This window comes from Natator depressus, chromosome 12 (assembly GCF_965152275.1).
Source record: "Natator depressus isolate rNatDep1 chromosome 12, rNatDep2.hap1, whole genome shotgun sequence".
In the NCBI taxonomy this organism is placed as follows: Eukaryota; Metazoa; Chordata; order Testudines; family Cheloniidae; genus Natator; species Natator depressus.
In genome coordinates this window covers 16,989,346-17,061,434 of record NC_134245.1, presented here as the reverse complement: position 1 = coordinate 17,061,434, position 72,089 = coordinate 16,989,346, and the positions used below count along the sequence as shown (strand labels likewise).

At 40.9% G+C, this 72,089-nt stretch overlaps 1 protein-coding gene across 8 annotated transcripts; it reads right to left on the bottom strand.

Annotated features, from left to right (window-relative positions):
• Positions 1-37,389: 37,389 nt before the first annotated feature.
• LOC141996537 (uncharacterized) lies at positions 37,390-70,849 on the bottom strand. 8 transcript variants are annotated; one of them, XM_074968631.1, is made up of 12 exons: positions 70,672-70,787; positions 66,706-66,772; positions 62,458-62,490; positions 59,101-59,181; positions 58,293-58,375; positions 57,292-57,507; positions 52,367-52,493; positions 49,484-49,683; positions 48,319-48,594; positions 47,368-47,586; positions 43,412-43,549; positions 37,391-37,743 (listed from the first exon to the last, which is right to left on the bottom strand). In XM_074968631.1, exons 2-12 carry the CDS (start codon positions 66,762-66,764, stop codon positions 37,682-37,684), a joined length of 1,494 nt encoding a protein of 497 aa, XP_074824732.1. In that variant the 5' UTR covers positions 66,765-66,772; positions 70,672-70,787; the 3' UTR covers positions 37,391-37,681. The 8 variants fall into 8 exon arrangements, with proteins under 8 accessions (XP_074824739.1, XP_074824732.1, XP_074824733.1 ...); XM_074968632.1 differs by lacking the exon at positions 70,672-70,787 and adding an exon at positions 70,182-70,198; XM_074968630.1 differs by having other exon boundaries at positions 37,392-37,743; positions 70,723-70,849.
• Between the last annotated feature and the right edge of the window lie 1,240 nt (positions 70,850-72,089).

Sequence of the window (72,089 nt, the reverse complement as noted above, 5' to 3'; positions counted from 1 at the left end):
TGCAATGCAATAATATCCATCAACTGCTTTTTTACTAGAAAAAATTACTATGATTTTTTTTAAAGTATTTGGGGACCAAATCCTGAGGTTCTGTGCTCAGTCTCCATCTGGGGAAAAAAAATACAGTGTTCTTCTTATTAGAGTAAGAACTGAAGATGGATCTCAAAGTTTATCCCAATGGAAGTTTTAGATGTATATCCTCAGCTGGTGTAAGTTGTCATAACTTCATTGACTTCAGTGTACACTACCTGAGGGTCTGCCCCTTTGTCGGAATAGGAACCTCAGGGTTTGGCCTATACAACTTGGAATAAAGTCTGTGATTTCCATATATAAGAGGCTGCTCCCTTTAAACGATCTGAAATTAAAATAATTAGAGCTATATGCTGAGCAGGTGTAAATCAAAGTTGCCTTTAAATCTGAATTTATGAAACAGCTTCCCTGTATTTATTTTATTAGCATAACTTAGTATCTTTAACTGCTCTAGGTATGCTTCAGAGAGTCAAACAGTATATGTGCATTCCAGGAAACAACAAAAGCTCAGCATAAAAACATAATGGGCCATATTTTCAGTGGCCTCAACCCAACTTCTGCATTTGCACGCACAAGGTTTGGGGGGGTGAAGGGGACTGTGCCTGGATGACAGCTACCAGACCACACAGCTGCCATTTGCACCCAGCCATCAGAGTTCTTGGGCACCCACAATTGCTTACCCATGTACTTGTGTGTGCTGTTCATGGCACGCAGATTTAGAGGTTGCTTTTGAAAGCTGGTCCAATAGGGTTGAAATGTAATATCCTGGCTAGGGCTGTACAAAGCTATTGCATGCTACTGACAAGTACAATTGTTAGGTTAAATATCTTACAGATACAATGTAAATACATTCAGGGTTTATGTGAAAGAATATGGTACTGTAGTACAAAGAATGAAAAGACCGAGGTGGATCCAGCCTGCTGGCTTTGTAGTAGCACAATGCTCTCGCTCTCCAAGGGGGGAAAAAAGATTTGTTTCACTTCTGAGCATCTCCGAGAGGCTGATTCTGATGGCATTATGTCAGACTTTGAGATGGTTTGGTTCTCTCATTTTCAGGCTCCAGGGAAGTTCAAGTCAGTATCTGCCTAGGGAGGAGGAAGGTTGAAATTCCAGCCCAAATCGTGATTTAAATTGTTCACATTTACTTCAGTGGGAGCAGGATTGGGCCTTTTAAAAGGAAATTGAGCATGGTGAGTGAAATCCTGGTCCCCCCTTAAGTCAATGGCAAAACTCCCATTGACTTCAATGTGGCCAGGGTTTCACCGGTTAGCGTGTAAAATAAAGCCCCGCTTGACTTGTCCACAGCCCCACTTGAATTCTCACTGCCTTCAGGAGGTGCTTTTGATCAGCAAAGTGGCAAAGGAAAGCTAATGCTCAGGCCCCTGAAAAAGAGCATAAGGAGAGCTTTCCACTGACTAAAATGTAAATTGGATTGGGCACTAAAAAACTGTCCACACACCCTCAGCTCCAGGAGCTCCTCCATTTGAATCTTAAGATGTACATTGTACAGCCTGTCTAGCCTGATTCTTCACCACCTTGCTTCTTGTGGAGTCACCCAGATCTGCACAAAGTGAATGTAAACAACGGCAAAGCCGAATGGCAGCACTTTAGCCCCACTTTACTCAGTGGCAAACCTTTATCCTTCAACATTTCTACACTTATCTTAACCATGACTGGGTGTGTGGCTTACTAATTCATTATCTTAACATGCACTTCCAGGAAATAATAATAATAATAAATAATAAAAAAAGAGACTCCTGGGCCAGAAGGAGGTTTCCGGCACAGTGCAACTACTTAATAGTGCAAATTCCTTTGTATTTAGGTATCTACATTTAGGAATCACCTCTCTCCATGTTTTGCCAGTTTATTCTTCTCATTCTCTTCTTTAGAGTAGAAGAGTTTATTTTTGTTAGGGTTGCTGAATAGCATGATGAACAGGAGACCAGTCATGTGCCAGCAGGTGGTTTTATCAGCAGGTTTTACAAACAGACATGGGATCAGCACAGCTCAGGAAATACTCACTACAGGTTCAAGATTGGTTTTGTGTACATACTTTGTTCTAAAAAGAAAAGGAGTACTTGTGGCACCTTAGAGACTAACAAATTTATTTGAGCATTATTTGAGTACTCCTTTTCTTTTTGCGAATACAGACTAACACGGCTGCTACTCTGAAACCTGTACTTTGTTCTGTAAATCCCCAATACATTTCTGTCTATTTAGTTGTACTGTAATAATTATAAAAGTATTTTGCTGGGATTGAATGACTCAGGGGGTTAGGAATGGGCTAGGCTGCAGAACCTTGCAATTTTGGATTGCAGGTTTAAATCCAGCCAAGGTCAGTGATGACCCAACAGCGACACCATCGGATGGCTCTTTGGTGAGCTTTGAGAAATGCGTTGGATATCCTGAATCCAGTTCCCAGCTGGCAAGTGTCCACATCACAAAATGCACCACCACAACTGACAATTTGCAGCCACCTTATTGGTAGTCCTAGCAGAGAGGCTGAAGATTTAATTGGCATAGAGCAGGTCAGGTCTGAGACACAGCAGGGCTGTATGAAGATTCTCACTGCCTACAGAAACCCTTCTAGCTAGGGATGCAAAGAGAGTCTTCTACCCACAGCGGGCAGGAAGACTGTCCCATTGGCCCATGAGCCCAGTGCTCTGCTTGCTGCATAGGCTCCATATGGATCTCAGAATCAAATTCCAAGCTTTGTTCCTGAGACTGGCACAGGTTACCTGAAGAACCTACTACCCACAACAGCTACCTTCCACTGGAACAACAGAATCTAAATCTGGGTTCTTGGCAAGGGCGCATACCACATAAAAACTCAATATGGTGTGAACATCACTTTGCTCACAGATACGTATTTGGTAACAATAAGTCTCATGGACAGACATTCATAGTAGGATGATTTTAGGAAGGAGGTTCAAGGGATGCACAGAGATACTGAGACAGAGTGAGTGGGCTGGGATTGTTAAACATCCTCAGAGACAAGTAGGCAAACAAACCAATTCAGAAAGAGAGGATAATATTTTGGTATAATCCACCTCTATATAAATCCACCTGTTTTTTCCACTCTTTCTAATAGAAGGCTACTATACATTGGCTTTCACTTACACTACCCTTTAAGGTCTTCTGTACAGGATCCTGTATTTTGAGGAGATGTATCAAACTTTGTGAGCCCAATTTTCAGAGATGATGAGCACCTGTAACTCTCTCATTGAAGTCAGTGGGAACTGCATGTGCTCAGCAGCCAGCACCTCTAAAAATCAGGCCATGGGCATGTCAGATTTGGCTACATTTCTCATAAGAAAGAGTGTAAGAGGGAGGGGGAGAAACTATGTCCAAATCTTATGGTCACATGGTCTTAAAGCCCAATAAGACACTTGTGACCTGATGGGAAAACAGTAAACCCATTGAATTGACTAATACTTCTAGGTCTTGGATTCCCACAGAGAAAATATGATGAACATATCAGAACCAAGAAATCTTGTATCTTGGGATCAATGGAGTGCTGCCTACATGGCAAAATTTCTCATGAGAAGTTACACTTTGTTTTTCAGAACGTGTTCTAGAGAATGGTATATCAAGTTGACCAGGTATGTGCCCAGATGTGCCCCCCCCCCCAGTTTCTATTAGCCACAGTAAGTATGCTGTTGCAACATATTTTCATTTACAGAATTACTTGGTGGCAAAAAATAATCATGTTTTGTGACCCCATTTCCCATGGTATTGGGAGCCAGTGATTTCTTTTATTGTTGTTCATCCACATCTTTGTCTCCACAAGAAACTACATATTAAGGGAAGAGACTATGCAGCTTCTTAGTGATACATGATCACTAATATCTTGTGCCAATTTGTGTTTTCATCTTCTTCTTTCTTAAGCTAGACTTTACTTCAAGAAAAGTGATGATCAGTTCTTGGGTATGCATTATGTAATGATATTTATGAAAGCTGATACTGACTTACCTCTTCTATGAGATCTCTTCTTTTTATTTTCTAATCCTCCCAAACTCAGTGACACAAAGCTCCAGGGCGCACTTTTGAGATACTGTTTTGACAATACCATTTAGATGTCTTTACAGAATTGGCAAAGCCACAAGAAAGTTGCTAGGAAAAGTTTGCACAATGTTCTCCATCTGATAGTGTATATATAATGGGAGCCCAAGGAGAAACCCACTACAGATGGCCAAGCAGCTAACATTTGGGTTGGACTAACCCAGGGATCCGAACTGTGTCATACATCCACATGCACAGTGCAAGGAAAATAAAACAAAGCACTTTAGTCAAGAAAATTGTTTTCTAAGCTAAGAAATTGATTCAAAACAAAGAGCAAGGGAAGAAAAAGTGGCAAGACACACTATGATTTTAACAAAATCAGTTTACAGCTCTTGTGCATGGAGACTCTTGGTGGCTACTTTTCCCCTTTTCTTCTCACAAGCCTTTGGGAAAGAGCAATTGCGATAAAGGAGATTCAGAATGCTGAGCAAACAGAAAAGTGGAGACTTGTCATCTTTCTTCTGGGGACAGTCTGATATAGTTAGGTTTCAGAATGCCTTGTAACTTTCATTCTACCTCCTCTGGGACATGAGCAACTGCAGTAGGGTGGGGTTGTGGGGCTTACCAACTTGGTGGTTGCCTGGATAGTCACCTGACTATTCTATTTAGTGTCTTGCTTATTGACGGTCTGCATTTATGAGTCTATATTATGGAAATCATGGACCGCAATAATAGGTAGCATCCTTGCCTCAGTGGCAGGAAAAGTTTTGTGAGTTTGTTCCCCTCTCATCTCTGTCTGCAGTTACCCTTCCTTGCTCTAGAATAAGAAGGTCAGCCAGACCCACACAATTAGAGGAGATTGTATAAAGTTGACCTTGTACCCTGTCAAATCCTTTCATGTGTGGGCAGTCTTTAGCAGTAGCAGCATAGAAAACAGAGTGAGAGATGTGCTTATAGGTGTGAGAATGAGATTGTTAAGAATTTTTTTCCTCACTCTCCGCAAACTAAGATAGTACCTCTGCCACTTGGGTGAACTTAGGTTATTCCCACTCATATCTAGCAGCCCATGGTTTCTTCCTTTATCTTGACTTCTGCTATTTTTGTTCTGTGATGTCTCTGCTTTTGCACTATTGGGAGTGGATTGTGTGTGGATCACTAACTTTTGGACAGGTCAGCTGTCTCAGTCTGAGCACCACTAGAAGGATACTAATAAGAGGAACCTAATACATCAAAAACAATTCTCCCTTTTTCACTCCATACCCCTCTCCCAGGCACACTGCTTTCTTCTGCTCTTGTTGTTGCTGCCCTTTCTCACTCTGCGTTTATACTCCGGTTTCTGTAGATGGTACTGTACCAAGAAGAGATGAAGATTGACGTTTTTCGGTCTGCTGGTCCTGCCTGAACAAGTCAGAGCGGAGCCTGCAATTCAAAAGGGGCAATGCAGAAAAAGATAATGGACATTACAAAATGTGCAAAATTATTTCAATATATACATTTTTTAAACACGGTTGCTGTTGGAAGAAAAGTGAAGACGCTGTAGGGAATGTACCCAGGGGATTTGAAAATGGCTCTCTGAATGTCAGATCTGATCTCTGGGGTGTTCTGGGCCTCCAGTGCAATTAAAAAGCGGTCATTGACCACTGGCTGTTGCTGAAAAGTTTGGCCTAGTAAGACAAGGAAGACCTAGGATATATAAAGTGTATCTGTTGATTCTTTGACTGAAGCTGAGGTGCAGAAACCTTGTAATGACTAACTGAGCGTGTGGAGGTAGCAGCTTCATTTTTCATGGCAGGATCACATGGAGTGCTGAGAACAGAAATCTGGGGGTGGGGTAGGGTAACCAGATGTCATGATTTTACGGGGACAGTCCCGATATTCGGGGATTTTTCTTATATAGGCACCTATTATGCCTTCCCCCCACACACACACTCTGTCCTGATTTTTCATACTTGCTATCTGGTATGGGGGTTGCTTCAATATTTTTTCATGTGGCTGGGAAATGTCTAAGACCATGCCGATATACTGGCCACACACTCTTCTCTCAACCTGCAAGTAGTTCTTGCGAACGCTTCACATTTGCTTCAGTTTATAGAAAAAGGACGGTTCAATGCAACCCAAGTCCTCGTTTTTCCATGAAATCTGTAGGGAAAAGTATCTACAGCTAAATCACATGAGTGTCACATAAAAGGAGAGGTATGTGGAGGCCATTAGGACAGGTTTGCCTGGGAGCTAAGTAATGAACCAAGCTTCTGTCTCCAGAGACCTCCAGTATCCCTGACCTGTATTGAAAAAAAGAGACTTTCATTCTACTTTCACCATAGAGGGAATTTCACGCTACCCAGGTTCACTATAAATGGCCAATTCCATACCCCCAAAATAGGCAAGACTACCAGTGAAGTCCGTGGAATTTCAATGGGAATTTCGTCTACCTGGGGATATTGGACTGGTGTCTTTGTGAGTTTTCCTTTATTGTATAGATGGTGGAACCTGATACACCATTGCTCATAAAATCCTTTGCTTATCGTATATTATCCATGCTGGTTGCATTTGTTATTCATTTATCACCATAAATTTGGGCTGGCCACATCACTCGCAGTTGGAGAGCTGCACATGTCTTAGTTGGCATAAGAGTCTCTGGGGACTGAATTTGCAGAATCTTTGTTACCAATGATGATCCATGAAAAGGAAACAGCCCATTTGGACTCTCAGAGCCCAGGCTGTGTTTACAGGGCTGGCAGTTAAAAACAAAAAAACCCAAAAACTATCCTGTTACTTGTATAAAATGAGCAATTCGATTTGGAATCAATCAGCTACCCTCAACATGGAACCCCACAATAATATTTCTACAGTCATTGTACGTTAGGGATCTGCCAGGGCAAAAAGCAAGTGTTGTGCCCATTGGAAACCTGAGAATCTCCTCTTTCCACTGGGATAAAGCTCCCACTTTTAGTCCTGATGGATTACAAGTTACCAGACCTTAAAGCTATCACTGGTCCAGCAATCAATATTGTCCATGCTGTAGCCCAAATCACTGAGATTTGGCAGAAATTAGTAAAAATTTATCTGGCAGAACGCTGTGAACAAATTAAAGAGTGGCAGTTTGAAACTACTCAGATTTTTGGTATGTTTGAAGTAGTCTTAGTGGAAATAGGTTAGTACAGAAGTTCTCAAAGTGCGGCCAAGGACCACTAGCTGTCTGCACAACTTTTGCTGATGGTCCACAGAGAGCAAGCTGCTAACATGATACTGGATCTATGTAGATGCTTTTGACTCCATCAACTTTTCCAAACAAGCAGTTGCTGTAGTTGCCCCAGGAATGTTAAGAAATCGCAATTGGGAGGAGAGGTGGTTGTGACTGGAAGGGGAGGTGGATGATAAGACAATCTTTCCACACTAAGTTCCACACTGTGGAGAAGTTTCCAGACTCTTGGTTAATGGAGAGGATGCAAGGGAAGCAGACAAATGTGCATGATAAAGTAATAGCTTTGTAGTTTGTCATGTGGATAACACCACTATATAAATGGTGTGGATTTATGGTGGAAAGATTAAACAGATACGGAGATGTTTTGTGCATACAAAACATGCAGGTAACATTTTTGGAAGCCAGATTTGAAAACTAGGTCTGGAATTTTATTTTTATTATGAAGTCCAAGCCTTCTTCAACTATTCATTTAAAAGGGCTTCACTTTATTGTGGAATATATTTTTTGTTTGGTTCACAGAAAGTGTATTCTCTTAATAAGTTTGTTTCTTTAAGTGGAATTAATATAAATGAGTCCTGTTCTACAAAGGTTTCATTTAGATATGTTGTATTTCTTATTCCTCTTTATATGTAAAATACTTGTTTGAAATTGTTTTAATGTAAGTGCTATAGACCATCACCCTCTATGTGATAAAGTATGGGCTAGTCATTCCATGAATGAAATTTTTATATGGCATCTCAATTGTCTTTTCTTTTTATGAAATAATAACTATATCCTCCATTAAGTTATAGGGCCAGCTGTTAGTTGCAGCTCTGGTTATTAATGAGTTAACAGGAATCACGGCCCATTTATTCTTAGAGAACCTGATCCAAAGCCTCTTGAAGTCAAAGGAAAGATTCATGTATTTTCGATCTAATCTATACTTACATTGTCAATGTTTCTGCAAGTCATCAGAAATGAAACAAGAAGTTGGGGCAGCTGTGGTTGTTGCATGTATAGACAGTGTGGCCTCGTGGCTAGACCATTAAACCAGGACTCAGGAAACCTGGGTTCTATTCTCGGCTCTGCTGCTAGGTGACCTTCAGCAAGTCACTAGACCTCTCTCATCTTCAGTTTCCCTATCTGTAAAATGGGGATAATGATGCTTACCTCCTTTGTAAAGTGCTTTGAGATCTATGAATGAAGGCACTATGTAAGAGCTAGATATTATCATCATTGTGGATGTTTGGAGCCAGAGTGCAGGGAGTTGTTATACTGTACTCTTTATTGAAACCAGGATCCTGACAGGCTATGTCTACACTAGAAGCAACTTGCCAGTATAGCTATACTGGCATGCTATACCTGCAAAGAGCTCGTAGTGTGGACACAGCTTACAGCAGCAAAACTGAACTTTTGTCAGCGGAGTTTATTCCAGCCCCGAACTCCTTCCCCCAAGTGAAAAAAACAAAAAAACCCCAAAACCCCACAGTTTTGCTAGGAGAGCTGCATCTACGCTCAGGACTTCTGCCAATATAGCTCTGTCGGTCTGGGATCACACCTCTTCACGTGCCTGACCGACAGAGATATATTGGCAGAGGTTTGCCGTACTCAGTCACAGTGGTGTTACCATAGCGTTGAGAGTCAGTCATTGGAATCTGTTCTGCTTTGTAGAGCTCATTCCACTTCATTATGACTACATAAGTGGCACTTGCAAGTACATTCTTCACTTTGTGTTACCGACCCATATTTTTGGTTTCAAACAGCACTGTTTCCCACGCAGTATTTCAAAGAGGAAACACTAGTCACCTCTGACACAGTTTCTTTCTAAAACCATGCACGTTTTTATCCAGGGCAACATTTTTATGCAGGGTTATGTTATTCCCCAGAGGCTGTACTGGCAAAGTGCAGTATGTTTAAATTTCTCAACATAGACTGTGGAAGGATCCTCCTGAATATTTTCTGTAAGGCTGCCTGGAAAAGTGCGGGGAGGACCTCTGGAAAATGGCTTTTAATTTTTCATCAGAATTTCAAAACCGTAGAAATTTGCTCACCAGCTGTAATTTTCTGCATTCTAGGGCATTTTCAGCCTGCAGAGGGGGAACTGGCGTGTTTTTCCAGCGCACCCGCATTCAGTAGCAAAGCAGTTACCGTGTCACCATGATGAAATGTTGCCGTTCTGCTGTTGGTACTTCAATAAGTCAATTCATTTAACCCGTCATGGTGATGGGCAGACTGGAGTCCCTGAGATGCCAAGTAAAACAACTTTCTCCTGGAAGGATGATACGTGGATGGAACAGTCTAGTGAGGGGGGTGGGAAAGTCCATTTCTGGACCTTTTGGCATGTTGAATTGTTCTATTTGTAACTTTTTGTACCAAATCTGTAGCATGGAACTGATGATTCATAGATGCAGTTGAATGAATGAATACAAATATTGGCCCAGATTGTACAGCTGTGCAGGGATACTCACATAGCAGCAGGAAGCACTGCCAGATTCTTCTTGAACCCTCATGGTGTTTTCTTTGCATTTCTCTATTGCAGGGGCGGGGGAATGGGGATTCGCTGACTTACTGGAAGAGCAAAGGATCAGATCCACAAATTCTGTGCATCTCCCAAGATCCTTGTGGGCTGCATGGACTACAAGGGGACACAGGAGCCCTGTTCCTCTGCAGCAGCTCTGGTGGCCCTGGCCCCCTGGCAACCTGAGTCCACTGTCAGTAACTTTCTCAGAAGCATCTTTCGGGGGAGTTCCAGTGTGGAGGGGCTCCCAGAGAGTGTAATATATCGGTAAGTCCCCTGCTCATTCCTGGAGTACCCTCTCCCCAAACATGGATCCCCAGGCCTTGGAAATCCCTCCTCTCAGGGGCATTGCAAGGCTCCAGAAGGCCCTGGTGCAATAATATGGTAAGGGACTCCTTCCCAGTTCTAAAAATCTAAAATTTTGCTTTCCTTTACTACCTTGGAAAATCAGAAGATAGCCTGCACATTGTGTTTATGTATTTATGGGTAAGATGGCTATCCAAAAGGTTCTACGTAGACCTTTATACAAAATGCTCACTGGCAGGGATGTAGTGCTACATCTTATAGTGCAGAAGTCCTGCAGAAATGATCTCCAGCTAGCAGGTCTGTCACATGTGAGATATTCGATAGATTTTGGAGACTGTGATGTCATCAAAAGATAAAGCACCTATATTCAAAACAACTTTTTACAAGTAAATTTTATCTAACTGAAAATCTGCACAACAGCAGTTGTAAGACTTCACCCATTAGTAATAAATACACACATCGTATCAGCATAAAACCCAAGTAACTCAGCTTTTATATGCCAACTTTCAACTAAATAGCAAGGCACATCCAAAGCACACATGTAGTTAGTCAAACAGTCCAAGGGCTTGAGTCACCATTGTATTACTCCAGTTTTGAGTTCGTGCAACTCCTCTGGGACTAAGAGAACAGGGTTACACTGCTTAAAAATAATGCAATGGAGAATCAAGCCCCAAATCTTTAAACCTGAACCCACAATTTTACCCATGGAGCAAAACTTGCAATTTGAGCACAAAGCGGCTTTGACTTGCATTCACAAATCATGTGGCTGGGCACCAAATGCAAACAAGTGTTGTCAGAAATATACAAAGCACTCTTGAAAATGTGGTGTCAGAGTCACAGAATCCAGAGTAGCAGCCGTGTTAGTCTGTATTCGCAAAAAGAAAAGGAGGACTTGTGGCACCTTAGAGACTAATAAATTTATTTGAGCATAAGCTTTCGTCAGCTACAGCTCACTTCATCCACGAAAGCTTATGCTCAAATAAATTGGTTAGTCTCTAAGGTGCCACAAGTCCTCCTTTTCTTTTTTAGAGTCACAGAAGCAGAACACAAGGATCCATACTGCCACACAACAAACAAACAAACAAACAAACAAAAACCCACCAGTCTAGTAAAACAACTACTCCCTCAGCACTTTTTCAAATATCATGATATCTAGCCCATTTAACACTGCTATCTAAATCAAGCACTTATGGTATGTCTGCTTCCATACCATAGAAATGTTAACTGACCTAGATAAAAAGCCCGCCATCACCACCAGCTGTAACATCTTCCAAGTATCTCTCAGATACACTATTCAGATAGGGTTTGATCCTACCCCGTATGGGGCAAGATTCACTACCAAGCCCCAGCTATCTTTGGGCCACTCCATAAACCCAACTAACTGGCTGATCAGACCAGGTTGATTATTGTCAAAAATGTTCCCTGGGAGCTAGAGTGCACCAGTGAACGTAGCCTTTTTCGGAGAACACATTCAACCAGTAAGGAGACAGATTCTGATCAAGGGCTGCTCGCTATCTGTCCCCTGCAATCCTCCCCTGGCTGCTGCCTCCTCTTTCACTTCATGGGGCCGGGGACCATTCACCATCTGCCCTCCACAAACCTCCTCATCCTGCACCCCAAGGGGGGGGGGGGAAACCTCCTGCCCTGTTCCCCTGGAGTTGCTCAATTCAACCACAACAGGACCCAGGAACCCCCATCCAGCCCCGTGCCTGCATGCTGCACCCCCAGCCCACATACCCCGCCAGGGCCCCCATCCTGCCCCCAACACCTGTCCAGATGAGCTCCTCCCTGTTGGAACAACGGTCATAGTGAGAGTCCCTGGTGGCAGCCAGGAGCTGCCCAGATAGCAGGGCCCTTGGGGGCTGGGCATTGCCATGAAGCCCTGGCAGGACTGGCAGTGTCTCCAGGAGCAGGCCCTAGCTGCTCAGAACCCGAGTCACAGCTGCAATCTTACCCAGGGTGGGGGTGGGGAGCAGCTGAGTTGTGGGCAGCCCAGCAGGGGGGCACTTCCTGCTCCTTGGAGCCCCATCCGCTTAGACTGTGGCATAACTGCAATGGTGCCGAAGGTAGAGAGGGCTCTGCTAGTTGGGTCCCCATATCCTCTTGGGCCCTGGTGCCACTGCACCACTTGCACTCCATCGTAGCTATGCCACTGCTTCCTCGGGGGGTGGGAGAGATCTGCAGGAGGCAGATCACGAGGAGATGATCTGGCCTGTTGTATTAATAACAAAAAAAAAAAATCCCATGTATCCCGTGGCACAATATCTAGGAACCAGCAGATGGGAACTGTTGAAATAAGTGTTTGCTATGGATGGATTCTATTCCTTCCTGCGCATCAGTATCAGGATTGTTTACTACATTCCAGTTATAGGGCCAATTAGTAAGCCCTGTGGAACCTCCACTGAAAGTAAAGGTGCTGTTCAAGGCCTGAGCAAGGGCATGGTGTGGCCTGCAAAAGCTTTATCGTTAGTAATACATAAGAAAGAAAAAACCTAGCTTGACTCTCAGCCCAGGCTGAATTTCCAGGGCTGATCCCTGGGACGAAAACACGTCACGTGCAGACACTGAACACACTGGATAGAGAACAATGGAGACAGCCCCACAATGCTATTTTTATCATCCCTTTTCAAAGTAGAGCTGCATTTTCTGTAAATGTACAAGACGGATCAATTTGGAGGTTAAAGTCCTCCTAACCCCCCAAAAGTACAGCATGAGCAGCAAGTTCCCCTTTTGCTTTTACTGCCTTCTGCAGGGATCACTCCTATACAGGAACAGTAATATTGAATTCTGACACCTAGTTCTTCTACAGTGCTCTCCATCAGTAGATCTCAAAGTCTTGTACAAAGAAGGTCAGTATCATTATCCTCACAAAAAGAAAAGGAGTACTTGTGGCACCTTAGAGACTAACCCATTTATTTGAGCATAAGCTTTCGTGAGCTACAGCTCACTTCATCGGATGCATTCAGTGGACAATACAGTGAGGAGATTTATATACACAAAGAACATGAAAACTGTATCCTCACAGTTACAAAACTGGAAACTGTGGCCCAAGGAGGTGAAGCGACTTGCCCAAGGTCACTCAACAGGCCAGCAGCTGACCCCGGTCTCCTGAGTGCTCTATCCAATAGGTCACGTTGCTTCTCATAACATACAGTCACTGCCCTTTCTGCTGAGAATGCCAAGAATGGTGCCAGTGAGTGCCAGTGAGGAATGTGGTTTTGTAATGTGGATGCCTGTCCCCTAATAACTATACGGAGACCAAAAAGCACATTTCACATAAGCTACCAAACACCTGCCAGCAAAGCTTGGGAAACGTGATTAAACAAATGAAACAAAGTTCTTTTACCTTCCTAATTTTCTAAATGTCCAGCTATTATGCATTTATTTAGAATTCATTGCCATGAAGTCATTGTGTATTCAGGTGGAATGTAAAGTGAACACCATAGGAGTTTGACAGTAATTCGACATTAGTTAAGCATTAGTTGACAGATGTACAAAGCAAAACCATTATTTCTCCCATACATTCTGTCATGACTTTTTTTTTCCTATTGTGGTTTTCATCCAATGAACTGCCTCTGCGCTCTATATAAAATGCTGAGATGAAAGCCTTAGCTTACAAGAAATGTTAACTATTGTATGGCTATTGTTGCTCAAAGGGTTTTCAACGATAATTAGAGGTGAGCAACAGGGAAACAATTTTGTTTAGGATGGAAATATTTTGCAAAACATTAGGATTTTTCATTTAATCTGTGTTTCTCTTACCCAGATTTCACCAGCCTGAGTTTCAGGTATATACAACATTTCAAATATAATGCCTTGCCTGGATATACTAGGAGAAGTTGTACAGCTAGAGATGTATTTAAAAAAAAATTGGAATTCACAATTGTTTATCTGAATCCCAAATTTTATCCAAGTCAGAGTTTATTTGAAATTCAGCTCATGATATTGTGAAATCACCAGAACGCTTTGGAAAATGTTGCCTTTAATTAGCACATTAGTATGTACAGTACACACTGACCACAAACACTATCAATACTGAACTCAGGCATCTTGCACTGAAATAAGCAGGACCTATAATTATATAAAGGATAGATCCATATTATTATTCTACAAAGTAAACTTTTGAAAATATTAAACATAAAAACATTTTTAAAAAATCAATGCAAATTACAACTCCACATGAACTCAGATTGTGGTCACTGGGCACAAAACATGGAGGTAAATTGAGCAAATCATTAAATCTATATGAAGTACTTGTATGTCCCCGTTTACCATAGTATCTGAGAGCCTTGTAATTTTCGATGTATTTCTCTTCATAACAGACATGTGAGATAGGGAAGTGCTAGTATCCCCATTTTACATTATTATCATTAGAATAGATCGAGTATTTATATACTGGTATGGAAGGATTCGATTTTTATTGGTAAATGTCAGTAAACATCAATTTCACAACACACAAACTGACAAAAAATACTTCCATTGATAATAATCAAAATTTACGGATAGGCAAAGTAAGAAAAATGCTGCTTGAGAACTTAGAGTTTGATTTAAGGGTATTTACTGTGTATATTTTGATATGTGATGCTGACAATGTGTGTTTTAATGGTTAAAATGCTTTAACTTTTTGAATCTCAACATCTACTCATGAAATAATTATTGTCCATCCTCCCACAGTGTCTGACCATCCCTATAATTTCCCACAACTGTGAAAATTTAAAATCGATAAAAAAAATTTAAAATGTTGATATTATCCATTTAAATTACTAAAAAAGAAAAAGGAAAATCGAATTCTGCCAAGCCTACTTAGATAGCACTTTACATCCTTAAATCTCAGAGCATTCTAGAGGTGAGAGAACATTATTCTTCCCATTTTACAGACAGGGAAACCAAGGCACAGAGCATGTAAATGATTTGCCCAAGCAAGCCAATGTCAGAGCCAGGAATAATGCCCGTGTCCCCTGACTTTCTGTCCAGTGCCTTAACATCTGACCCAGGTTGTCTCCATAAACTTTGTACTGGTACAAGGAAAAGAATGTATACTTACTGTTGGACCTCAGCCTCAGTAGTATGCTAGGAAAAATAGATTGCACAGTTCATACCTAAATTCACCAGTGAGAAGACAAGTGGAACCAGACCCTGTGCTTCCATGAGAAACTACCGAAAGACTTTACCTTCTGCGTTCATATTGGACTAGAAAGTCTTAAGACTTCCAAGTCCTTATGATCCTACTGGAGTTTATTAAATGTTTCAACCATTTGAACAGGAAAGTTTGTTATATTTCAGCAAGGTCAATCCCTCCTGGTATTAATTTTTAGTGTTTTCCCCTATAAATTTTGCTGTGTTGTTTCAGTCATTTTTGAGGATACAGATGGACAGTGCTAGTAATAAAGATATTTGACTGTAATAAATCTTTTTGTTTTAGCTTTGTACAAACGCTCATTGGAACAAGAAAATCAATTAGACAAAAACTGGCCAGCACACCTAAGCAACAACAGTCTATTGAACAGTTAGTGAAAGGGTGATCCTGGCATTCCCATTCTTTGGGCAAGTGGAGATCAGGAATATTTTGGCATTTAATGTTTGATTTCCAAGAGGGTTGTCAAGGTTCCTTCCCCACTCTGAACTCTAGGGCACAGATGTGGGGACCTGCATGAAAAACCCCCTAAGCTTATTTTTACCAGCTTAGGTTAAGCTTCCCCAAGGTACAAACTATTTTACCTTTTGTCCCTGGACTTTATTGCTGCTACCACCAAGCGTCTAACAAATATAACAGGGAAAGAGCCCACTTGGAAACATCTTCCCCCCCCTCAAAATCCCTCCAAGCCCTACACCCCCTTTCCTGGGGAAGGCTTGATAAAAATCCTCACCAATTTGCATAGGTGAACACAGACCCAAACCCTTGGATCTTAAGAACAATGAAAAAGCAATCAGATTCTTAAAAGAAGAAGTTTAATTGAAGAAAAAAAGTAAAAGGATCACCTCTGTAAAATCAGGATGGTAAATACCTTACAGGGTAATCAGATTCAAAACACAGAGAATCCCTCTAGGCAAAACCTTAAGTTACAAAAAGACACAAAAACAGGAATATACATTCCATTCAGCACAGCTTATTTTATCAGCCATTTAAACAAAACAGAATCGAAAGCCTATCTAACTAGATTGCTTATTACCCTTTACAGGAGTTCTGACCTGCATTCCTGCTCTGATCCCGGCAAAAGACAACACAGACAGAGAGAACCCTTTGTTCCCCCCCCCAGCTTTGAAAGTATCTTGTCTCCTCATTGGTCATTTTGGTCAGGTGCCAGTGAGGTTATCTTAGCTTCTTAACCCTTTACAGGTGAAAGGGTTTTTCCTCTGGCCAGGAGGGATGTAAAGGTGTTTACCTTCCCTTTATTTTTATGACAAGGGTCAAACACAAACCATTTCTCTAGCAGTGAATAACAGAGCATTAATGCAGTTCTTAAAAAGGCCACAGATTTTGCTCACTAGCCCAGAAAATAAGTGCCAATTAAGAGTGAAAAAGAGACAAGCCCCCAAATGGAATTTGCTCCAGCTTGGGGTTTCCTGCAGTCACACACACACACAAAAACCAAAATGGAAGAAACTAGAGCATAGGTTCATCTCCCATGACCACACTTCCTAGTGTCACACTAAATAGCCAACTCAGTAGCATGCCAGTTGATCAAAGGTATTCTTAGGGCTTGTCTATACACAAAAGTTGTACTGCTTTAACTGCACCAGTATAGTTAAAATGGTACACACACGCCCTCCCACAGTATGGATGCATTTATATGGGTATAAAAATACTTTATACTGGTACAGCTATTTCCATATCAGCAAGGAAATAAGGTCTACCACTATAACAGACCTCTATACCAATATAACTGTATTCGCACTAGGGTTGTACTGGTATAACTAAATCAGTGTATCCTATAATATTTAACCACTTGTGCAGTGAGCTGAGACAAGCCCAGAGCAGAGGCCATAGTGTGGGCTATGATTTGGTATGACTCGAGTACTAGTGTGGACAGGGTGGGGAACAGAGAGGGGCACTGAGTTCCCTTTAAATAAAAAGCCTTTAAAAATTGAAAATAAATAATGAAGCCCAGGAAGAAGAAAAGCTGATGAATGAGCAGAGGTTTGCTGAGACACAAAAATGCATACAGTCCTCAACGCTTTTTTAAAATGTAATTTTGAATTCAAATACAGGACTCAGGTTGGTGATTTTATGATATTTTTATCTTAGCCTGTAACTTTTGACTGTTGTGGTCAGACAAGTTCATTATTTCCTGCAAAATATGTGTGACATATATCACCATCCTCAACAAAATAAATGAAGAGCTAACAGCAAGTCTGTCTCCCCACACCGCACAGGTATCACGTTGCTTTAACTACTTAGACACCAGCTAGCTTTTAATGATTGTCTAGAATGTATTGCTTTCCTTTCCTATTTCATATCAAACTATCCTTTTTCACTTCCCTCCCACCTGTTAGATGCCCCTCTTAATAAATTATTAAATGCATTTATTTAGATCACAGAAGCAAGACAAAGAAATTAGATTAAATTGATCCATGGCAATTTGCTCTCAAGTCATTTCTCCATGAAATCCCTCCCATGTTTTATTCATGAAGACATCACTATCTAACTCTTATTGCCATAGTTCAGTAACATTTTCATTTTGCTCAATTTACAGTTACAGCTGCAAGTTACACTTGGGATGGGCGTGAGTGTCTGTATATAGACACCACAATGGTCTGCATCTCAGTGATGCCTCAAATTGTCTAAGTGATGGTGTCTCAGCCAGGCAAAGGCTTTGAAGCATAACAGATGGTGATTCTAGTAAGATCTAGCAGGCTTTGGTCTAAGGGAAAAAGGTTTCAGAGGGCAATCTAAGAGAAGATACAGTGAGCTATAATGAAGAAGCTACTGCTCTTGAGGGAAGAAGTGCTGTGGGAGAAGTGGTCCCCACTGAATAAGAAGTTTCAGACAGCTGTTAGTGCTAAAGGAGAGAACTAATAGTAGTCTCTATCATGACCACAGGGTCAGCTTGAAGGAAGATGTCAGCCATGACCAAATCCATTCAGACTCAGGTTCTTACTAAGGCTGCAATGTGTCCCTAAAGAAAGGTTAAGCTTTTCAAAACTTAAAAAGTGATATTTTCTTTTTTCCCCAGCATTTTCATTAAAGCAGAAAAGACCAGACAGTTGGATTTTTTTTTGAGACTTTCCCAAAGAACAAATCTCTCACTGAAGCAAATAAATGTTGACAAATCCAGCTGTGTTAACCTTCAAGGGTATAGTGTGTGACAGCAGACTTCTGATAATGTTTGGATAGCTACATTCCACAGTAATGAGGTTGGTATAGCCAGCCTCAGAACTCTGGTGTTCTAAAATGCAGGCATGAAGAGATATTCTAGCGAAACACTTTGTATTAAAAAAAAAATTTTTTAATACAAACTTTCTGTTGCACATTGAAGGCTTGGTTTGCAAACATTGGTATCAAAATTAGGCTACCAAATCCTGCAGTTAGGCGCTGAAGTCAGCAAAATATCCGAAGAAGTGTTTTAACTGCAGATACTGCCCAACAAATAACTCTAATAGTATTTTACATACACAGATAAATAGCATCTTTCATTAGAGGATTTCTAAGTGCTTTGCAACTATTCGTGAAGTCCAACTCATTCATAACCTCCTCTTTTCTAAGGTAACTATTCTAATTGTACAGAAGGACAAAATGAGGCACAGGCAGTTGAAATGTTTTGCTCAGGGTCACATGATACTGGTCATCTCTGGTAAATTGCATTCCAGAAACTAACAGAGTGTAAAACACTCCATGGGGATCAGACCTGTTTAGTTTAACATCACATCAGCTAGTTGTGGTTATTCCTAAGGTAAAGTTAGACACAACCAGATAACATGATGTTAAATACGACAGTCCTTGTCTACACCAAGTGCTAAGTTGTGTTTTACACACTGCTAATTAGCATGTGTTCTAACATGTTGTAATTTCCCAGTGTGGGCAAGACCACAAAGAGTTGGTATTAGGAATCCTACTCTGACCACAAGACAACACTTGACAATGGTCCACAATATGGAAAGTAGCCTGTTTTCCACTGTAGCCTTAATGACAACATATCAGTTATGAAATATGCTTGTTTTTAATGCTTGTCATTTTATTTATCTTGGGTCTAATTCTGCTTGCCTGACTCACATCAGTAGTCCTGACATCCAAAAAGTATTGTGAGAGTAAGACAGACAGGATCTGGGCCTCGTTTTAATATTGCTTTCTAGTGGGATCACATATGTTTTATCATCTCTGTCTTAGACCTAAGATATAATAGTATCTTTTTATTACTTGAAATTTAGAACATTGGCCTGAGATTTTGTTTTCAATTTCTAGTGGCAATGGTGTAATGAAGCCGAGCTGGAATACAGTGGGTGACATTATTTCAGACAGCTGAGAATCCAGCTTGATACATTATTTTGATTTACAGTTTGGTCTCTAAGTATATTTATTTTTAAATCAATACATCTCTGCTAAATTAGCATTTTTGGAGGCTAAACACGTGATATTCTTCCACACGCATAATGTTTACAGGGACGAATTATGACCTCTCCTCTGTACGTGCTCCTTTAGCAGCAAAATCAGTGCAGGGCGGGGCAGGACATAGGGAGACCATGCAGGGGGTGGTCACACCCTGAAAGTGGTTTCTGATCTGCTACACAGAGGGAAGTTGGGAGGTTAATGGGCTGGAGATCTTTTGTTACAAAACTCCCCTAGCCCATCCTCCTTCCCTAATGCGGGCTATGCTGGCCCTCTCTGATTCCTCTCCCCCTGGCTCTTCCCAGACAAACTAAATGTTGGATTGGCAGAAGCATGCAATGACTGTTATTCACAGATGGCAGAGCCACAACTGAGTCATACAGGTCTACCCACGAGTGCTATTGGAAGTCATAAGTCAGTGAGAAGTAGAGGAGAGAGCTGTTAAAGAAAAGGTATGGCAGGGCCTGCCAAAGTGAGTCCACAGGGTTCTACAAAGATACATGCAGCTGCCCTCATCTTTCCTATCTGTCCAGGTACTTACAAGGCCCTAGTCACCTTAGTGTGCGATCACCACTGCTTCCAGCTGAGCCATCTCTGAGTGGAACAAGGTGGATCATCATCCTTGTGGAAGTCACCTGCCCATTAAAGAGGAAAGCAGATACAAGCTGCCCCATTTATGTAAATTAGGTGCAGCTTCTTGTTGCCAATGTTGTGCTCATTCATTTGGGCAAAGTTTGGACATCCCTGTCGTATAAACATGAACACCCCCCACACCGCAGCATTTTCCCCAGGCTTCACTGCACCACATCAAGTAAACTCTTGAGATGTCACAGATAGTCATTTTGCTAGCCTTCTGCATTTGCATCCACATCAAATCACTTTGTTTCATTTTGCCACTTTAGAAACTCATGATAAAACAATATTTTAAGTTGACTTTGCCACTACAGTGTGTTGGGTTGTTACAGGAAGGAGCCCATCGTGCCAGCTGAGTTTTCCTCAATGAGGCAGATTCAGTGGGAAACAAATGCTCTAAAATTGTTAAAGCACTTGACAGACAGAAGCCTTTGTTGGGAAAGTCTATGATTCATAGGAGAACCAACACAAATTAAACTACATCTGCTACAGCTCAGCATGACAAATTAATACAACTTGTGATTTCGACCTAGACGTCATCTTCAAATCAACTTAAATTTTGCAATTTCTAGTTGGATGGTACAAGCTCCGTTTGCCTCTTCGAAGGCTTCATGCTACGTGGCTTAGGAGAAATCCTTAAGATGACAGGATTTCATCTGAAAGGCCTTGAATTTGTCCTAGCTGAGGCCTCAGCCTTTTCAGTTCCAGGCTGTTGGAGCTGGGCAATAAATGCTATTGTCACTGAAAACATTCAGACAACATGAAAAATTGTTCCCCTTTTTCCACTGACATTTTTAATTTTTTAACAAAAACAAACAAAACCCAAATTATTTGGGTTTGGGGGTTTTCAGAAACCCCAAAATGTTCAGTTTCTGTTCCCCTTCTCCTTTTTTCCCTCCTGTTTTTCCTATTTCCAGTGGCAAAATGAAAAAAGGAAATGGGATGGGGAGGGGCGAGAAACTTTAAATCCTTACAAGGAAAACTATTCGTTTAATGAAAATTTTCATTTTGTGGGGGAAAAAAAAAAAATGTTTTGGTGAAATTTTTCTTATCAGTGCTTTCAGTAAGCTTTCCTTTGCATTTGATTGTCATAGATTCAGGACCTTGTTTTTACCAAGGTTGTAGCTGCAAGACTCACCCACAGAAAACGGCTTTTACAGATGTATCGTTCTTCTATTAACACCATTTTCTTTTGGGAAATTTCAGCTTTTATCTCATGCTCTCTCTCTGCCCTATTTCCCCCAATCCTGGTTTTCAGATTGTTGCCTTTTAACTCTGTGGTTTTCCCCCTGGTTTTACAGTTTAATTTGAAAAAATCCCATGTTGTGCAGACTTACTTTTCCCTTTGTATTCATTCCATCTGCTCATTATTTTACAGTTTGGGAGAAAGAGCTGTTTATTGATTAAGCACACTGTAGAGTATCAAATCCAGAACAAATATTTACACCAATGGAAAGACCAAGACAATTCCTGCCAGCCTTCCCTTCCCCCATCCCCAAATCTTTAAGCCAGATATCCTAGTGTTATCCTTTTAGGGCCTGTGCCACTAAAATCAGTGACTTCAGAAGACTGGCACATCAAGCAGAAAAATTTGGATGCATTTTTTCCTCCTCCTGGGAGCTTCCATAAGATCAATCTTACCTATAGTACCTTGGAGTATTCATATCACCTCTCTGCAAAGACCGCAGCCGGTTCTTCTTATCTTTTCTCCCTTCTATCTTTCTATTCCACTCTGCACTTCTCTACCTTCCTTCTTGGTTAACCTTCAAGGAATCACTTAAGTAACCCAGCGAATCACAATAATGGAAACTTTTGGCCAGAGCCCCAGATAAAGAGTAGGCAGGCAAAAACCACCACTGACAATACTGTCCAAAGGGTCAACAGCATGGCACCTTCTCTGTTGTGATTGTTATTTTTACTTTGCTTACACACACACACACACACCCTATTCTCTCTCCATTCAATAAGTTTAGTGAACATTTTTGCTTTTTTGTCATTTCCTTTATTACTGCACTGTCTCTCGTTTTCTTCTTCTAAAAAAAAGGTGTTTGTGGGGGTTTTATTAAACAAACACACTCTTCTCTATAGCCTCTTTCCCCCAACAATCTCATCCTCGGCCAAAAAAACCCTGATGATTTAATTCCTATGAATATATGGTTTGCTGCTTTATCTGTTTTTAAAATGTTGACAATTTTGCCTATATGGAACAAGTGTTTTCCTGTGTATTTAGAAACGCAGACACATAAGAACCTCGTGATTTATTAATTTTAAAGCTGGAATACAAGAGCCTATCAAATTTAAAAACAAACAAACCACAATATGATACAGATGTAATGGTCTGCATTCTTAACTCACACTGCTATTTGTTAAATTGTCTTTTAGTAACACACCTCTGGAATTTGCATAACCCCGCTTTCAAAAATTACAGAAAATACATTTTAAAATACCATCATTTTTTAGAAAATACAATTCTGCTCAGACAGTAACATCCATTCCAGGATTTTTACCAAAGTTAAACATTTTAGTTTAGTCCCCTCTCCCCTTCCCCCCGTGTGCGTTGGCAAGATGAGTGGTATATTTTATTCTCTTTGTTAAGGTTGTCTGATCTTTGAAGCAACCCAACCTATTCTCTTAATTCACAAAGGGACAAATTTGTGCAACAAATCTGAGATCTCAGAGAAAAACAGCGAGATCCAGAGAGAATTTATGACAGGTTTCCTGAAGTAGATGCACCACAAAACTGCTAAAAAGCAGAGTCTGAGGCAGTTCGCAGCAGGGGAACGTAGCCCAACTGAGCCCAGTTTGGCTGGGAGAAAGGGTAAGCTTATACCAGTACTATGAGCATCTTACTGGCCAAAATCTGACAGCAATAGAAAGGAACTGTTAGATGTAACTCTGATATTTAAAACATTTAAGAGCTTTTTAAAAAATCTAAACCATAAAGATAAAATAGAGATCATCATATATCACTAATAGGATTTTTTCCATTGTTCCATGGAATATTTTTCTTATGGCCAGGGAATAATAAAATTATAGTTTTTATACTGAAAAGTTATCATTTCCGCATTACCACGCTGTTTAGTGAGCTCAACAAAATTGTAGTGTCATTATTCCTTGCACACAAGTAAATGGTAACTGTCCATATTTTAGTCAATGGATGCCCCCTTCTGGCAGAAAGCAAGTCCTTCTGTAAGCAGAAAGTGTGGGCACTGTGATGCGCTCTCACTTGAATTATGTGCAGTGTGATAGTGTAATTCACACAGGAGTTGTGGCTAAGTTGCTCCTTAGTTCATAGAAATAAAAAGTAAATACTTATCTGTGCAGAGTTCTGAAAACAGGAAGAGCCAGAATATATACTGCCTGGTATGTAACTATACCTTACATAATAAATGTCTATGTACATTCAGAAATGCTATTTCTAACTTTCTTCCAGGGGAGTTTTGTTTAATATCAAGACTACCCTGTTTCATTCTTATTGTCCACATTTAAATTTTGCATTGGATCTCTCTGCGTGTGGGAGACAGAGTGGACAAATGAAGTCTAAAAGCTGTTTTATCCATCTTTTTCCCCCCTCTAAATCACTGCAGCATTCTGTCTTTTCTCCCCAAAGCCGAAATGGCAGAAAAAACGTCCTTTCCTGTGTACATCAAGAACTCCTGGGTCCCAATCCAGTGCTTCAGCTACTGGCCCACTCTTCTCTCTTGAAATAACTCAGTGAAAAGGGGGAAGAAAGAGGAAGGGGTGCCAGGAGGAAGGGATGAGAGGACCTTTTGCTTAGTTTGTTTCAGTTCCTTCCTTGCTTCTGCCTTGTTCTAAGGATCATTTTACCTGAGAAGAACTGGCTGGAAAATGGAGTTTGAGGGGACCAAAAATTTCACTTTTTTAGCCAAAAACATTTTGGCTGTCAAGTTATTGATGAAAAGTCAAAATTCTCCATGGAAGACGGACACTTTCTGTACAAATTTCAACTTTCCCTCAAAAAACTGATTTTTCATCCAAAAAACTGTTTTAATGAACATTGTTGACCAACCCAGTTGCTAAGGAAAGGGCACAGCAGCCTCTCCCTGATTACCAGAGCTGCCATGCCCTGACAACGGCTATTGTTGGGCACAGGCTTCATCTGGAGCAAATTCAAAGGATCACAGATGTGAGGATCAGGAACACACAGGAATGGAGGTAAGACAGAGATCGTTGCTGTGTAAAAGACCTGGAACAGACATGTCCTGTCCTGCTTGGAACTCCAGGAAAGGGGGCCAGGGAGAGGAAATCTCCCACACAGGTTCAGGAGTGGAGATCATAGTCCAGAATTCTGCTTGTGCCTTTCAAGTATAAAGCGCTCTCTATTTTATTGGTTTTGTTTATGTGAATGGTAAAGGCAAAACAACGCTTGTGCTCTTGTATGCATCTTCATAGCATATAAAAACCCTACAGTTTTAAAGCAATTCTGTTTCATTTTTGTCTTGTCTGGAAACACCTTAGACATGTCAGGTCTTGGCTTCCCTTCCTAGTGTTTGCTGGAGGAGTCCTTGGGAAGGCTAGAGAACTGAAGTGGGGTCTTTCGCCTTCCCCAGATGAAAGGGCACAGGGGTTTCAAACAACTTCCACTTCTGTCTCCCCCTTTGCGAACTGCCTTTCATAAATATTTTGTACATTGAGTCTTCTTTGGCAAATATAGGGGCTGGCCGGGTAACACTGAATTACCCTGAACCATCTTAAAACTGCAACCACTGTTCCAGCCCAGCACAGACACTGGAGGTATGAGTGCATGTTACTCTTCTTCATACATTTTCCGTTCCTGGGCACATGCCAGGCTCATCATTCACATACACAAAATTTCTGCATTCTGGAAAGTGGCAATATAAACACAAGCTGGATATTTTAGGATGGGAAACAGTGTGTAGCTGTCACAATATATATCTATATTTTTAAATACTGGCAGCCCTTCAGGAATAATGGAGCCAAATCAGTTCTTCTCTCAGAAGTTTCCTGGTATCTCTTATCACTAAAAAGCATTTACCATCTTGCCAGTGTTTGGGCTTTTTTAACTGTTATGTGAAAACACAACGAGATGCGCTTAGTCAATGGGAGTTTATCTGCAGGAGTAGGACTGCGGGATTGTGCAAAGTGTTTCCCAGATTAGGATAGCTCAGAGATCCTCATCCGCCCATTCTCCATTTCTGTTTCTTCTGCTTGTAACACGGTTCTCTTTGTTGCTGGAACATTGATCTGCAGAGCAGATTTTCACTTTGTCCATTATTTACCCTTGGTCAGGGATTCCATTGGTGTCCATACTTTGTCTCTCTTCATTTCTGCATCTTCCAATGTCCATTTTTCTCACCATCTTCTCTTCCCTTCTCTCCAGCTCTGCACCCGCTGAGTAATTCCATTACAGTTTAACGGTGACTGCACCACTTGCCATCATTGCCCAGGTTTCCATAGGATGCATGTCAAAAACTTTTAAAAATATCCTCAAACTCCAAATGGGAATGGAGATCGAGGCCATTTACAAATAAAGAGGGGGAAATCAGTCCCCAGACCCTGCAAAAGATCTTCAGTGCCTTTAAATAAGATTTTTACACATATGTAGCACAGCATCCTCACAAAGAAAGGGGCAAGTACTGGTCCTTCTCTAGCAGGTTGGAGGAAGAAGAGGGAATTTTTTGGGAAACAATTTGAAAAGTAATGTTGCACTGGGGAGGTTAGTTTTCATTCTGCAGAATGGAAACATTTTCCTCCATTTCCTGTTGGGTCACTGCACTTAGGACTGAGAAAACAGGGAGCCATCCTAAGTAGTCAGTAATGAGCTCACTATTCAGTGCTGGGTTTTGGTTCTGCCAAATCCTAAATAAAGAAAAAGACACTGTTTTTCCATCATTTGACCTCCGCTTCTTCAGCTATTCTTGAAAGAAGCTAGAGCCTAATCAAAGTGGCCATCCTCCCCCGCAGGGAAACCCTGCTATAAGCCTATTACTGCACATTACAAGAGGAGCAGACCACTGGCAAGTGCTAACCTGGTACTGTTTTAGGACTTCCAAATAATGGTTCATTTTATGTATAGAAAAACTAGTTCTAAGAAAGGACTTTTGGCACTAAATGATCTCTGGCCTTGGATTAGAGTGATCCCTATAGAGGCAAGGAACCAGGATTTTCAAAAACATGCAGTCTTGCAATGAAATAGGTGCACCTCTGCGGCACGGGATTTCTAGAGAGAATTGTCCAGTCCCCTTCAAAGGTCAGGTCCGCAGTCCAACTGATCCAATCAGCTTTAAATAAAACATTCCGGGGGTAACAGTCTCTCAGTCTCCCAAAGACGTGGATGGCAATAGGAGACCTGTGGAATGGTCCAGACATAACCATCCCTCAGTAAATTGCCTCTTCACAGCTCAAGCGGAAACCATGGCCTGCCAATCAGTTTGTTTTGGGAGGACTGAAGACAGTGAATGAAATCCTGGCCCTGTTAAATTCAATGGTAAAACTTCCATAGACTTCAACAGGGGCAGGGTTTCACCCAAAGTCTCACCTCATCAACTACAATTAGACACCTTCCAGCACGAATGGCAAGTGATATTTTGTACAGTGGGCTGTGGTGGGTTGGGAGTGCATTTGGTAAACTTGCAAAATTCATGTAATGAATCAGCAATATCATTAAATGGCCCAATAAAGAAGACACTACAGCAAGACACTGCTTCAGCTACAAAGACTAGAATACAGTGAATTAGCTGTGGAGTTGCATTAACACCAGAGAACAGTTTGACCCACTCTAAGAGACCGCCCCAGGGAAAGGAGAGGGCTACCTCTAGTGTGTACTCTTTTGCTGTGTGACAGAATACAGGTTTAACGGTGTGGTGGTTGTGTTGTAGAGGAAGTTAATATTTAAGATTATTTTCAATGGAGGAATGGAACAAAAAAAAGTTGCATTTTGACACAGATATTAACTAGAAGCACTTTGCAAAGTAACCACTTATAGGGAAGTCCAGGAACCTATTAATTTAATTTTCACATCAGCTCCTCTTGCTTGAGACCCAGCCAGGCAGGGGTTGCATTACGGAAGTTTTTTCCGTCATACTCCCTGAATTATGTAACTTGTCACAAAACGAGACATTTATTTCTGGGTAATATTAGCTGTACTACTAACTCAACAAAAAGGAAGGGCTGACAGTCCTTCAACGCTGTGAGCTGTTTTGTAACCTTTGAGGAGAGAATCTGAATGTTTTCAGTGAAAAGTTAAGACAGGGTGGAACCTCACCTTTTCCCTATTAAAAACAGTGATTTATCTGCCCCTGCAATTTCAGTTCAGCTCATGAGGGGAAGCAGGGCAGATGAACTTCCATCATACACATTCTCGTTCCTAAATTGATGGGTCATATTCCCCTCCCTTACCTGTGCCTAATGCATTTTTAAATCACCTCTGGCATTGTCCCTTTTAAAAGTCAGTTTACTAGCAAAGTCATCAACAGAAAAGACACATAGATGAGGAAAAGTTACTTACTCTTTCCATAATTTTCTTGTGCTGTACTACACTTAGGAATGGCCACTGAGCAAATAAAAAATGGATCGTTGCGGTCAAGCACGTTACTCTGACAGGTTAAAAGGAACAGAAACTGTCAAGAAATCTATAAAAAATGAAAGATTGTGACAGTTACATTTGCTCATAATTGGAAGCTGAAGCTTTTAAATTATGCAAAAGTGCATCTTTTAACAGTTTTAACATTAAGCAGCGGCTCTAAAGGCTAATTTCAATGAAGTTCAGGAACAGGGTACGAGTGTCTCAGTTCAGCTCCAATAGCTTCACAATTTTGTTACATTTGACACGGGTTAGAGCAACACACTAACCCATGAACTATTCCTTTAGCAATGCACATCAGACAATTATTTTGAAATGCACGTAGAAAGTCATTGGAGATGGGGCCGGTTGCGCCACCTATTATTTAGGTTGTCTGACACTTCACACAACAAGACCTTTTTTCAGCTGCTTATAACTTTGCCAGACTTTAACTGTTTGGACTGAAATTTTGCTTGCTGGGTGTTTGCTTCACACTGGACTTGTCTGAGCAAATGTCAGCCAGAATGGTTCAGCCATTTCCAAGAACAAAACTAGGAAAAAACATACTTTTGCCGACTTTAAAAAATTCAGATAACCCTTTCTTTGAACAGCTCTAGTGCCTGCATGCCTCAGAGCAGGGATTTGAAATTTGGAAGGAGGATGACCTTTGCATCAGGGCTGGACATTTTGTCATCCCCATGAAAATCTGCCCAAATTTGGCCAAGTTATAAACCTCTGAAAAAAAAAGTCATAATTTGCACATGCTACATAGATACTTGACTTTAACAGCTTAAATCTCTGACTAGTCTCTCTCCTGGGTATGCTCAAGCCTCTCCGATCTCCTAATGCTGACCAGCCTATACACGCACCATCCCCACAAAGCAACTGAGCATGCTTCAACCCACCACTGCTTGTGTGTTGACCGAACTTGACCCGCCCCCACAAAGCAACTGAGCACATGCTCCTTCCAGCCCAGTGCTACAAGGGTGAAGTTGGACTCTCTCTTTAAAGGCTGCTTTGGGCTAGGGTGAGGCTCAGCCCTGGAACGTGAATCTGTCTCTTCTCTGCTCACAATGACCTCCCTGATGGCACTCAGGCAGTGTGAAGGAGAAAGCCAAGTGACTGGAATGTAGAAGGAACAAAAACTAGAGTAGGATGGGGAGGGAAAGCCATAGACAGAGACTGCAGGAGACTAGGACTGGGATGAGAAGCCTGAGTAAGCAAGGAGATTGGGAGTGGAATAAGGAGCCAGGGATGGGAAGACCAAGGACTAGGACAGTGACAGATCAGAGGGGACAGGGCAGAAGAGTGTGTCCACTAGGAGAATTCCAGAGATTGGAATGGAACTCAAGATTTCCAGGTCTCAACATTCTTCTGCTGCTCGCACATATCTGTGAAACTCACTGGCAAAGCACACGTCACATACCATGCAAGTGCTCGTCCACATAGAGGATGACAACCTACTACTGCTAGTTACTCTGTTAGCTCAAGTGGCAAAGGTCCGTGAGGTGCTTCTAACAGTTTGGTGATGAACCATGTGGGATTCCTGTTTGTATCTGTTTGCTTTTTTAAAAACCTAGTAAGTTATACACCAAACCTGCTATTTTTTCCACAGGACCTCTGCCTCCTGCAGCGCATAGAATAGACCTGCCCTGGGGATGAATCAAGGTTGTGGAGTGAAGAACACTTGTCTGAAGGACCCCTGCTTCTTTTGTTGCAGAAGTTGGAAGATGTGTGGTGAATGAGACAGGGCTTCAGGAAGAGAAAGGACGGTCATATGGCTAAGGAAGTTGAATGCTGCCCTGCAGAACTGGAATCTATCCCTAACTCTGCCACAGAATTTCTGTGTGATCTGGGCAAGTCAATTAAACTGAACTTTTCACAGATAGCCACCAATTATTTTCTGGATGCCCAAATTCATACCCCAAGGTCTGATTTCCAGAAGAGCTGAGCACTCATAGCTTCAGCTGACGTCAATGGGAGCTGCACATATGACATGCTATATGACGCCAAGTACTCTGACAAAGTCGAGTTTAGCAGGGACTTTTCATCTTAAGTTCTCTGTGGTTCAGTTTCCCCATCTGTAAAATGGGGATAATACACACACACACACCCCTTTGCCTCAGGGGGTTGAAAAGATAAATCAGTTAATATTTGTGAAGCACTCAGGTACTATAGTGATGAATGCTACAGAACAGCCCAGGAGGAAATTAATAATTTTGTCTTCAGAACAGAGTTTGCATAGTGTGCTGCAAATAAGGCCTGGGGTCACTCACTGACCAACAAGGGAAAAACAAAATATTGAATAGATGCTCATGTCTATTCTGTGCACTGAATGAGGCAGGGGTCCTGTTGAAAAATATAGTATCTGATCATGTAATTAAAGATTTTATCATGATGCATACTCATGCAAGGGCTCAATTAAGGTTGCAGAGGCAACATTAATTTTTGCATTTCTTAACTTTTAGTGCTTGACTTTGCAACCTTAATAATATTCTTTTAACATATAGTGTTTATATGATATATTACACACAGTGCTATAGCAATACACAGATAGCAAGCTGATGTCCCCCTTTTATTAATTTCAGGAGCTGCCATTCAGTCTAAGATCTACCAGTGAAATAAGGAATTGTAATTACAGTGTATACAGAATATGAAAGTGAATATGTCTGAATAACTAGTTCTCACTGAAGTGATATTAAGAAACCAATAAGATATCAAAGCAGTTTAAGTACTGTTAAACCAACAATTTACACCATTTCATTCATGACAGACCTGAGAATGGAAATCCTTCTCTCCACAAACACATCCCTTAAATAGGTAGCAATGTTATAGTTTATTAATAGTAAGTAGTAAAATAAGTTGCAAAAATAAAGAAGTACTAAAGAGAAAAATATGCAATAAAATATTTACTTTTACAAACATCAGAAAGTTTACAGTACACAAATGAACACAAAAGAAAGCATAAGGACTTTTTGTTCACACCATTTAACTTAGTCTACAACCCAAGGAAAATCAAGTACAATACAACATAATTACCTGTGTGTAACAAGTGGAAATATCTCTTGCTGGATATTTATGCAGTCTTTCCGTCTTTAAAAGAACTTAAATTTAATTATTACAAGCTTTTTTACTACGTCAAAGTAAAATATTTTGTACAACTGACCCATAAGCCAACTGACTATCACAAATAATTTCCATAAAACTGTTTGGTGAAGAATTAGTAAAATATTTTAAAAAACTATTATAAAAACATTAAAATGCTTATTTACCAAAATTTCAGCATGCATTAATAAATAAAAGTAAACATTCACCTTCTCATAACAAGTACTACAATTAAAATATTAAGCTTCATTTGTATTTTTCAGCATACATTTGTGAAAGTTTCATGGGTGCAGACGGACGTTTACTGCCATGACAAGCTGAATGAAGGTAGCCAAGCTCCCGGCCTGCATGCTTTGCTTTTAAAATAACTTGCAAATTAAAAAGGAAACTTACTCTTTTCTTCTTTGTGAGCCACACAGTTGCCCTATATGTTTGGGGATTTGTTTATGTGCGCATCTTGGAGGTTTTTCCCCCTAATGTAACAAAAGCATGACAATTTTTGTTCTTAAAATAAGGCTCAGATCTCCTTTCTGCACTGCAAGGAACCAGCAAATGGGCACAAAGTCATTTCCCTCACCTTCACCCTCCAATTACATTTAAACAACCAGCTCAGATCTAAACTAACCTCTAACTGAAACAAGCTGTGCTAATTCATGGGTTATTCTGGTCATAGACACATGTATCATAAAATAGCCATTTTACCCAAGTACGCATTTCCCCCTGTACAAATACAGCATTATGGCTCAAGGTGTTAGCTGCCATTACCAAACTGCTGAAGCTATGGAAATGTGTTAAAAGCTAGTTTGTGTTTCTTCCCCTCTATTAAAGCTATCTCACAGAGACTGCAGAGGGGAATGAGACTGGTCCCTAAATGCTAATGTCTCTGCACCTTAGGGTCCCCTTTGCAGTGCTGCCTCACTTGGCAGTAGAGCGGAGCTCTCCATCCCAGACTGGTGCACAGTACAGTGACCCCACCACAGGTCATCCCCCCACACAACCCTTTTCCCCTGCCCCAAGCCTACCTATATCTCTGGACAACCACTCTCATTAATGCCACTGAACTCCCCTAGATCCCTGCTCAGCCACCCTGACCCGCTTACAGAACACTTCCCTCCTCGTCTTCAGCCATAACCCACACTTTGCTCTCATCCACCAAATGTCCCTTGTGACCTGTCTGCCTCTAGGCTTTCCTAGACTAAGAACACTGACCTGTAGTCACACTACATGTAGAAAATCATGAAAAACAATGCTCTAAGTATCATTTTAATCTATTCTGGGGCTGCAAACGCTAACATTCATTAATCCTAAATGTGTTCTTGCACGGCCTCACTATGGGCAGAGTGAGGGTTGTTTGAGTGCCTAAATAATATATTTTCTCAACATAACACATTGGAATTTAGGTTTAACCTTAACTCTGAACTTCCTGTGTTTGTAACACATGGCTTTGGGAATCATTCCAACATCTTGGTTATGTTTATACCCTTACTTTACTTATATTTACTCTCAACTTTAGCTCCCTCTTAAATTTTTTTGGTCTGGGAATTCAAATAGAATCCTTCAGAACTGGTCCATGGTATTGCATTCTCTCCACTGCAGCCTTTGGATAATGCAGGCCACCGCTTCTAGCAAACATTCCTTAAACTGTTATGCTGAAAAGTAATTTTGTAAAAACTGGCATTATGGGGTTCTATGCTTTGTCTCACCTAATTCCAACTTTATTTTCTGAGTGAGTTTACAAGAAAGGATGTTTTAGCTGCTAGTCCTGCAAACTCAGCCTGGAATCTGAAAGCCCAACTATTTAGTTTTGCTTACGTATCATAACCCGTAATAAAAAAAAATTCAGGCCTAAATTCTTCCTTCTCTTCTTTGAGTAGTTACGGGGACAGAAGGAATTTAGTTAAAAATTCTGCTTGTGATGCACAAATGGACTATAATCCAGCATTCTCACCCCTGGCTCTAGTGAATGAGCAGCTATACAGGAGTAAAACACTTTGTAAAGAATGTGGTTTAGTAAATTGGTAAATGATCAATCATGGTCAGTTTCACTTTTTAAACAATTTAGCTCAATTGAGGGTTTACACTCTATTTCCCCTTTTCCAAATTAGGTATGTTAGGTACCACAGCAGCACCTGCCTGCAGACGGGCAGCTGCGGCTCCCAACAGAATGCTGCTTGGAGGGGGTGTGTGTGTGTGTGTGTGTGTGTGATAGAGCAACTGCTCCCAGCTCTCTTCAGCTGGGGGGTAAACACTATGGGTCTTTATCCTCATCAAAATAAATGGACAGCTGAGGGAAGGAAATGATCTGCTTTGTCACACTCGCCCTGCTGAGATTGTAGCAACTGCTGGGTTTTCTCTACACTCCTGGTAGCCCTTTGATCTGCTAGTGCAAGGGAACCCCAGACAGCCTTTTACTGCTCTAGCCTGTGCGTAAATCCCAGATTCATCCTGAAGAGCTGGAAGAGAGGAGAGGGGTTCTGCTCTCTTTGTGTCAGCCCTTTAAACTGAAGTACCTACAACAGCCCCTACTATCTTTCAAAGAGCTCAGAGGCAGCTTCTCTTTCCCATTTATTTTGGGGGAGGGGCCATGGTTCTTGCCCTTCTCTCCACAATGTCTTCAGGCTGATGTTGCTATTGAAAGCATTAGACTGATGTGGGTCTAGCAGAGATTGGTGTATTAAGCGATGAGAGAAACAGAGAGATTGGTGTATTAAGCGATGGGGAAATGGGAAAATGAATCTGATATCCTAATATTAAGGGCTTTGTCTTATATAAACAACTATTATCCATTGCCCTGTCCAAATTTTTCATACTTACTATTTGGTCACCCTATCCCAGAGTGACCTTTTTTTTTTTTAAGTTAAGAAATGTTGGTCATTAAGTCACCAGTTTCTTCCCTTTTCAAAAGGGGAGGTCAAGTGAATAAAGCAGTCACATTTCCCCACCCCAGATTTAGTGTTAGTTGCCAGAACAGGATCATTGCTGAATAGGAGACGTGGCTTCGTCAACAGGACTTCTGTTTTACTCCAGTTCCTAAACATACAACACTGGGTTCAAAAGCAGACAGGTATCCATCCATCGGAAAACTAGTAAAAAAATCAAGACATACTGCCAGAAAAGCTGACCAGAATATAGATGGGGAAGGGCGAGAAGTCAAATACAGCTTTGTGAAACTATGATACTCAACAGCTAAACACAGAAGTCAACTCAAGTCTTGGTGGTGTGAGGGGTGTTTAACAATTCAAGCATCTCGGTGCATAGTGGTGTCAAGGCCACAGTGAGTGTATCTTCACTTTTTTACTCTAGTCCTAGACCAAGTTTCTGGTTAAATTCTCAGCTAACGTTATTATTTTAAACATGATTGAATATTATAGTCACTAGACACTGCAAAGTAACAGAACTAAGCCAATAACTGCAGAGTATGTTGGAAGGGCAGGAAAATTGAACAGACTAAATTTGACGTGATTTAAAATCAAATTTACTTAATATGGTTCCAGAGTAACAGCCGTGTTAGTCTGTATTCGTAAAAAGAAAAAAGAAAAGGAATACTTGTGGCACCTTAGAGACTAACCAGTTTATTTGAGCATGAGCTCACTTCATCGGATGCATAGCGATGCTGTAGCTCACGAAAGCTCATGCTCAAATAAACTGGTTAGTCTCTAAGGTGCCACAAGTACTCCTTTTCTTTTTTCTTTTTACTTAATATGGGCATCAAGGACCTTTGACAACTAGCCTGTTGTCAAATCAGACCCATTTTCAACTTCAACGTACAAACGTTCAAAGTACTGGAGGAAAAATATTTGTTACACTTTCAAGCTTTTCCACTTACCTCTTTCTAAAAAAATATGTACAATAGACGCTGCAGATTTGATGCAGAATCTCTAACCAAGTGTCTGAAAGGTGAAGCAAAGCTTTTTAAAAGCCTCCAAAACCCCCTGGGTAGGCTTACGAGTTTACCTGCCAAGACTGTAGCCAAGGTTTGTTTTCACTGCAGCACTTGCACACACCCTGAGGGTAAAGCATTTCCATGGATTGCTTCAGTGCTTAGGGAAGTCAACCTGCACTAGCCTTGGTAGATAGATTATATTTTGCCATTCTAGGAAGCCTTCCATTTGAGAATCTCCAAGCACTTTCCAAAACATTACTGAAGCCTCACTATTGTCCTATGCTTCAACTGCGAGACCATGCTTTCCAGAAGGGAAGCAGCAGCAATTTGTTTAAAAGGTAGTATTTAAGACTTCTCCTATTTAAGGACTTAGAATTGTTTTATAAAATCCTTGAATTTAATTTGATACATGTTTAGATTCTGTCCTTTTCACACATTGCCCTATAAGATGTGAATTTTTTAAACTATTTTTATATAATATATACACACAACAAATACCTGCTAAGGATGGAAATATAAAATCTTATTGGAGATAAGGCATTCTAGATTATACCTTGATGCAGCTAGTCAAAGTAAACTCAGGGCCTTGTCTCCACTAAGATTTTATATTGAAATAGCTACCCTTATGTCAAAACCAAAACTCCCCCCCCCCCCAAAAAAAAACTGGGGTTCAGGAGATCTAGTTCAATTCCTAGTGTTGTGACAGTCTTCCTGGGTGTTTATAGGAAAGTCCTTTAGTCTGTGCTTCAGTTCCTCATCTGTAAAATGGAGATAATACTTCTGTACGTCACAGGAGGGAAGATACATGTATTAATGCTCAAGGCCCTCACATACTACAGTGTTAGCAGCCAGATAATGACATAGGAGGAACTAAATGGGCTACAATCACTTCAGAGGACCTGTGACAGCAGTTTAGTTACTGACATAAGAACTTTGAAACCCATACCTAGTCAGAAACAAAAAACCCACAGAAGTTAGGGTAAGAGTTGATTAAACAATAAATCTCACACACACACACAATTTAGTTTGAACAACAGTTTGAGTTATCTGGCAACTGGTTCCTAATTCAGGATGGTTTAGCTATTACTAGCTATTACTAGAAGCAAAAAAGTAGCAATAAGATTGCATAATGCAAATTAAAATAAATTAGCATGCTTTGCAGCACTGTGCTTAATCTGCAGTAAAGACAGGACTATTTTCCTAGTGTGCGTTGGGGACTGTACTTTGTAGCAGCTCTGCTGAACTGAGACTTATAGGTGGGTCCTTAGTTAAGTAGTTAAATAAATGCATTTGTTGAAACAAGTGAATTTTGACACAGCCGGCCAATTAAATTCTTTCTACTATGAGAAGAAAATTGCACTAGAAGTTAGTTTTATAAGCTGCTAATTGATCAAATGCTCTACTAAAGAATCTACAGTGAAAATACTCAAGAGTGGCGATAAATAGGGTAATGAAACAACAACAAAAATAGATTCTACGTTAGTTAGTGCTGCTTTAGCTGGATGTGTTAAGACTTGAAAATCTTGCATCCATAAAATGATTAAGAAAAACAACATATACAACTGCCAAAATTATATGAAAGTAAGAACTCTCCAGGTTAATTCCTATTCTTAGGAAGGTACACCAATATACAAAAGGTCATATTTTTGTCTGAAACGTTAAAGAAGTCTTTTCAGTTCTTTTAACTTGTTTGTCCGAAGTTTAGTTACTGAGCTAGCTGATTGTTTTTGTGTATTGCCATTTTCCCTTTTTGTTTGTGTGAGATGAAGGTGAGATGAAAAGGAAACCCACAATAGAAAAAAAACAAAATTTAAGGGGCTAGTATTGTAATTTTGAACTTTGCACTATAAGTGGGTAACTGGGTGCTAAACTATTTTTGGCAAGTTAGTTTTTTGTGACAACTAAAAAATTACATGTCAGTTGGAACTATACTTCATGTTTCAGTAGAATGACTGCACACAATTCTTTTTAAAAACATTTTACAAAACATAACTGTATGGCTCTAAATTAACAAATTAAATCTGTTTGTGTGGAACTACATGTAAATTAAGGTAGTTCTCAACATTAATTTACTTAATTGCATCTGGGAGAGCACAATTAGTAGAGCAATTTCCTTAATCCTTTCATATCTTGTCATTAAACTTCAAGTTACAATAGAAATGGATAGACTAACATTCCAACACTTTGAAGACATAAGATAGCAAGGCATAATATAGTAATACACAAGATCTCATTTTAAAATATTTCAAAAATATTAGAAGTCAGCTAAGCAAGTGACATACTGAATAAAGGTTGATATATGGTCAATGTGTCTTCATCTTTACTCAAGGAAGATGCAAGGAGAATAGAGGCAACACTTCTGTATTTTTTTTATATATTATATATATATATATATATATAAAAATAAATCCCAACAACTCATGGACTTTTCACATTTAGAAAGAAAGAAAGAAAGAAAGAGAAAGAGAAAGAGAAAGAGAAAGAGAAAAAGAGAAAGAAAAAAAGAAAGAATTCTATCCAACCCTACCAAACACAAGCACTGAAATGAAGTCTGACTGGGTCTGCTTATCCTTCAAAAATAATCATATGGAAGAGTCAGGTAAAACGTAACCACAAAAGAATGAGTGCTGAGTTGTGTAAAACAAATAGTTTATTTTGTGACCATATCTATTTAAACAACTTCTAATTTATAAGACCATGAATCTACAACACTGACCTTCCACAAATACCAATTTTGTTTGAACAGAAGAGCGCCCTGAAATTTTAAAAAGTTCCCATAGGAATGTGTATAACAGAAAATGAGATACATTTAAGTTTGTCTGGGTGTACGGACACTAGCAATATAAGTTTATCATGCTCTCTGCTGTCTTGGAAGAGGGATGCCACCATCATGTTTAGTGTATTCCATTATTAGTCATGGTGTCTGTGATGTCGTCTCAGTTAAGCAAAGGCTTTGGTTTAGCTGCCCGTTGGTGTTGCACAGGTTTAACATGAACAGCTGTGACAAAGAAAAATAAATAGTAAGGCAGCTGTTTTACAGAAAAATGCCCCGCCCTTTCCCTCCCCCATAACTAGCTAGATGTACCACACTCACTGAGGACTCCTCATCCTCTTTCACTGGCAAAAGGCTAACAGCTACCTCCACTTTAGAAAGTTCTGTAATGCCCATCTCTGCAGTACTGTAAAGAACTTTATTCCTCTATAACTTTCCCACTACTGCCTTCAGATTTAAGACCAATTGTCCACAGCCTTGGAGTCATCTCAGACTCCGTGCCACTGAAAGCCCAAATAGCAGCCAAAGACGACTTCTTCCATCAGAAGAGATTGCACCCCCAACCTTTTGACCATAGGTATGGCCACAGTGATCAATAGAGTGCAAAACACAGTGACCACCATGCTTCATTATTGCAGTTCCTATCTATGAACAAAACCACCACTCAATGAAAAGGCTCCAACATATGCTTGAATAATAAGAATATAGCAGGTAGGGATATACTACTGACCACCTGACCAGGATGGTGATAGTAACTGTAAAATGCTCAGGGAGATTAGAGAGGCTATAAAAATAAAAAACTCAATAATAATGGGGGATTTCAACTATCCCCATATTGCCTGGGTACATGTCACCTCAGGACGGGATGCAGAGATAAAGTTTAACACCTTAAAAGACTACTTCTTGAAGCAGCTAGTCCTGGAACCCACAAGAGAAGAGGCAATTTTTGATTTAGTCCTAAGTGGAGCACAGGACCTGGTCCAAGAGTTGAACATAGCTGAACCACTTGGTAATAGTGACCATAACAAAGAAATTTAATGTCCTTGTAGTCGGGAAAACACCACAGCATCCCAACACAGTAGCATTTAATTTCAAAAAGGAGAATTACACAAAAATGAGGAAGTTAGTTAAACAGAAATTAAAAGGTAGTGCCATAAGTGAAATCCCTGCAAGCTGCACGGAAACGTTTTAAAGACACCACAGTAGAGGCTCAACTTAAATGTTTCCCAGCTTCTGGCAAACAGAGGCTTGGGACACCATCCCCGCCCATCCTGGCCAATAGCCTTTGATGGACCTATCCTCCATGAATTTATTTAGTTCTTATTTGAACTCTGTTATAGTCTTGGCCTTCACAACATCCTCTGGCAAGGTGTTCCACAGGTTGACGATGCGCTGTGTGAAGAAATACTTCCTTTTGTTTGTTTTAAACCTGCTGCCTACTCATTTCATTTGGTGACCCCTAGTTCTTGTGTTATTTACTCCCTCCACACCAGTCATGATTTTATAGACCTCTATTATATCCCCCGTTGGTCATCTCTTTTTCAAGCTGAACAGTCCCCCTCTTATTAATCTCTCCTCATATGGAAGCTGTTCCATACCCCTAATCATTTTTGTTGCCCTTTTCTGTACCTTTTCCCAATTCCAATATATCTTTTTTGAGATGGGGCGACCAGATCTGCACACAGTATTCAAGATGTGGGCATACCATGGATTTATACAGAGGCAATATTGTATTTTCTGTCTTACTAGCTATCCTTTCCTAATGACTCCCAATGTTCTGTTAGCTTCTTTGACTACGGCTGCACATTGAGTGGATGTTTTCAAAAAACTATCCACAATGACTCCCATATCTCTTTCTTTAGTGGTAAGAGCTAATTTTATATGTATAGAAGGGCTGTCAAGAGATTAAAAAAATTAGTTGTGATTAATCGCGCTGTTAAACAATAGAAATCCATTTATTTAAATATTTTTGGGTGTTTTCTACATTTTCAAATATATTGATTTCAGTTACAACACAGAATATAACGTGTACAGTGCTCACTTGATATTTATTTTTGATTACAAATATTTGCACTGTAAAAAAAGATAGTATTTTTCAATTCACCGAATGCAAGTACTGTAGTGCAATCTCTATCATGAAAGTTGAACTTACAAATGTAGAATTATGTACAAAAGAATAACTGCATTCAACAATAAAACAAAATCCACTCAGTCCTATTTCAGCCAATCGCTCAGACAAACAAGTTTGGTTACAATTTGCAGGTGATAATGCTACCTGCTTCTTGTTTACAATGTCACCTGAAAATGAGAACAGGTGTTCGCGTGGCACTGTTGCCGGCGTTGCAAGATATTTACGTGCCAAATGCACTTAAGATTCATATGTCCCTTCATGCTTCAACTGCCATTCCAGGGGACATGCATCCATGCTGATGATGGGTTCTGCTCGATAACGATCCAAAGCAGAACGGACCAACGCATGTTCATTTTCATCATCTGAGTCAGATGCCAACAGCAGAAGGTTGATTTTCTTGTTTGGTAATCCGGGGTCTGTAGTTCCCGCATCCGAGTGTTTCTCTTTTAAGACTTCTGAAAGCATGTGCCACTTCTCGTCCCGATCAGATTTTTGGAAGGCACTTCAGATTCTTAAACGTTGGGTCGAGTGCTGTAGCTATTTTTAGAAATCTCAAATGGGTACCTTCTTTGCGTTTTGTCAAATTCGCTGTGAAAGCGTTCTTAAAACGAACTGTGCTGGGTCATCATCCGAGACTGCTATAACATGAAATATATGGCAGAATCTGGGTAAAACAACAGGAGACATACAATTCTCCCCCAAAGAGTTCAGTCAAAAAAATGTGTTAATTAAATTTGTAACGAGTATCATCAGCATGGAAGCATGTCCTCTGGAATGGTGGCCAAAGCATGAAGGAGCATACAAATGTTTAGCATAACTGGCACATAAATACCTTGCAATGCTGGCTACAAAAGTGCCATGTGAACGCCTGTTCTCACTTCCAGGTGACACTGTAAATAAGAAGCAGGCAGCATTATCTCCAGTAAATGTAGCCAGACTTGTTTGTCTTAGTGATTGGCTGAACAAGAAGTAGGACTGAGTGGACTTGCAGGCTCTAAAGTTTTACATGGTTTTGTTACTGACTGCAGTTATGTAACAAAAAACAAAACAAAACAAAAATCTACATTTGTAAGTTACACTTTCACGCTAAAGAGATTGCACTACAGTACTTGCATGAGATGAATTGAAAAATACTATTTCTTTTTCATCATTTTTACAGTGCAAATATTTGTAACCAAAAAATATAAAGTGAGCACTGTACACTTCGTATTCTGTGTTGTAACAGAAATCAATATATTTGAAAGTGTAGAAAAACATGCAAAAATATTTAATAAATTTCAATTGGTATTCTATTGTTTAACAGTGCAATTAATTGCAATTAATTTTTTTAATCGCAATTAACTTTTTTGAGTTAATCGCGTGAGTTAACTGCGATTAATCGACAGCCCTAATGTGTAGTTAGGATTATGTTTTCCTATGTGGATTACTTTGCATTTATCAGCACTGAATTTCATCTACCACTTTGTTGCCCAGTCACTCTGTTTTGTGAGATCCCTTTGTAACTCTTTGCGGTCTGCTTTGGACTTACCTATTTTGAGTAGTTTTCTATCATCTGCAAATTTTGCCACCTCACTGTTCACTCCCTTTTCCAGATCATTTATGAATATGTTGAACAATACTGGTCCCAGTATAGAGCTCGAGGGAAACTGCTATTTACCTCTCTCCATTCTGAGAGCTGACCATTTATTCCTACCCTTTGTTTCCTATCTTTTAACCAGTTACCAATCCATGAGAGGACCTTCCCTCTTATCCCATGACAGCTTACTTTGCTTAAGAGCCTTTGGTGAGGGACCTTGTCAAAGGCTTCCTGAAAATCAAAGTACACTATATCCACTGGATTGACCTTGTCCACACGCTTGTTGACCCCCCTCAAAGAATTCTAGTAGATTGGTGAGGCATGATTTCCCTTTACAAAAAATGATGTTGACTCTGCCCAACAAATGGTGTTCGTCTATGTATCTACAGGTTTCAGAGTAGCAGCCGTGTTAGTCTGTACTCGCAAAAAGAAAAGGAGTACTTGTGTGGCACCTTAGAGACGAACAAATTTATTTGAGCATAAGCTTTCGTGAGCTACATGCTCAAATAAATGTGTTAGTCTCCAAGGTGCCACAAGTACTCCTTTTCTTTTTGCGAATACAGACTAACACGGCTGCTACTCTGAAACCTGTCATTATGCAAGGCACTGACTTTAACCGTATGGAATGGAAATTTATCAACTTCATGAAAAGGAATGCATCCGATGAAGTGAGCTGTAGCTCACGAAAGCTTATGCTTAAATAAATTTGTTAGTCTCTAAGGTGCCACAAGTACTCCTTTTCTATCTATGCATCAACAATAATTCTGTTCTTAACTAGATTCAACCAATTTTCTCAGTACTGAAGTAACGCTTACCGGCCTGTAATTGCCACGATTGCCTCTGGAGCCTTTTTTTAAAAATTGGCATCACACTAGCTATCCTCCAGTCATCTGGTACAGAAGCTGATTTAAATGATAGGTTACATACCACAGTTAAATGTGAAATTGCAGAACTACTGAGTTCCTTCAGAACTCTTGGGTGAACAAACAATAAGTCACTAGGATCAGATGGTAATTTATCAATTTGTTCCAAAACCTCCTCTAATGACACCTCAATCTGGGACAATTCCCATCTGAAAAGAATAGCGCAAGTGTGGGAATCTCCCTCACATCCTCAGCCATGAAGAATTAATTTAGTTTCTTGGCAATGGTCTTATCTTCTTTGACTGCTCCTTTAGCATCTTGATTGTCCAATGGCCCCACTAGCTGTTACTTTTTGAGTCTTTGGCTAGCTGTTCTTCAAAATTCTTTTTTGGCCTTCCTAATTATATTTTTTACACTTCACTTGCCAGAGTTTATGCTCCTTTCTATTTTCCTCAGTATGATTTAACTTCCACTTTTTAAAGGATGCCTTTTTGCCTCTAACTGCTTTTGTTGCTTTGTTGTTTAGCCACAGTGGCATTTTTTTGGTCTTACTATGTTTTTTTAATTTGGGGTACACATTTAAATTGAGCCTCTATTATGGGGTCTTTAAAAAGTTTCCATGCAGCTTGCAGAGTTTTCACTTTTGGCACTGTACCTTTTAATTTGTGTTTATCTAACCTCTTCATTTTTGTGTAGCTCCCCTTTCTGAAATTAAATCCTACCGTGGTAGGCTGCTGCGATGTTCCCCTCTCATCCCCCAGATGTCAACATTTTTTATGTTATAGTCACTATTACCAAGCGGTTCAGCAATATTCACCTCTTGGACCTCATCCTGTGCTCCAGTTAGCATTTTGCATAGAGTATAGTACATAAACAAATAGAAACGTTTTTGTATTAAAACATCCTGGTTACTTGGAGACAGTGTAATTAGTACAAGGGTTTTCTGATTCTATGTGTTGCTTTCACACTAATTGCAAAAAGAAAAGGAGTACCTGTGGCACCTTAGAGACTAACAAATTTATTTGAGCGTAAGCTTTCGTGAGCTACAGCTCACTTCATTGGATGCATTCATTATACATAAAGCAAACATATCCCTCGTTAGCAGATTAGCCTTTTTTAAGGAAGATTATTGCATTTTTTCATTGGAAATTTCAAAGCTTTTTAGTTAGGAGAGAAATCTGGCTGGCTAGCATCAGAAAGTTTTTAGCTACAAGTGTTGCATCTACTACAGTAGATATTAAATAGATATTCAGAAAGACAGCAAAGTAGCTAGTCTCAAAATATTACATATTCTAAGAATCTACAAAGCTTTCCCATCCTCACCTGGTGTTGGCAAAAGTCCAGGTTTCTCTCCAAGTAGTGGTCGTTTTGCAGGCTGATGGGGTGAATATCCTAGAAGACCAGGTCTTTTAGCAGGCGCTGCTAGAAGAGGTGGAGGTTTACCCTTTGCACCGGACATCCCTGTTTGGAAATTAGGGTAATTTTTTTATTTTATTTTTAATAAAAAGAACATTTAATTTGTTTGAGCAGGATACTCACATTAATATTTAAACAAACATTGATTTTAATTATAACCATATCTGGAAACATTCAACTTGTAAATGCTGCTCCACTACCTGCAGTTTCTATAAAAAGTAGCATTTCCGACACCAGCAACTCTACTAGCATCATTCAGATTTTGCTAAGTCTTCAACCGATGCCAGTAAGAGCATTACTCTATAAAAGATCTAACACTACAGAAGTAAAATCCTTCCAAGCTATTTAACACTACACCTACATGCAGGCATGCATATTGGAAAGTTTTACATCTCTACCACAAAGTACAGTTTTCCGCTGCATTAGTGGTGACCTGTAAATGTTTACACGACAAGACAGACTGACACAAATTAAATTAATAAAATGACCTAGTTAGTAAAGGAAGATTGATAAAGACAGTAAGTAAAAACAGGACTAAATTACTATGTTACAATTCATGTCAAATATATTTGACAAAAGACCTAGGCAGACCCAATAATGACTAATTTAAGACAGCACAGCAGGACACCAGTTGTGATGCAAATCTGTGTCTAGTACACCTCTACCCCGATATAACGCGGTCCTCAGGAGCCAAAAAAATCCTACCACGTTATAGGTGAAACCATGTTATATCCAACTTGCTATGGAGGTCCAGGTAGGGAAGGCTGTGCCTCCCTAAACAGCCTGGCCCCGTCCCTATCCAACCCCCACCTACTTCCCGCCCCCTGACTGACCCCTCAGAACCCCCGGCCCATCCAACCCCTCCTGCTCCATGTCCCCTGACTGCCCCCCAAGACCCTCTGCCCCTTATCCAACCCCCCGGCCCCGGCCCAGCCCCCTTAACATGCCGCTCAGAGAAGCGTGTCAGAGCCAGACACGCTGCCGCCATAGGCACCGACTCTGGGGCTGAAGCACCCACCGGCAGCTCCCCTCCCCAGCTCACCTCCGCTCTGCCTCCTCCCCTGAGCATGCTGCTGCTTCTTCCCCGTCCCTTTCTTCCTCCAAGGCTTGCCACGAATCAGCTGTTTGGCGTGGCAAGCCTGGGAGGGAGGGACGGGGGAAAGGCAGATCACTCCCACAGATCTTGGGAGACAGACTAGTCCTCGCTTACAGACAGCCCCCTAACCTGAAGCAAATACTCACCAGCAACCACACACCAAAAACACTAACCCAGGAACCTATCCTTGCAACAAAGCCCAATGCCAACTCTGTCCACATATTTATTCAAGTGACACCATCATAGGAGCTAATCACATTAGCCACACCAGCAGGGGCTTGTTCACCTACACATCTACCAATGTGATATATGCCATCGTGTGCCAGCAATGCCCCTCTGCCATGTACATTGGCCAAACCGGACAGTCTCTACGCAAAAGAATAAAATGGACACAAATCTGACATTAGGAATCATAAAACATTCAAAAACCAGTAAAAGAACACTTCAGCCTCTCTGCCCACTCAGTTAAAGATTTAAGGGTGGCAATTTTGCAACAGAAAAGCTTCAAAAACAGACTCCACTGAGAAACTGCTGAGCTTGAATTAATATGCAAACTAGATACCATTAACTTGGGTTTGAATAGAGACTGGGAGTGGCTGGGTCATTACACATATTGAATCTACTTCCTTAAGTTAAGTATCCTTACACCTTCTTGTCAACTGTCTAAATGGGCCAACTTGATCATCACTACAAAAGTTTTTTTTCTCCTGCTGATAATAGTTCATCTTAACTAATTAGCCTCTCACAGTTTGTATGGTAACTTCCAACTTATCTGTGTGTGTGCACGTGTGTGTGTATAGATATCTACCTACCTACCTACATGTTCCATTCTATGCATCCGATGAAGTGGGCTGTAGCCCACGAAAGCTTATGCTCTAATAAATTTGTTAGTCTCTAAGGTGCCACAAGTACTCCTGTTCTTTTTGAGGATACAGAGTAACATGGCTGCTACTCTGAAATCTGTCAGTATGGCTAAAGTCATCCAACTTTTTTTTTTTTTTTTAATTTAATACAAAATTACTAAATTCAATATAAACTCCCATGGGTTCAGCTTCTGTTGCTACAGTTTCAAGCTCAAAGTGAAAATCACCTCTGATGCTTTTCTCAAATTTGGAGAATCCAGGAACACAAGACGACCATGGATAGTGACCACAGACACAATCACAAGTACAAAGTTTTATCTGTACTACAAGTTTTATTAAACCAATAAGTGGAAGCTATAATTACCCATGCATATATAAATCCTGCAAAACCCATGCAATGACTAAGACCGGAGTCATATTCACATCCTCAGATATTCTAGAGTCCGATGGACCTCTCAACAGATGATCATCGACAGAGGGATGGTTCCTGCTGGATCTTCCCACTTTTACCCAACCAGGAAATATCTTTTATATTGTTGTTCTGACCACATGTAACACTCTATGCATATGCATGAGCGTTTCAACCCTCTTTTCCCTTATCTGTACTTCCATACCCCATGAATACTGGGTGGCTTATTTTTCATAGGTTATTTCTTAGTTCATTTTATTCTCATTAGCATCTACACACAACGTGTAACCTGTGGTCAGGACATGACATTCCATGATGTTTCAGTCAGGTGTCTCGTGGTCATGGACAATACATTGCAGTCTATTCCAGTTTTCTGTAACATCACCTAGTGCAGAGGTGGGCAAACTATGGCCCGTGGGACCGTCCTGCCCGACCCCTAAGCTCCTGGCCCAGGAGGCTAGCCCCTGGCCCCTCCCCTACTGTTCCCCCTCCCCCGCAGCCATGCCGCCGCGCAGGGAGCACTCTGGTGCGCCACTCCTGCCGAGCAGCACGGCTTGCGCCCACCCACCTCCCAGGCTTTCTAATAAGCCAGTTCTGCCTCTGAGTGGCATGGTAAGGGGGTGGGGGTTGGATAGGGCGTGGGAGTCCCAGGGGGCCTGTCGGGGGTGGGGGTGTGGATACGGGTGGGGCAGTCAGGGGACAGGGAGCGGGGGTTGGATAGAGGGTGGGGTCCCGGGAGGGGGCAGTCAGGGGACAAGGAGCAGGGGGGGTTGGATGGGTTCGGGGCTCTGAGGGGGGCAGTCAGGGGGCAGGAAGTGGGAGGAGGCGGGGGCCAGGCTGTTTGGGGAGGCACAGCCTTCCCTACCTGGCCCTCCATACAGTTTCACAACCCCGATGTGGCCCTTGGGCCAAAAAGATTGCCCACCCTTGACCTAGTGGCACATCTTTTGCAGTAATCTTGTGACCTTACTGGCATAGGGTTTCTCCTAGGTCAGCCACTCATGTCAAGCATTCTTAAGCCTATGGCCTAATATGGTGCAGCTTAAATCTTACAAGCCTCAGCCTGAAGGCCTTTCATTCCAGCCATGCTTTACTTATATACCCAATACACACTCATCACTCCTAAATACTTGTCAGTCTTACACTTCCATAATCCAATGATTTAAATCTATTTAGCATGCACTGATTATATATGAAATAGCACATGAATTGAGCATAAAAACAAAACACAATGATACATGGATGATAAAATAAACTAATTGGCTACGCTATTATTGAACCACCACTCTAAATATTTACAAATGACTGATATTTTTGGGATCCACATCCCCTCACTTGGTTATACTTCCTGTAACTCTGATTATAATATTTCTATTACATTTTTGTGAGCAAATCTATTAAAGTGAATGATCAAATCAGTCATGAAAAAAATCAAGGTAGTAAAATAGTTTTAAATATAAAATTTGACATAGGAGGAAGTTAAATTGTTACTAACCTGGTGTTGGAAGAAGAGCTCCCGATGGCCTATCACCCAACAATGCAGGTTTACCTGGAGGAAGGGGTGACTGGCCTAAAAGAACATTCCTGTTGGGTGTCGGCAGAAGGGGTGGAGGTTTACTTAAGGTATGGGTGGCAGTGCTTGTACTTGGCATCACGTTTGCTTGATACAGTGTGTCTTCAACTTCAGTTGAAGGATCAGTTTGTTCAACAAGGGCTAGTTTAACAGAATAACAACAACAACCACCAACAACAAAGTAAGTAACTCTTAAGAGTACATCATTACAAAGACTGCGTGACCTATAATGATAAGATTACTTCTAATTATTAAACCCCTTAACCTAGAGGTTCAAGAAGTTTCTATAGGGCTGCTCCTAGGGATCAAGAGAACACCAGAATCTCTTTCCAAAATACACGTATTCTGCAACTTATGCAAATTTGTTGGTTTGTTTTATCTGTTTAAGTTGTTCTGCTGAATTTCTCTTGAATACTTTGAAAATATATATATATATATAAAATGGTTGAATTAATGATTTTTATTAAAGCAGATGTGAAATTCTGCATAATGGTTCCTTCTAAGTGACTTTAATTTAGAGTGGTTTTATATGTGTATCTATTATCAAAACTTAAATGCGTGTCAGTGTTAACAGAAGAGCTACAAAAATTTACTTGTAACAGTGAATCTCATGGGAGAGCGATTGCCATGGGGGGCTTGGAGATAAATATGAAGTGTTTGATGTGTGACCATTTCTATGGGGAATATGTATCTGATTTTAGGATAGATATACATGTGCTTTAATATACATTGACATTTACATGTGGACTTTTGACCTTTATCATTTATATTTGTAGACTATTTATGTGTAATGTACCTGAGAGCTGGTTTTGTAACTCAGGTCGATTTAAAAAAATGTTTACAGTTGTGTTTTGGGGAAAAAAGCATGAATACCTTCAAGCTCATCTTTCCTGGTCTTCAGGTAGTCACTTATTGAGTTCAACTCCTCACGATATAAATATTTTCCCTCACTTAACAGAAAGAGGAGATGTCTAATGCCTAGAGGCACACTGTAACTCCCACAGAGCTCCCGTTCTAGGTAGTCATCCGCCAGATCAGCTGCTTTGTGTGAAATTTCGGCACGCTCCTGCTGCTCACGCTCAGCAAAAATTTTCCCAAATGCTTTAACTACCAGAGCCAATGCATCTTCCATGGGCATATTACGGTGTACTACAGAGAAGAGAGATAGCTTGCTTTATCAGTCTTGTGTTCCCATCTACTTGACACATTTACAAAAAGACAAAAAACAGAGCTGTTAAGTCTGTGTTTAATTCAACTGAATAAAATGTAAAAGGTTTCTGTTTCAGTGTTAACATGGTTACCCTGTCATTACAAAAGTTAGTCTGATTCAGCCCAGCTACGTGCAATGTTACTTAACTACAAGTTACATTTTAAAAGTTTCCCCAATTAAAAGATACAGGTCACTTGTCATCTTAATTTAAGTTTGGGCTAAAAAGATTCCTGGTTTCACATTTGAACAGTTATGCACACATCTGATTGAAATAAGAGGAAAAGTAGGATTAGCATAGACTTTTTTCTTAAATTCAGAACATATTTTATCTGAATGGGAGAACAGGACAGTTAGGTATTTTTCATTTAAAAAGAAAGTGCCTTTTTAATAATGACTAGAACAGCTACATTCTTGTTAAGGTGAAAGATGGGAAATCTGAGGTTAAAGTTTTAGAAAACTGAAGACTTAAAATAGATGGATTTTAATTTGATCCATCTATGTAGCAGTAAGATAAGAATGTGAACTGTAATCATGTTGTTATTTATATATAATGCCCTACTATTACTTACTATGCTTGACAGCTTTTGATGACTATTTCATGCCATTTAGGAAACAGAAATTCAGGGCAGATGGATTTGTGTTTTGTGAATTACTGGAAATTAATTCAATGAAGTATTTACAAATTGTCACATCTTAACTAGGTCAGGTTGTGTTACCAAGAGGTGTAATATGTCAGTATTTAATATTTTAACATGTTCAAAGAAAATTAAATTGCAGTTTTGAATGGGGACTATTTTAAGTGACATTTCTACATGAAGCTAAACTTACTTTTGATAGACTCATGAAGCATGATTACGGTGCAAGAGGAAAGTGCTACATTTGACTGTTCAACAAGAATACAAAATGGGGAACCATCATTTTTAACTTCTTGGAGGGCGCGTGTGAGACCCAACTCAGATGTAAGGTATATCATTTCCACCACAAGGCCATGATCCTGCAACCGATGGCCTATGACTGTTGCATATTCCCTTAAAGAAAAAAAAGAGGCTGGTTATTTTACAAATAAAAGTCTGTGTCACTGTTAGTTGTTGCCATGCTGTAGTTCATGTTTTGTATGCTCTAAGTTACAGGTAACAATTCTAGTTATGTGAAGTGTAAGAAACAATTTTCTTTCCACAAATGGCATGTTCCTTAAATCAGACAAGCTCTTTTAGATGACAGAATGGAGATTTTTTTTAAAAAAACATATACTGTACCAACTATTTTAGAAAATATTTGTCTTAAGGTTCAACTGTTTGGAAATCTGATCCCTGCATATATGGGAATTTTTTATTGAGGATCCCTGTGTGGTCATGTATTAAGTGCTATTTTTGGAAAGTATGGATATATATTAATACATTAATGATTGAAACTATTTATATTTAGCATTTTATTTATTCTAATTCATCATCTATGTATCATCACTGATATAGTCAATTAAATGTATTCAATTAAAACTTGACTTCTTTTCTCTTTCCACAACAGTATAAACTGTTATGACTAGCATTAGTGTAAGCCTTTTAGTTACATCAACTAGTTGGCTTTTTAAAAATAAATGTGTGAAGATAAAGAAAGGGCATTGAGAATTAGCTTTAAAGGGTATTTATGCTCAGCAAATGTATAGCACACATCATACTACACGTACATTGCTCCCTATGTAACTTCTAAGTCTTATCTGCTTATTTTACAGTTGAAAGTTTATTAGTATCAACACTAGAGAATCAATATAGATAGGGAAAAGCAAGCCCTGTTCATTTCAGCTTCCTAATCAGAACTGTTAGCTAACAGCCAATAACTATATTATTATATACCCAAGACAGAAATACAGATAACTTTGTGTACCGCATGGTACTTACTGTTTTGGCAGTTAGGAAGATGCTGCTTTAACATGTAAATTAAATATATTTGATGTGAAAGCCAGCGAAGGAAAATGGAGATCAAGATGTCAACTTTACACACAATTACTTCTAACTGTATCAACTTTAGAAGTCTATTTTTACACACTGCTTAGAGAATTGAGTATGATCACTGCACTTCAGGCAACTCAACCAACCAGGCTCAGTTGTTCCTTCAGACAAAGCTATAGCAATGGCAGTGTTTTCACCATGATTGCAAGTCTCTCTACCACTGAATACAGAACAGACATTTCATAGAGCACTGACCCCTGACATCGTGCTATCCTGGGTACTGACAGAGGATTTGCCAACTGCATTTGAAGTGATCACCCACCATAACATCTTTCAGATGGTGCCACGAATTAAGAGATTAGCAAAATCTCTAGTGTAATCCAAGTAACATCTGAATAACAAAAGACTAATATGTCAGATGGAGGGAGGAAAGAAAGGGGATTCAGGTATAGTATTTACAGCACCAGAATTCAGCATTCGAAGGAGAGCAGCAATATCAGCACTGCTGTAGACTGATGAGTTTGTTGATTCCCTTACTAGAAGTTGTGTAAGATTCTAAAAAGTATGGTTTATTATCTACAAGTTTCCATGTAGTTAACCCATTTTAAAATAGCATATTGGTAATTAATTTTGTATTGGACACTAAATATAAAACATTCATTTAGTTATGGAAATGTAGGAGGAGGCAAGAGAGAAAGGAAACAAACAGAATTTAAGTGGTGATATTGAACATTAACTAAATATTGGGACGCTAAAGTTAAGCTTTCTTGCACCAATCCTCCTTGCCCTCAAATAAATCCTATGACAAATGTATCAATGGATTGTCAAGATCTCCATATTGAAGCTGATCCTGGTCATCTCCAGGAGATGGACAATTATGATATGAAAGTTAATAGTTCTATAATAACCAAGAAGAAAGTTCTTTGTACTCTGCCTCATTTAACTCTCTTGTTTTGCCATATATGTAATTTCATGATGTTTCAAGCCTTTACTTTGTATTTGTTAGAAAATGACATTGAATGCTTTAAATAGACAATGTAAGGTCTTGCTATGAAGACTTCATTACTCATAAGGATTAATCTGGAAGAAAACCAAGTTACCTAAGAGGAAAAAAAAACTAGAAAGTTTGTTTTAGGTTTAAAAGGATGTTACACTTAAAATTGTCAGAATTTTTTTTTTAATTTCTTTTGCTATAAGCACCATTTAACATGACTAAAAGATTAGAGAATAAAACCTGAGTTTGCACATTTGATAGTGCCTTGTACATAGACAGTTTCCCTTTTGTTTATGTGGATCTTTCATTTGGCAGCCGCAGAGAAAAACATTTTTTAAGTTAGGAAAATATGTAAAGTATTAAAAATTGTCAAGGTGACTCAAGAGAAGTGTAGGATCTGAACCTACTTTTAACATTATTTTATATTGATTAGATTTCATGGTTGCTAAGAAGATTCTCCTATTAAATGCTAAAATGTAAAGAAAAAAATTAAGAGTTGAGTCAGAGTTAATTTGCTTTAGAAGTAACTTTTTAAAAGTTCCTCCGTGTGCCCCCATGCACACTTAATATGCTCAGTGGCTTAGGAGATGCAAAACAATTTAAAATACTTTAGAAAAGACTAAATAGAACTATGTTAAGGAACTTCAGAGAGGAAAAAGTAGGCTTAACATTCAATTATTACCTACATCCTCAGCTCTGAGAGAACAGTATCATTAACTGAACGTCTTAACTGGAAACCTTAAACACCTAATTTTTAAATTAGAGACCTACGTTTGTTCCTTGCTGATGGCCACAATGATACAGTCAGAAGGTCTCTCTTTATCGTACTCTTTCTGTATCTGCTGGTAAAACTGTAGGTATAGCTTCTCCCTACGATCATCCCTGGTATAGTCATCATCTAAAATCAAAGAACAAATTGATTAAAAGGTAACAGTGACTGCAAACGAGCATCGGCACTTCAGGTGTCTTTTCCACTCAGTTAAGTATTGTGGAATCAGAGAAGTCCACTAAAAAGTGCACTGTGAAACTAGTAAAAATGTATTTGTCTTGGACACATAGCAAGACAGACATGACACAAGGAATGTGATTTAACTAGGCAGCAATTTTATTGACTCATCTGGGAATTATCCAGTAATAACTAATCCTATGCATGTCACCTTCCTCCCTAAATCTGTTCTACCTGGTGGAAAAGGGTCTTCAGACCCCACTCCAAACCTGATCCCAGCCCATTGTTAGCCCACTGCCCACCCCTCATATTAGAGCTAAAATGCTGGGGCGGAAGGGTTGGTTCCTCACTGTACGAGACATTCGGAGGCCCAACCCTGTTCCCCCATCTTCTTTAGAAGATGCCTTCCCTTAAATCCACTTCCAACTCTGGTTCATCAAGACACCAGACCTCTATTAAAAAAGTACTTCCAATGGAAGCATGCAACCAGGAGGTGACACCAATTAGCTTGGCTACCTCCCCACATCCCTAACCAGGCTCCCACATGTTAACAACTCCTTCCCTAACATTGGCCAAAAATATACTCAGTCCCTGTCAGAGTCTTCCCTGAATAGCCCAGGTAACTCAACAGATTTTTACAAATTTAATCACTTCCTGATTTACATATTTTCTGGCCTCATGAACACGTGGAGGCCTAGTGGCTCTCTGCCATAATCTCTGATGCAATATTTCAAACCAGATTACAGTTACCCATAGGAAAAGGTCCTGATTCTGCCCTGTCTCTTTGCCCTAGTTGTTAAGTTAACCCCCTTACAAGATCCCAAATTGTTTTCACCTTGGTACATAATAATCGTTTCAGGTGGCTACCAAAGGGTGTAAGCAGATATCAGCTAATCGCAGAGCATGCTCCTCCTTCTGTGCAATCATCCCCTCACCAAGGCCTAATATTGTGAATCTTCTGGGCAACTGGCTGCCCACTTCTGGGCCCAATGAACAATATTGTGCCCACAGATCTAATAATTATCTCTTGTCACCTGCTCCCTTGATCCAGAAAACTAGGTATGCAGCAAAACATAGCAAATTCACACCCCTAGTCTCTAATTCTCAACTGGAGGCCTCACATGCACTGAGTATTATGACATCAACCAATTGTATCCCTCAAGCCCCTATTACCAGTTGCACTGCAGAAGTTGCTGCCCTGATCCTGAAAGAATGGCACCCAAATTCACTGCAGGGAACCCTGATAGCGTAAGCCTCTTTTATAAGACTGCCACAAACTGGAATTTTCTTGAGAAACTCCTGTCAACAGGAAGAAAGAGTGGCCCAGCATTAACCAGCCTCAGCAATACGTAGGTTCTTAATGCTCTGACTGGGCAAGTCCCTGCCTTCCCAAACTCTTGCAGTACTATAGACTCCCCTTCCCCTCCCTGATCCATTGACATCATCAGAGTCAAAATGACTGATCGTTCCCCCAATATAAGTCCCTAAATTCCAAAACTCTACCTGAAATACCCCCTTGATGATCTAGGCACGAGCTCATTGACTAAATTTTTTAAAAAAGCCCATTAAGACAGCTGCCTTGTTCAAGTCTGCATACTGGCTCTATTAACATACCTGATAAACTCCCACCAGATCCCAAAGAATCTGAATAATGATGGCTTGTCAGGGATCTTCTATAAGGCCTGTGGGATGAGACCACCCATCTAACAGCCTCCTAACTAAAACCCGCCACAAGTCTCCAGAAAACCCAACATCCTGCTACAAAAGGTGATGCTGATAAACAACTGAAACAGTCATTGATGCCAGCCCACAGTGTATCAGACACCACGCACTTCAGGAACTGGCCGAATCTCGGGCAAGCCGACCCCAAAACTGAGTCAATTCCCTAAAACCCTAAACTTTTATGGGGCTGCTGATCTCTGCATTAATCCAAGCACAGTAATGAGCCAAGGTTCCAAAAGGCCAGTGACATCTGCTCAGGCTCCTTGTCAGCGCCTGGTGCCAAATCTTGAAATCCATCCACCTGCAATCGAGACAGCATGGGCTATGCCATTATTAATCCCAGGCACATGTTAGCAGTAAAAAAGATTTAGCAAGTTAAGCACTGCAGGACAAGTGCCCTCACCAACCTTGTAACTCAGAGTGACCTGGAGGAGTGGGTGTTAGTATGTACCAGTGCCATGTTGTCACTATAGAATTTCACTTGTTTGTGAGCTCCTCTCCTCCAGATCATCACTGCAACTAAAATGGGGGGAAAAAACCCAGTAATGTTATGTCCTTTACTATCTCCCAGAGTATATGATCACTAGGCATCTCCAAGCACACCACCTGCCCTGGTAAAGGCCCCAAACCTGGTGTCCCCAATGCATGAGTGAACTTTCAGGTCTGTCTCTACCCCAGCTAGGCATCTAGGAGACACTCCTCTCTCCAAAAAAGTAACTCAATTAAAGTGATTTAGGAACTGAGCTGTTCCCATGCCCATAAATTCACCTTCATTTTTTTACTCATATTTATAAAATGGTTGGGCCTAGCTATCCCTGACATGTCAGCTGATGGCATGCAAAACTAAGAAGGCAAACAACAGCCTGCGGTTCATGCAGTGTAATCTACTTGGCTGCTCTGTCCTCCTTAATCCCAATAATTCTCCAAGTTTATGCACAGAAAGTCTAGAGATGTCAGTCTCTATATCTAACTTGATCCCCTTTTTTTTTCTGCTAGCAGTAATCATAGGCACTGGTTAAGAGGAGATCAACAAGCTGGCACACTTTAGAATCTGCCCTGCCCATAAACAAGAAGGCATCCTGGTAGTCTGCTATTTGCTGTAAACCCAATTCCCATATCACTGACCTCCACCTTTGGGCTGAGCCCACTATTGAGCATCCCACTGCTACGGCCTTGTCAAAATAAAAGCCGACCGACCAAATAAAACCCCACAGGTCTGAAATCTGAGGGGGTTTACTGGTAGCATCAAAAAGCCAACCTGATGTTACATTTCACTAAAATTGCCCTGGGGCTGCAAGTCCTCACCATGTTCACAATGGTACCAAAAGACGAGTAACATACTGAACATAATTCCCGGTCTATTGCATCATACATGGAGCGTCCAATACTCCTTGATGCCTTTTTGGGGCCCAAACCCGAAGGAGAAACCTGCAGGTCAGTCATAGGTCAGTGCATGAATAGCCCTGTAATTCTGTTAGAAACAGTTTCTTGTTAAATCTTGCCCCTTATTATGTCTCAAACCTTCTACAGATGTCAAATTTTGAGACGTGTGAATTCCAACTCCTTCATATGGTATCCCAAATCCTACTACAAACTCCTCCCAAAAATATTCCCCAACTGTCTTGTTAGGGTAATCCCAGGGAAACACCCAAAGCACCTTGACATGGAGATAAAGCTCCTTCCTCCATTCCTGCTAGTTGGTCCTGTGTGTGGGGATAGAGGGAGCATCTGACTGATCCCTCCTTCTACTGGTCTGGAACTTTCCACAAATGCTGTGGCAAATGAGTGCCCCGTGAACACCGAAACACTTCTGGCATGTGATTTTTTATCTGCAGAAGTTCCAAAAACATCCACCTTCACTGAAGTCCCAGCATACTTTACTGCAAGAATCAGATCTCTGGTTAGCCTGCTGTGGAAACAATAAACTGCTGTTGGTATGTATGAACGGCACTGACCAAGCCAGGATCATCTGCTCTAACCAGAGGTCATTATCAGCCCTGTCTCACTCATTTGTGGACATGTTGCATGCAGCCTGTAACTTAAATTCCTTGTCTTAATGGGCCCATGCTATACCCCCAACTGTATTGCAGACCCAATAGAATATGTACATATATTTGTACAAGGCTGAGCTTCTCTGGATATTTGCCAGACATCACCCCAGCACATATCAAAAAGGCAGGTTGTCAGTTTTCCCAGGTTCAAGCCACCCTTTGATACCTCGCATTCTCAGTGTCCCTCTTATTCCTCCACACTCTACCTTCCATCATTGCTTCCCTGTACAATGAGAATATTTCTGTGGGTTTTTTTTAAGTGGCTTTGAGAAGGTGCACCCCCAACTGGAGATGCATTCCTGTACAAGCCTGTCTTATTTTCACCTGGAAGACAAAAAACTGACAGCTGCAGTGGAACCCGCCACAGAACCTGCTCCCCACCACCCTGTGATGTACTCATCTCTATGGCCCTGCCACCTACCCCTACATTGCAAGCCTAAGTGAGATTCAGCACCTGCATTCCTACCCCTCCTTGATTGGTAGCTCTTACCCTGCTGATGGGACCAGAATCGATTTGGCTGCTGCCATTACCCCAAACCGGAGCCCATGTTAGGCGTGCAGCGGTTCCCATGCTAGATTCCCCAACAGAAGTTAAGGGATAAGGAGAACAAACTTCTGTAACTTGAGGACCAGAGAATCCACAATGGTGTTTAAGTTTGGCCACCTGGCTGGAAGAGTAATTTCACCTGCAGCCTGTACCCCAGACTGCCTGGAGAACCCAGGGCAAGTGGGTTAGAACCCTCTGTGGAAGCCCACCCAGTCTCGCCAAGAGGAGCTCCAGGGGTATCCTCCAGGGGAGAGGCTTCCTCCATTGTCCCCGTGGAAAAATCTGCTGCCCGTCTAGGTCCCCGATTCTGTCCCCGGGGGAAGGGGCATGGCCCTCCACACCGTACTGTTCTGTTCCGCCCCCTACCCCACCTGTCCGGGTGCATCTTCCAAAGTACATGCCCACTGCACTCCCCAGAGCCCAAACTCACCCACTACTGGCAAAGGAGATACCCCTGCCGGGGGGACCACACTTGCAGCCCTTGCTGTTCTCCACGTCTCTCGGGAGCAAGGGGCGGTTGGGCCAACTTCCACTGCTGAGGATTCATGCTCCGGATCCTGTCGCCTGGAAGAACCTGGCTGCTGGGCTGCCACTGCTGCCTCTTGTCTTCCGGGTATCCCTGGGATCTCATGCAGACTGGGACCTGCTGGGACCACCGCCGTCAACTTGATGTATCTCGGGACTCCCTCACTCCAGGAGGCACCCCATGCTCCCATTCTGCTGGACTACTTCCCTGCTAGCATCTAAGCTATTGCTTTGAGTGTGTAATGATGTCCCAGCCAGGAGGAAAAGGCTTGGATGCATAGGAGTCCCTGGGCTTCTACTGTGCTGCTCAGACCAGACAATCGTCCAGGATAAACCCAATCATTCCTTCCAAATCAGAGAGGAAGCTGACTTCCCACAGGGCGTGGGAGACCCTTAAAGAAGCGTGTAGAGTGCTGGCCTGTCTCCCCAGCCAGGAAGGACTGACACCATAACTAGCGTGTGATTCAGGCCCTTTTCTCAGGCTTCAGCTTTATTTTTCCCACATAAACTAACACAATACTTCAACTATCCCTTCTTCTCAATGCAAGGTCTTTTGGAGAGGCCTACTGATTCCCCACACAATTTTTTCCCCCAGCCATTTGCCAGAGTCATCCTGCTCCAGGGCCTGCCAAAGGCGCCAACCTGCTTCCTGCAGCTCTCCCACATGACCCAGAAACTTCTTACCAGAGCCTCCCTGCTCCGGGCCTGCTACTGAGTCACCTGCTGGCTTTTACAGTAACCTGATCCCTCGCTGATCAACCACAGGTGAGGTTGGGCCCCAAGTTCCCTTAAGGGCCAAGTACCCTGTGATAAAACCACCGAGTTCCTCTTTCTCCTGCAGACCCACACAAAGGCTGCAGGGGGTATAGTCTAACAAAGGAATATCAGTTAGTTACAAATTCTTACCTTTTTGGGAATACTGGTATCTCTCATAGTAATCTTCATTTCCTGGTGAATAGTCATATTGTTGTCCAAATAGTTCTTCAAAACTAAGGAGGAAATAATATTTAGATGAAAAAAATATATTCAAAACATGATACCAGACCAATTCATACAGATATCCACACAAACTAGGAAGATAAAGGTTTTAAACAGTTGTAGTGTAAAAGTTATCGACATCGAGTTTCAGAATAGATTACTTTAAGCCATGGAGAGGTCAGAAATGTCAATCTTTCCATACTTAAAGACTAAACTAATTTTCCATTAAAAAGCATTTGACCTCCCAAGTAGCTTCACTAAAACTAAAGTACATTTAAAAGAAAAAGATTATACAATGATCTATAAAGCCCTGAAAGTTCTTGGATCTGAGTGCTAGAGTTCAGTCAAGTCTGGTGGAGGCATTTCCGTTCTCTGCTCCAGAGACTGAACTCTGAGATCAATGGCAGGGCATCTTCAACGGACAGCTCTCGCCTCCAAAATTCACCGAAAATTCATATCGAAATGGTCTTATTTTAACTATATTTTAAAACAGCTGTAGTGTGCCCATGTGCTATAGCATTAGATACCATGAACAAACTAGGTGTTTAAAAAAAGCCCAACAACTATTTAGGAAGTTTTAACAGATATACAAATCCTTGTCATGTAAATATCAGACAAAACCATAGTCATTACAAAAGTGAGCTTGTTTATAGACAGAAGTATTTTCCTACAGACACATGGGTTGTTCACAAAGGCTTTAAATAATTTACATAGTTATCCTATTGAAAAGTCTTACCTATTCAGGTCTTCGAAGTCCTTTGAATAACCATCTTGGGGAGAATAAGGACTTTTCTGGTATGGTCTGTAAGGATTTATGCTAAAAGAGGTAAGAAATATGAGATTAGGTATGTTCGGTCAAAAGAGCTTTTGCATGGCTACAATGAAAAAGCTTAAGTTTTACATAATGGTACTCTAAAGTACTTAATGGACTTTCCAAATTCCTTTTAGTTTTGGTTTTAAAACAAATGTCATTATAAAACTATCTGCTTAATTCCAGGGCTGCAGTATTATGGTGAAGCAAAACATATCTTCCTTTCAGTCAAAGGAAGACAAAACATTCCCAAAAACTTTCCTTCACAAATCTTGGGCATCTGTAAGCCAGTGACACTTTCATATTTCCTTGTAAGGTTTTGCCTGCATTGAGCTAGGTATACATTGCAAGCTAGGGGTGCGATTCCTCTGCTCCTCACACATACTTACACTAGCTCTCATCAAGATAGCTCAAGTATAAACAGCAGTGCAGCCACAGTAACACTGGTAATGGCCATGGAGGCATGGCTGAGCCGGGCCGAGTATGCACCCACCTGAAACCAGCTCAGCCATGCCTCCATGGCCGCTATCAGCGCTAACGCAGCTGCACGGTTATTTGTACTTGCGCTATCTCAATGAGAGCTAGCATGTGTGTAGGAGCAGGGGAAAATCACATCCCTAGCTTGAAGAGTAGACATAGTCTTAGAAAAATGCCTTCTAACATAAAACAAGGCAGCTACATTTTGTTTACAGCCAGCTTCTGCTGATGTTTTGTTCTTCCTTTTAATGAAATGTTGATGTCATACCAGCTGTCATGAAGTTTTGCAATCACCGATGAGACATTTTAGGGCAAGTGACATTTACATTCTGCTTACACCACCTCTATCTGAAGCTTTGGATGATCTATCATTTTCCCCTGAACCTACAGTTGCTAGTGAGTGTAAAGTCTGAAGCACATGCTGTTAAGCACAAGTTAACACAACTGATTTTGGATCTTGCAGTTACGACTTAACTGATTTGTTGTCCATAAGATGTGGTAAAATCTAAGTATATAAATGTAATTTAAGCAAGGCTTTTGAATGGTAGTAAACTTTAGTTTACCTATGATTTTAAGCATTTAATTTGCTTTAAGAATACAATCCTATACACTGGTTCATTTTGTTCTGCAAGAGAAGCCTATGCTACCAAAGCCAAATATATTTTCACACAAAGGTCACAGGTGAGTGCTTCACTTTCTTATTCTTGATATTTATATTATGGTGGTAGCCAGAGGCACCAGTGAGGATTAGGGTTCAAGAGTGCTACATGTTGTACAAACTGTTAGACAAGGTTCCTGCCCCAAAAGAGCTTACAATCTACGACAAGCAACACAAAAAGAGTGGGGGAACAGGGAGACAAACATACTGTTTTAGTTGTCTTGATGTAGAGACACCCTGAATTTGCATACAAATTAAGGACAGAAAATGAGTTTAGTTTATGTATTACATAATTAGTTTATGTATTACAGTTAGGACCTTTTTCTGCACTGGCAAGAGGATTGACTAAAAGCCCTAATAGAACTTGATCTCTAACTTCTATAATATTTCAGTTCTACTTCATCAGAAAGAAGAGCAAGATAGAATTTGACATATAGAAAGGACTGAACACACAGAAAGGATCACAAGAGTTATCTGGGAAAATGTTCCTACTCTGAGGTGAATAGGGGAAGGCTAGTATGAGAAACCTAAGTCACGAATAGAACTAGTGCCTGGGGATTTGGTAAGGATCACATAGGCTTGGTACAGTTTGTTTTGTGAAGGTAGTGCCAAATATGATGTCCATAGGATAAAAGGAATAAGCAGATGGCTCAGCCTGAACAAGTCAAAAGCAAGTTGCTTTGAATGAAACACAGGCTGACTAGGATGATGTCCAAAACCAAAATCAGTAGCCACAAAGAAAAACAGCACGATATTTGGATGCCAACCAACCAATAGGAGAAGAGAGAATTTGTCTTAACTTTGCCTTGTCAAGAGATCAGGAATCTTGCAACACCAGTAGAGAGCCAGCTTCACTTGAAATAAACACTGTAGTTGACTTAAGTTATTCATATTTTCAACTATGTTGTCAAAGTTACAAATATTTTATCACCTGAAAAATGGAACTGATAGCTATTCATGATAATTAGAAAACTGCTTTGGAAATCCTAGCACATCAAAAACTATTCAGGAACTAACTATATATAAACTGGATGCGCCTAATGCTTCGTTGCATGCCTGGCCCTACCTTGTCAATGTGCCTATCTATCACAAGATAAACGGTCCCAGCAGCAAGTAATACAGATTACCACATTGCTCAAGAACAGAAGTGCTAACATCTAGAGAGACGTCAGCCATTTGAAATGGACGGAGATCCTGCAACACTATCCTGTTGCACTTTCAGCCATCTCTACCAGTATCAGCACTTTTGGGCTGTGCTATTCCATGGCTGCTGCTGAGATAGCAAGAAAGAGACAAGGATGAAAGGATGACTGGATAGACAAGAGTGGTGGTCCAAATACTAGTACAAAAATTCTTCTGTAAAGAATGAGAAGAGGACACTTCCATATCCAAAAGATTAGAAGTTTAGTTTTAAAAACTTAGTTTCTCAACCTAGTTGGTAAGAATTTGGATTCTCCAGGAGTCTTAATTATTTTGATGGAATAATCTGATATAGCCAGGAATCTAAGGTGGATAATTCTAAATAAAATATTGTTTCCACAAACACAAACCTAGTAACTTCTATAAGTTTTCACCGATTATCAGAAAACTTTTGAGAAAGCCAGTAAAAGAATGCAACCATAGAGTTAGTTCACATTTCAGGATTTCTTCAAAAACAGTCATTCTGGGAAGGTTATTCAAAGTATCAATGTTTATCTCATAATAGGGAGAAACAGACAAAAGTCTTAAATCACTCTGCTGGTAACATAAAACAGAATATGAAAATGTGGGAAGGAAATGAAGAGGGAGATAAGAGGCTAAGGAGGCACTACTTGAGAAAAGAAAATGGTAAGAATAGAATAAACTGGGAAAAATCATATGCACATTGTGAAGACCTGAAGACTAATCAAGAACTCATTCATGCTAGTACTAAAGAAACATTAAGAAAAAGTGAACAAAAACTGTAAGATTGTCCCCTCTAACATTTACTAAAGGAGTTTTGTTTACTTTGATAGAAGGAACTTATGAAGACATCTAGAAGGGAAAACAAGTGTACGCTTACAAATAGAATGCACACTAGCGTTTTTACACACAAAACTGGATGAAGAAAAAGTCCACCTTTTTATAATCTACTTAAAAACTCAATAAATCTGTTACATATTACTTACTCCAGAAGGCGTGGAATCCATCCGGGTCTATGCCTGGACCCAAAATGAAAAGAGCTTGGATTAAGTTATATTGAAGACAAACCGTAAAAAAACAGCAGTTAAATCAAGATTAGTAAAATGTGCTGAGTTTCTTCAGCAGCACAGACCTTATGCACCACACTTTCAGATTATCACAAAATGTTTTAAAGAGCGAATGATAAGCTTAAGAAAAAATGGAAATTATGTTGTGTTGTAAAGGAATCTGATTTTTGGAGTAGGTGTTTTCCTTGAAGCTATCTTTTGTAGGCCCCAAGTACCCAGAGGCATATGCAAACCTTACTCACCTCAACTGTAGAAAGAGAAAAAGAGCAAAGAAAGGAGAGTTAGCGATACTGATTAAATGAAATTCAACTACTAACACTAGTAATCTATATTTTACCCCTCACGCCATAAGCCATATAGCAGGGCATTAGATTGCTCCTAAAATTGCTATTTCTAACATTCTACCAAGAGATGTGTACAGAGGAATTCTTTTTTACGTATTTATACACATACCCAAAAAATGATCCAGTTGGATGCTCTGCTACTGTCTAACAAAAGATTTCCCTTTTTCCAGATGCAGCTAGTTGGTAAAGCTGGCCTTTCCATGACGAACTTCAAAGGGTTTTGAAATACATGATTTTGTTCACCTGGCAAGAATAACTGTTGGCCAAAATAAGAAATCCTAAATTCTGATCTCCTTACCAAAAGACATTCTTGGATCTGTATATTAATTTTACTTAGGGAAATGAAAGTTTGGAAAGAAATAAAGGTAATTGCTTGCTAAACATGAAATTTAGAAAGCCATTCAGAAAAGTATTAGAAATTGAGTAAGAAATTACCCTTGTGTAACTGAACAAAAATTAGGATAATAATCTTAATCCTCCGGAACTTCTGGATGAAGTAGCTGCAATAATAAATAAATGGCCTTATGAAGAAGAGGGCCTGACTGAAGATCTAGTCTCAGACAACTTCTACAACAGCTTGAAACTTTAACACTAGAACTAGAAGTGACATGGTGCATTAGAAGAGTGGACTGTACAGAGAAATAACAAGACTGGCACAGGAGGAAAGTAAGAAACAAGTGAGCCTAATTATCTCCTATAGACACTGCTACCAGATGCTCTTGGATTATGCTCAAAGTACCACTATGAGATTTAGAAATGGATACCAAAAGATCCTGTACCAATGACTGAGTTTTTTTCTCTCTGTACCACAAAGAAAAGACACTTCATATCTAATTCTGTGCTGAAAATCCAGGGGTCTTCACACACTGAGTTTCAGATATTCTGTGCATTTAATTACTGAGCAATCAAAATTTACTCTAGCCTTTCTATTTAGGCTGTTAGTTATAAGGCTTCACACATCACAGCAGAAAGGTACATCTAGGATTACACTGACAGATGTATTACTTAGAGGAAGCATATTCTTCAAGCTACAATGGTAGTATAATGAGGACAGCTGTTTGGTCTTACTTCATTTACTTTGACTATTCTAAAATGAATGGCACTGGATAGGAGAATGTAAAAGCTACTTAAATTCAACTGATGGTGTCAGGTTCTATTTAACTGCTTAAGTTTAAAAGAAAAAAAAAAAAAGAAGCAGCAGCATTTTGAAATATCCTGGAACTTTTACATGAGATTTGAAGATAAAGAAATAGGTTTTTACTTAGTGCCTCCTGGGTCAATTCTCATTGCTCTAAACATTGCTTCTTGGTGTAGGTCAAGACTTTTAGTGTCCCAAAGGTCAGAAAATTGACAAAGTTACTAAATATCTACTAGCTGGAGGAGTAAACCTACTAGTCAATGATAGACACAAAAGATAAGTAGAGAGCCTCCACATCAATGAGCTCCAGGAAGAATCACATGTTGTAAAGTACAACCTCCTGCCATAGGTAATGGAAGTGCTAGAATTCATGCATTGGGCTCCAGCTTTCATATCAGCATCTGGCTATCTGAGAAATGTGAAGCTTCAACGACTTCTAGATACTAGAAAGGAAAAGAGGCTCTCTGGATACTGCAAGGGTAAGGAAAACACAGAAAAAGCTTCTGGTACTCTAGTCTTCTCCCACAGCACAGATTGATAGATTTTGGGGGGGGGGGGGGGGGGAGGTGTTGTGAAAAATTCTAGCATTGATTTATGCTGATGAGATTTTGCCAGATGCCAGCAGACCAAAACCGATACTCAACTATTTCATTGCTGCCCACACCAATAGGAGAGATTAGTCTTGTTAATTTTACATTGCTAGCGGGCACAGCTATGAGGCACTGTGGAAACCAGGACTCAGGAAACCACAACCACCACATTGGCTTACGTTCAGTCGGTCATCTTCACAACAGAACTGGTTAGAAACAGTCTGGTTTTTTTATATGAAAGTTTGAATTCTGCAAAGAACTGATGTTCAGCCTCTGCATGCAGAGAAGGCTTCCCACTGGTGAGCAGGCACATGATTTTTTCCATCTCTACCCTTGATATGAGAATGCTTTGATGTCTGTGTTACCCTGAATAAGTTTGTTCAAAAGATATTTTGTAAAGATAGTCCATCTTTTCTGCTTTAATATACTTTTAATTTAGACAAGTTGCAATCTAGTTTCATTTTGGTCCTTTATTGGACACCTTAACCTCAGCCATAACAACACTTGAGCAAACTAGGGAACCCTAGGCCACACCCAACCCCTTAACCTTTTCTTAAGCAAATATCCACATTGAAAATAGGTGGAAGGCCAAAACCTTTCAGGACATTGGCTGATAATTAGCGACAGTAGTTCCTCTGTAAGAAAACTGTGAATTATTGCTTCCCAATTCTTGGAGACTAGGCTCCTCAACAGAACCCAGCTCCCTACTTTCACAGTTCATCCATTTAGCTCTGAATTATTATGCCCATTCCTTTGAAATGTTTAACAACAATTACAGAAAGAAGTGTATGAAATTCTTTGAGTCGCAAGCTGACCTTCCACTAGAATGTCAAATTTATCATTGTGCATGAGATTTCTCATGCTTAATTTCAGTGAAAGATTGCTTTTTGTTATGCAAGCACAAAAAGAAACCTCTTTTACACAGTGATTTCTTCCCCCATCCTTCAAAAACAAAGAGAGATGAAATTTGAAAAACAACCTATTTTTCATGTACTAGTCCTCATTGATATATATGAAAAAATGTTCAAAGTCTTGATCCTCCACTTTACAGCATGTAGGCAAACTACTGCACCCTCACAGAGCCCCACTGAAATCAACATGGCTCTGTGTGGGCACAACAGTCCACCCATATGATGTAAATTGCAAGATCAGGGCTTAAGGGTGAAATTGACCCCTGTACAGAGGACCAGCAAAAGGTCTGTGTACCACTTAAGTTCTCATAGGATGTAAAGACTGCTTTTGGACATTAACTGGGATTGAAGTGGTGCATAGACTTTTTGCTAGTCCTTGGCATAGGTGTGAATTTCACCCCACAGAAGTTAGAATTGAAAATGTAACTGACTGATTGAAAATGTGTTGTCCAAGCACAATATTTTAGGAATGTTTTTGAACACCGACTCGCACAGACATCTGAACGGTGTACTCAGAGTGTGTTCAAACAGTACAGTACTACCAACAACTGGATAGCATAATTCCTTATTCCTCTATAAATTAGAAAAGTGACACAAAACAGTATACACAATATTCATTTCAGAAAATTTTACAAACTGTAGTTCTGTCTACAAAGTTCCTTTCAATCTATTGTTTCATAACACAAAATGCACATGATAAAAGTAACAATTTCCAGAGGATATCAAATGTTCATATGTTGATTTTTAAATGCTTAGCTAATTTGTTTTCTATATTATAGAAGTAAAATATCACTGATTCATGTTAAACATAGGCTCCAATTTTAAGCATGTGATTAACTTCACACACTAAGTAGTCCCACTGTAGTCAATGGAACAACTCACTGCATCAGGTTAATATGCTGAAGTCTTCCCAGGAATGGGGCCTTAAAGAATACAATTATGTATTTCATAGAATTATAGTAAGTAGAATTGGGTGTGACTGTTTCTATTTCCCTTTTTATATATTCTTTATATATGCATGTTTGTTTTGTTAAAGACATTCAACTCTTTAAAGTGACTGAATTTTAAAACAATGACAGTGAAATGACCACATTTCTCAGATTCGTATATGAAAATAAGCGTTAGTGTTTTCACAAGTATCTGTAGAAACAATTTTTGAAGTGTTTATATTTATTTTACTTTACCTTTTATCCACAATAGGTTTCTGAACTTGACCCCTGGTAACCTTAACCCAAGATGACATTTTAATTCCTAGGAAAACAAAAGACATTGCATTTATTCTCTTCACAAGTGAAGTGAGAAAACAGTCTTAAAACAGCCATAGTACATTGCAATTTTTTTAAACTGACAGCTTGCAACTTGTTAAAAAATAACATTTAATAATCGAGCTTGTGGATCATCTCTAGTTGAGTGAGATCCCTTTGTATGTTTTTGCAGTAACCTTTGGACTTAACTATCTTGAGTAATTTTTTTTTTAATCATCTGTAAAAACCAGCTCCCTGTTCACTCCCTTTTCCAGATCATTTATGAATATGCTGAACAGTACTCGTCCCAATACAAATCCTTGGGGGACCCTGCTATTTACGTCTCTCTACTGCAAAAACTTACAATTTATTCCTACTCTTGAAGTTTCCTGTCTTTTAACCAGTTAGTGATCCATGAAAAGCCCTTCCTCTTATCCTATGACTGCGTATTTTGCTTAAGGGATTTTGGTGAGGGAGCCTGTCAAAGGTTTTCTGAAAGTCCAAGAACACTATATCCAGAGGATCACCCTTATCCAAATGCTTGTTGACACCCTCAAAAAATTCTAATAGCTTGAGAAGGCATGATTTACCTTTACAAAAGCAGCGTTGACTCTTCCCTAACATATTGTGTTCATCTAGCTGTTTGAATTTTATTCTTTACTATAACCTCAACCAATTTGCCTGGTACTGAAGTTAGGCTTCATGACCTGTAATTGACAGGATCACCTCTGGAGCCTCTTTTAAAAATCCAGCATTACATTAGCTATGCTCTAGTCATCTGATACAGAGGCTGATTTAAGTGATAGGCTACATACCACAGTTAGAAGTTCCGCAATTTCATGTCTGAGTTCCTTCAAAACTCTTGAGTGAATAGCATCTGGTCCTGGTGACTCTTTACTGTTTAAAGTATCAGTTTGTTCAAAAACCTTTTCTATTGACACTTCAAACTTGGACAATTCCTAAAACAGGTCACCTAAAAACAATGGCTTAGGTGTGAGAATCTCCCTCACATCCTCTGCAGCAAAGACTGATGCAAAGAATTCATGTAGCTTCTCTGCGATGGCCTTGTGTTCCCCGAGTGCTCCTGTAGCACAGGGGTGGGGAACCTACGGCCCTGGATCCAGCCTGCTGCTTCATTTTATCCGGCTCGCAGAAAGTCTCCGTGCTGTGGGCCGGAAGCCACAAGCCTCGGTGCCCCCCTGGCGGGGCTGGAGCCACGAGTGCCAGCTCGCCAGAAGTCCAGTTGGTTCCGCGCAGCTCCCAGAGGTGACCGGCATGTCCCCTGGCCAGAGCCCACACCCCGAATCCCCTGCCGCAGGTCGGAACCCCCTCCCACACCCTAACTCCCTCCCAAATCCTGCGCCCCTACCCCAATCCCCTACCCCAGGTCGGAACCCCCTCCCATACCTTAACTCCTTCCCAGACCCCACACCCCCACCCCAACCCAACCCCTTGTCCCAGCCCTGAGCCCCCTCCCACACCAAAACTCCCTCCCAGAGTCTGCATCCCAAACCTCCTCCCACACCCCAACCCCGTGCCCTGAGCCCACTCCCACATTCCAAATCCCTTGGCCCCAGCCCAGAGCCACCTCCCACGCCCCAAGCCCCTCATCCCCAGCCCCACCCCAGAGCCTGCACTCCCAGCCGGAACCCTCACCCCCTCCAGCACCCTAACCCCCTGCCCAGAGCCCCCTCCCACACCCTGAACTCCTCATTTCTGGCCCCACCCCGGAGCCGAGGGAAAGCCCAGAGCCTTTGCCCCACCATGCCCCCCGGGCTGAAGCCGCGACAGCTGGCTTGACCTGCTGCCAGGGGGAGAAAGCCCTGAGCCTTACTGCCCTCCACGGGGCAACGTGTGGCCTGCGACCGATTTTTTCTGTCGGTCGGAAAAAAGGTTTCCCACCCCTGCTGTAGCACCTTTATCATCCAGTGGCCCCTCTGACTTTTTGGCAGGCTTCCTGCTTCTGAAGTACTTAAAAAAAAATTGCAGTTCAAATTTTAAGAGCAACTAGCCAAGAACACAAAAACTTTCTTGGACTGACTAATCATACTTTTACATTTGACTTGCCAGAGTTTATGTTCTTATTTTTCTCAGTAAGATTTTACTTCCAATTTTTAAAAGATGCCATTTTGCCTCTAGCAACTTCTTTTGCTCTGCTGTTTAGCCCTAGTGACATTTTTTTTTTTTGGTCCTCTTACTGTTTTGGGGGAGGGGGTTGGGGGCGAGGATATTTAGCTTGAGCCTCTATCATGGTGTTTTTAAATAGTCTGCATGTTGTTTGCAGGCATTCCACCTTTGTGACTCTTCCTTTTAATTTCCATTTGACTAGCTTCCTCATTTTTGTATTAGCCCCCTTTTTAAAGTTAAATGCTACTGTGGTGGGTTTCTCTGGCAATTTCCCCCCTACAAGGATGTTAAATTTAATTACATTATGGCTGCTATTACTGAGTGGTTCAGCTATATTTACTTGTTGGACCAGATCCTGCGCTCCACTTAGGACTAAATCAAAAATTGCCTCTCCCTATGTGGGTTCCAGGACAAGCTCCATTCATTCATGTTCTCCCTGCTTCTAGTGACATACCTAGTCAATATGAGGATAGTTGAAATCCCCAATTATTATTGCATTTTCTGCTTTTGGAGACTCCCTGAGCATTTCACAATCATTGTCACCATTCTAGTCAGTAGTATATTCCTTCTACTAAACTCTTATTGTTCAAGCATAGAATTTCGATTCACAGAGATCCTATGTAAATTTGATTAATTTAAGATTTTTATTTTGACTCTATGCTTTCTTTTAGTGCCACTCCCCAAACAGCACGACCTACTGTGTTATTCCTATATATTTGAGCCCTTGTATTACCGAGTCACATTGACTATCCTCATTCCATTAAATTTTCATGATACCCATTATATCAACATACTCATTTAAATGACAGGCACTCTTGTTCACCCATCTTAGTATTTAGACTTCCAGCATTCATATATAATAAGCACTTGTACATTTTATCAATATGAATTTCAAGTCTAGTACTGAAAGGGTGACCATATTTCCCCAAGGGAAAGCAGGACACTGTGTGGGGCTGGCCTGAACCCATGCATGTTCTGCCGGACCCCAAGTGGTCATTTGTCCTGTTTGCTCTTACCAACTGATTAGGGCTTAAAAAAGGGACTATCCCAGCCAAAACAAGATGTATGGCCACCCTAAGTACTGGTTGCTTTGCAGCATAATTTCAGAAGTAACCAAGCGTGCAAAATGGTCTGGATAAGTGCACACTTGGATGTATTCTCAAAATATGGTTTATGAAAATAGCGTGACCTGATTACAGCAGCATTCTAGACACCAAGGCCCCACCTTGACAGGGGAAAAGGTGTATTTTTCTATCATGTTAGCTCAATTGAATAAGCCTAATACTTACAGAGGTGCCAAGTTCAATGGATCTCAGAACGGTGCAATATAAAAGGAGAGAAACAAATTGATGCATCTCTGCTTGGCTTAACAAATGGGCGGAAACATACAGTTAAAGAGAGAGAACTAACTGAACGGCAGCACTCATTCAATGCTCGCTAAAGAAAAGGCAAGAGCCCAAGCCCGTTACCGCGCCAGCCGGCTCCCTCCAGCCCTGAGATGGCTGCGGGTCGGGGGCGGAAAGGGCCTGGGGACAGAAGATGCTCTGCACACACAACGTAAGTAGAGGCGGAAGGTTTCACACCCGCCAGCTCTTCAGGGCTCCCCGCAGCATCCCGAGCTCGGGCGGGACCCAGGGACAGGGCGCACAGGGGACCGGGCCCCCCCCCTCCGCTGCGCCGGGCTGGGCTCCAGAGAAGGGCGGACAGCCCCTGCTCCAGCTCCCCAGTGCGCCCCCCAGCAGGCCCGCCAGCCAGCACCCCCGCCAGGACCCAGCCGACCTGCCCCGCTCTCGGCCGCGGCCCGGCAGGCCCTGGGAGCCCCGCACTCACGGCTGGGGGACTCCACGCAGCAGCCGCCGCCTCCGTTCCGCTTCTCGCGCACAAAGCAACGGCGGCCGGTTTGCCGGAGGCTGGCTGGGGCGAAATGGAAGCACCGCCCCTTCCCCCTCGCTGCCAGGAGAAGAGGGAGCATCGGGGCCAGCAGCGGCTGCAGCCTCCCGCCACAGTGGCCCCTGTTGGTGGTTTCGGGGAACTGTGCCCCAGAGAGAACCAGTGGGGCCACCTTCTCTCCTCCGCTCCCTGTGGGACCGTGGTTGCCATGGGAACCCGCCCCAGCACCCATCTCTTCCTTCCCCTTGTGGGACTCCACTTACCATGGGGACCCCTCCCAGCACCCATCCCTCCCCTTCTGGGGCCCTGGTCACCATAGGAACCCCTCCCAGCACCCATCCCTCCCCATCCCTCCCTCTGTGGGACCCCATTTACACTGGGGACCCCTCCCAGCTCCCATCTCTCCTCTCCCCCATGGGACCCTGACTTCCAACAGAACCTCTGCCAGCACCTCTCCTCACCCAGTTGGGTTCAAGGCAACTCATCTCCCCATTCCACTCTGTAGAGCCCTGGGTACCATGGGATACCCCTCAGTCACCTATCTCCCCCCTAACCCCCATCCCTTTGTGGTCCTGGTTACTGGGAGGGACCTCCCCTCCCATCTCTTCCCATCCCCTCTGTGATGTCCTGGTTTCTATGTAGGATGATTGTATATGTGAATAGGGATCAAATTTATGAATTTGTTGAGGTGCCAGTTTTCTAAAGTCGACATTTTACAAACTATATTTGCTCATTTGATAAACATTATAGCCAATATTTGAATGGAATTTAACTGGATAATTGCTCATTACTGAATCCATAGAGTGTTAGATTACTAATGTTAGTTCTAGATTATTTTTAGGTCAACTTTTGCCTTGAACAATACTTTTCAAATCAGGACACTTATCCAGATCCTCAAAGGTATTTAGGCTCCTAACTTCCATTGATTTAAATGGAAGTTAGTAGCCTAAATACCTTTGAGGATCTGGGTAAGTGTCCTGATTACAATGGAAGTTAGGAGCCTAAGCACCTCTGAGGATCTGGATCTTAGTTACTCTTAATCAATCTATATACTGTATTAATTGACCAAGAACCACTTTGGTATATAATCAACAGTTTAATAGATTAAGTTTGGATATTAGCCTACCACACACTATCTTGAAGGCAATGGACATAGATGGCATTGAGATCAAGCACAAGCAGTTATACCACAGAACAATAAAAATCACCAAGATTTCTTATTACGTTTACTTAAAATCATCAGTTATTCATTCTTTAGTATTTCTAATAATACATTTATCATACTTCAAGTAATTTGCCAAGGAGTA

Bases quoted from the DNA above. Each gene is read 5' to 3' on its own strand.
- LOC141996537 (XM_074968630.1), bottom strand. From the start codon at position 66,764: ATGTCATCTTGGGTTAAGGTTACCAGGGGTCAAGTTCAGAAACCTATT. The intron at 52,494-57,291 runs GTGAGTTTGGGC...CTTTGATTTTAG, and splicing joins ATCTCCTTTGCCAGTAGTGG to ATGATGACTATACCAGGGAT. The intron at 37,744-43,411 runs GTGAGGATGGGA...TCTTTGTCACAG, and splicing joins TGGACTTTTGCCAACACCAG to CTGTTCATGTTAAACCTGTG.